The sequence below is a fragment of the Nelusetta ayraudi genome, unplaced genomic scaffold (genome assembly GCF_046127955.1).
Source record: "Nelusetta ayraudi isolate G7.1 ecotype Tasmania unplaced genomic scaffold, CSIRO-AGI_Nayr_v1 ptg000016l, whole genome shotgun sequence".
NCBI classification, from domain to species: domain Eukaryota; kingdom Metazoa; phylum Chordata; class Actinopteri; order Tetraodontiformes; family Monacanthidae; genus Nelusetta; species Nelusetta ayraudi.
The window spans coordinates 877,537-949,294 of NW_027466066.1; the positions used below are offsets into that span (position 1 = coordinate 877,537).

General features: G+C 43.8%; 3 protein-coding genes and 1 long non-coding RNA gene across 9 annotated transcripts in view; 1 reads left to right on the forward strand and 3 right to left on the reverse strand.

The window, feature by feature from the left end:
• The first annotated feature begins 5,321 nt into the window (after positions 1-5,321).
• LOC142886626 (proline-rich protein 15-like protein A) lies at positions 5,322-6,963 on the forward strand. The gene has a single exon (XM_076023664.1). It carries the CDS (start codon positions 5,366-5,368, stop codon positions 5,708-5,710), a length of 345 nt encoding a protein of 114 aa, XP_075879779.1. The 5' UTR covers positions 5,322-5,365; the 3' UTR covers positions 5,711-6,963.
• A 7,660-nt stretch (positions 6,964-14,623) lies between these two features.
• On the reverse strand, positions 14,624-57,843 carry igf2bp1 (insulin-like growth factor 2 mRNA binding protein 1). Of its 2 annotated transcripts, none has more exons than XM_076023665.1 (15): positions 56,706-57,843; positions 55,459-55,519; positions 24,172-24,229; positions 21,481-21,532; positions 21,025-21,088; positions 20,054-20,347; positions 19,697-19,831; positions 19,457-19,579; positions 18,589-18,724; positions 18,342-18,464; positions 18,057-18,173; positions 17,647-17,721; positions 17,378-17,509; positions 17,120-17,233; positions 14,624-16,097 (listed from the first exon to the last, which is right to left on the reverse strand). In XM_076023665.1, the coding sequence occupies exons 1-15, from the start codon at positions 56,878-56,880 to the stop codon at positions 15,939-15,941; spliced, it is 1,818 nt and encodes a 605-aa protein (XP_075879780.1). In that variant the 5' UTR covers positions 56,881-57,843; the 3' UTR covers positions 14,624-15,938. The 2 variants fall into 2 exon arrangements, with proteins under 2 accessions (XP_075879780.1, XP_075879781.1); XM_076023666.1 differs by having other exon boundaries at positions 24,181-24,229; positions 56,706-57,839.
• Positions 57,844-63,168: 5,325 nt separating this feature from the next.
• Positions 63,169-69,631, reverse strand: LOC142886628 (uncharacterized). Its single transcript, XR_012926438.1, has 3 exons — positions 68,957-69,631; positions 68,081-68,226; positions 63,169-63,820 (listed from the first exon to the last, which is right to left on the reverse strand). It is a non-coding gene; the product is annotated as an uncharacterized LOC142886628 (long non-coding RNA).
• Positions 69,632-71,494: 1,863 nt separating this feature from the next.
• LOC142886631 (uncharacterized) overlaps positions 71,495-71,758 on the reverse strand; it is a 12,198-nt gene continuing 11,934 nt past the window's right edge. For all 5 annotated transcript variants that reach the window (XM_076023674.1, XM_076023671.1, XM_076023673.1 and 2 more), the window contains one exon: positions 71,495-71,758. This exon is cut by the window's right edge. The gene's annotated coding sequence lies outside the window, so the exon portion shown is untranslated.

A 71,758-nucleotide genomic window follows, 5' to 3' on the forward strand; every position in this document is an offset into this window, starting at 1 on the left:
TTGTTTTTATTTTCTACAATGATAAAGGAAGTTTAGAATAGAATAGAATAGAATAGAATAGAATGCTTTTTAGAGATTAATAGCAACTCCAGCACCAGTGCACAACAATTAAAACGTAGGACATAACAGTGGGACATAACGATACAACACAGAGCAACACAGAGCATATATAAAGTCAGTGCGTGTTTGAGTTTAGAGTTGTTATGGCCTTGGAGATCAAACTGTTTTTGAGTCTGTTTTGTTCTTGAAATAATCCTGGATCCAAAAGTAAAATGTTATCATTAGTTTCTGTTTGTTTGTTTTAATCCTAATATGGTTTATCTCACTATTATCGTAAATCCAAATCAAATCATCAAAACAGAAGAAAATAACACAGTTTGCGCCAAAACAAAGCGTGAGTTCAGAGGACCTGCAACCCTGAAGGGAGCAGGAGCTGAGCGTGGCAGGAAGTCAGAAACTTTTATTTTCCACACAGTTATCTTAAATTTCCAGCCGCTGGTCAAACGTTCTCAACGCTGTGGCTGAGGTCAAAATTAATTTCAACCTGGCAAAGTAAAATAAAATGGAAAATGTGTCATAATCAAGTTTAGGTAAAGGCCACTGTAGATTCCAAAACTCGAAAGATTGTAGTCTAGACGTGTGCATGGGTGTGTTGTGTGTGTGTGTGTGTGTGCATGAAAGAGAAAGAGAGGGAGAGAGAGTGAGAGAGAGAGAGAGAGAGAGAGAGAGAGATGGGAGGGGTCAGTGAGAGGTGCACCTGTAGCTCAGCACCTGGGAGACGGAGGGATCAGTGTCAGTTGGAGGGGCAGAGCGAAGAGGTGCGGAGGTGCAAGGATGTTCCACAGCGAGTGAGACGCCGGACCGTCGCAGACTCACCGCGTTCGGGGGGGAGAAAGTTCAGGACGAGCGCCTCCGGCCCCTCGGATTGCCTCCGCGGCCGAGGATGCGACCCGTGAGGGGACGCAGATAAAGAAAAGCACCGGGCGACGCCGAGGGTTTGTGTCTCCGGCGGCGGCAGTTTATCATTAACCTGCCAGCCGGCCCTGCCGTTTCAGCACATACACACATTTAACCCGTCTGCATAAAACATTGACGAGCTGAATGAGGAGAAGGCATCCGGAACCCACCTGACATCTGCTCCCGTCCAGCACAGAACCCGCCAGGTGAGTCCACAGCGGAGCACAGTGCTGCTTTTTCCCCTCTTGTCACTGCTACAAAATAGAAAAATATTCGCATTGGACGCAGTGTGGTTGGATGTTTCCTTTACTCTCGACCTCATCGACCAAATGAGTTTCCGATGTGTCTCATCTGTGCTCGCTCACACCCTTTCAGCGTTAGGCATAGAAATCAAGGAGTTGACGAGAAATTTGTCAAAAAACTTCAGCTTGGAGTCTAGACAAATTAATTTCTTCTTCCTGTTTGTGCTCATTCATGGCACCAAGACTTATTAGGGTAATTATTTCAGCCAGCCGTATATTTGTGTGTCCTTTTACCCAAAAGCCAACAGTTCAAAGTGCTATAGAAGCAACACACTCTCTCCAAACTGGAGAAATGCTAAATGTTGCATGCGTGGAGACAACAGGTGACAGTGTTCAGCGGCTTAAGGTTGGTCTGTTTAGTGTGCGTGTGCGCGTGCGTGTGCGCGACTGCGTGCTCCATCTTAATCCCCATCCGTTTTCACGGGTGGACTGCAGCTGTTTGGCACTCAATGCGTAACGCATGAACGCCGTTCGCTCATTTCACTGGGCTCGCTTTACCGGGCGCCGCACGCCCGCCGGCAGCGCTCCTCTTCCTGTTGGACAACCTTTGAACACTCCCTCCCATGTTTGATCTCGGCCTCCGTCACGCGCGCTCACATGCACAGAGCAAACAGCGATTGCACTCAGTCACGCCCTTGCCCAGCCCACTGAGAGTTTTATGGAAAAAAAAAAAAAAAAAAAAGCAGAAAAGGAAAAAATGAGATATGCCTCATATTTATTTATTTTTTACCCACAATGCCACTTACCTTTACTGCAGCGAGCACCCTGGTGAGTAGCAGCAGTGACCACCACAAATTTCTGCAGATATCAGAAATAAGGCATCAACACAGCATAAAGCTTATTAAATCTCCAGCATATTGTTTTTGAGCTGGAAGTCGGTATACATGTGTACAACATGAGGGTTGTGTGTTCCTTACACTTGCCTTTAGATGTTTTTCAGCCTTAGCCTACAGTGATTGGGCACGTAATATTTTAACTCTGACAATGGTGAATGTCAAAGTTCAAAGTCAGATGCCAGTGAAAAAAAATTCAACACACCAAAATCAAACCAAGCTTTTAAAAATTTCCCATGATAGGCGAATAAAACTTCTTATCTCATGGTGACAGCTTTGTAGGACAGTGCTTATCTGTTTTTGAAGGCAAACGCTAAAAGTAGCATGCTAGCATCCACTCAGGTGTATTGTCACTGTGCGTTATACACAACAATACAGGATTAAAAGAATCATTGTTAAATATGAGAATCCAAAGTACACCGGCATGCGATTCTTTAACCAAGTTGCCATAGAATTCAACCAGGTGCTTTTCTACGGCATACGTAATAGACTAAGTGAAATTATGTCCGTATTTGGTAGATGGTTTCGGGTTTGCCACCCCAAAGTTTTCAGGGAATCTATCTCGGACTCTTCCGGATTTCATATTCCACTGGCTGTCACAGCAAGCCGTGTCACAGTTGAAGGATTTCAGCAGAGGTTTTAAAACAAGGGCCAAAATATCAGAGTTCAATCAAAGACATCAGCACAAAATATGAGTAAAATCTCAGAATTAAAAGATTGAGACTACAGGAGAACATGTTGGTGCTACATACCGAGGACTCCGTGTGTCTGATTTGCATCAAAGGTTGGGCCCCACTGCATTTTACTCTGACCCAGCAGGTGCGTTACGATTACAAAACCACAAAAATGGATAGAATGTACCAAGAGGCTCCATTTTACTGCAGGTGGTTCATTGGATTGCTCCAATCCTACACCATAAGCAGGAACCTGGCAGCAGGAAGTCCCTCCCTTACGTCCACGCAATATGGAACATTAATGAAAAGATACAAAGGCGGCAGGACAATAAGCAGTTATCTGAGCGTATCGCGTCTTCGCGGAACAGAGAGAGCAACAGTGAGGAGCGAAGAAAAGAAACAATAAATACAATAGTGTGGTATGGTTTCTGTTTGCTCAGCTGCTAAAAAAAAAACTTGTTGGTGGGGGTGGAGTCAGGAGCAAACCCAACGCCACTTGCGGGCACGCTGGGATAAAACGGTTGAAATGGATTTTGAGCCAGGATGAGGGTGTGGTTAATATATGTGAGCAGTAATTGTCACAGGCTGATACACAGATTGTGTCATTCAGATTGGCTCGTGCGGTTCATCTGAAACTCTGTGAGGGCAGCTGGGATGCTTGTTAGCAGAGATACCAAACCTGCAGCATGGATCAGTGTGACTCACATATTCATAATTTGGCTTTCAGTCTTTTCTTTTCAGATTTATTCGTTTTTGCTAATGAGGCAGCCATGCATGTGTGTAATTATTATTCATTCATCGAATTCAATCCATCAGGGTCAATAGACTGGTATCGGCATTCCTGGCCGGGATATTTTGTTATCGATCTGATAAATGAACGTGGACACCCAAATGGTTGCTCAGTAGTTAGAAAATACATGTTACATCAAACAAAAACACACATTTGTCAGCAGTTAAAATCCTGATTCAGCACAGCAAGATATCCTAGCATGCTCCCTTAACAATAAAATAAGTTTCGCAGAAACATATGTTCCACCCTGAAAAGCCCTCAGTGCTGTTTTTTTTTTTTTTTTTTTTTTAACTTCTTCTTTAAATGGAGAAAATGCCAGCCGGTTCTGTTCAAACTGCCTCAGTAGCAGCGTTTACGCTAATCTGTTCCGCAACAGCTAGCTTAAATTCACTGACTCTTTTTTCAAGGACACTCACAGCAGCCACTTCCTGCTTTTGTCACAATTAATAACAACCTTAATTGGTGACTTATTATAATAAACTGGTTACATCACGAAGTAAACCAAAACTGACTGACCGACTCGCAGCCCAAGACACACCCAAGTCGACGTCGGTGAAAGCCGACAAAAGGCTATACGAGTCATTTTTATGGGATGTTTGCAGACGCAGTCACACAGTCAGATGATCGTCCCAGTTTACCGACACTGTGAGAATTTCAACTGCTGGCTATTGTTATCACCAGAACACAAAGTCTGAAATTGCGTGTAAGCAGCAGGATGTATGCGCAAGATTGCAGAATTATAGTTTCAGTGATTCAGCTGCTGTGCAATTTTAGCTCAAACTGTTCGGAAAAAGCCTGTGTGACACAGTTTAAAAAAAAGAAAGAAAGAAAGAAAGAAAAGAAATGCACATCCAAATGCACAATTTCACAAGTTGTTCCAAAGATAGACACGTTGTCAAGTGACGAAGGTGCGCGAATGCCATAAATTGATTTATCATTAATCTTGAAATTTAAACTTCATTCACGAAACTTCGGCTTTTTTTTACTTCGACTTTATTCATGAAATTTTGCCTTTTTTTTATTTCGACTGTTTTCACGAAATGTTATTCGCGAAATTTGACTTATAAACTGGAAATGAAAACTGAAATAAAAATCTCTGTCCTGTAACATTTTTTTCTCTTCTTGTGGCCCTAATCCTTTTTCATATACATCCTAGTATGGTTTGCATAAGGAAGGCAACAGATATAGGACAAATACAGGATGGGGAACAATAAGTCGTGATCCTCAGTCTGTCTTTGGTTATTGACAGTGATACAATACAACACGCACGTATCCAAGCAAACAAAACATTCAAACGTGGCCTGCATGAAAGGGAAAATGTCCCTTTTTTTTTATACTGCACGAGGAGGTCCAGGGTGTCCTGGACCTCTGACTCATAGAGAGTAGGATAATTGTTGCTATAATAGCCTGCCGTACAAACATCCCTGTTCTACACACACTCTCTCTCTCTCTGTCTCTCTCTCTCACACACACACACACACACACACACACACACACACACACACACACACACACACACACACACACACACACACACACACACACACACACACACAGTGATGGGAGACACAGACACACCTGGTAATTTGAGCATGTGTGCATCAACAGCATATGGTGGCTATTAGGTTACACTGAAATATTAACAGTGTCACAGGTGAATGGGGAAGGCGCTCACACACGCACAGGGAAAACTCCTTCTGCAGGGTTTTCTGGTTACTGCAACTATTTTTCCTGACTTTATATTCTCGTTTGAATTTTTTAAACCCGCTGCCGTTTCTGTCCTCAGCGCTTCCCAACGCTCCCTCCGCCATGGCAGAGGCGCCCCAAGGCTGGTGGAAGCTGACTTTTCTGCGGAAGAAGAAGTCCCAATCCAAGGTTCTGTATGAAATCCCAGCGGAGCACGTCTCCAACGCCGCCCCGGCCGCCACAGCGGCTGGCGGCCACCCGGAGGCGTCGGCCCACGACCCCCAGCTGGACGCCCGGCTGGAGAGGATCGTGGACAAGACCACAGCCAGCAAGGGGCGCCACGTTAAGGTGTCGCACTCGGGGAGGTTCAAGGAGAAGAAGAAGGTTCGGGCCACGCTGGCCGAGAACCAAGACATGTTCCAAGGAAAGGAGGACTCCGTCAGGGATGAGAAAAGGAGGAATTTATGAGCCTTGCGCCATTTTTATGGCAGTCTGATCTCCTTATCAGGTGACTGAGCCATAAATTCCAAGTGTGGGAAACCGTGTGAGTCAGAATTTCTATGTGAGAGGCCGATTCACACGGTCTTATCTTGCATGCACGCAGGTCAGAAAAGAAAAAAGTTGCCCAAGCATTTGTTCAGACGAAAGTTCAGCCTATCTACCCAATGCACTCCAGTGAAGGATGATGGCCTAGTGGCGAACAAGAGGAGATGCAGCATAGACTGGAAGCAGAAGACTTTTCAGTCAGCAGTGGATCCAGTGTGTTATGAATGGACCGAACACAAGCAGGCTGTTGCAGCGGCAGCAGCATGGTATCATCCATCCATCAGGGCATATGGCATCTGGCAATTTGTGTTTGAGATGCCCAGTGTGATTTACAGTGTAAAAGAAAATTTTAAAGAAATATAAAAACATTTGGAAAAACAGAAATTTTGCACAAAAACACGTGGAGAACATGACTGTTGTAGATCTATGATTACGTCCATGTATGAAACGACGGAATAATGAGTCTTGGTTATTAGAGGTTGATGATCTTTGCTCAGTATAATTTTTTTTGTAATTATTTTCTTGCAAGGGAAAGTCTTTTGTTATGTCACGGTTGGAAAAAAAGTGACCGGTTTGCGCACTATATAAGTTGTTTTTTGTTTGTTTGCACTGATATTACAAGGTTTCAGTTCCGTCATGCTGCTCCAATCTGCTGAAAAGCTGTGAAACAGCAGACAAACACCCCCAGAAGCCTCTGATCTACAAACCACACTGGCTGTAAACAAGGCCGGTATCTCATGGACCCTCTACAAAAAAAAAAAAAAAAAAAAAATTAGATAAAATAAAATAAAATAAAAAATCTTTACTGGGTTGTGTGAGGTGCACTCCAACGCATGCAGTGAAGCGGAGCACCGTTCACACTGCAGATTCTGATCACTGTGGTTGCTCTTTGCACAACAGCAGCAGTTTAATTACTCTATTAAATGAGCGTTGACGTGTAATGAAATGTTTGCAGCAATGCAGTCAGACGAGGGGTTTGCCTTGAAACTAAATGAAATACGTTAGTAGCCTGTGGTCTTGTCACAGGTGCACTGTTCCATCCTGTCAACACTTATGTATTAGCAAGATAATGGTCCTCGCCTCACATTCATTACAGGCACAAGAATTTTATTTCACTATTTTTTAACTACACAAAAAATATAAAATATATATTTTTTAAGGTAATAGTCAACCGACGACAGCACGTTGTTGCCAGTATATGCCAGCAGAGGGCAGCATTAAACATTACAATATTTCCACAACGTTCAAAAGTCACTGTATTCTCCATTACTGCGTTTTCAAAGTTATTATTTGTTTGTAGCCTGTGTTGTATTTTTGCTTTTCAATGTTTCTGGATTGGATCAAAGGTTGTGCACTTACCGATACAACCGAGCAACACTGCGTCTGAAAAGCACGCCTATCTAATCAAAGAGCTAATATTCTGGCCTTCTTCCACTTTCTTAATAGAATACTATAGATACTCAGCGTAATAAATATTAACGCTTATCACTCTTCTGTTATCAATTGAGTTTTATTGGCCAATGCTGCAAATAGTGAGATCGTGCATTACTAATGTTTTTATTTGTACAATAAAACATGTTCGATCAGATGTTCGTATCTATCTTTTTTCTTCTTCTTCTTTTTTTTTTAAAGACGTACCCATTTGCAGCTGGGAAACGAACTAACCAAAACCCTAACATCTTCCTCAACCCACAAGGGGGCGCCATCAGTCAACATGGGAGCCCAGTGCGGGTTCAGTCGCCCCGGAGTACCATTACAAGTTTGTAGTTAGGTTTGGCGTCATCTGGTGGCGGAAATCAAGATGACGGGCACCAAGAAATATTGTTAAAGGGATAGTTCGACATTTTTTGGCAACAATTGTCTCGAAACGGTACGTTAGCTTGGTGATTGTACAGGTTAAAATCACCTGGACGGTTTGGAGTTGTTAGATTGTGTATTTGTTGAGTTTTGAGGGGAGAAGACGTGCACTGTTCACCTCCATTCTGTTCACAAAGCGGCGTCTCTGCACGCCTCATCTCATGAACAACAGTCATCGATAATTAAATGGAATCTAGCTAGCTAGCTATTTGCCAAAATGTTGAACTGTCCCCTTGAAGTTCATGGAAGGCAACAGCAGGGGAAAAGGTTAACTATTTTCCAACAAAAATAAATCAATCAATGAAATAATATTATATGTGGTGGAAGAGACCCAGCACCAATCACAGAAAGACCTACCATAGCTTTCATGAGAGCGCAGCAGGTTATTTACCTAGTCTGTGATGTTCAAAGTGCACTCTGAGGCTTCACTGAAGGCCCAGCCGGAGGTCCGCTGTGACCACACTTCACTTCACACTTCTTCCCCCCACAACACATCTTCTCTTCATCCAATCATCGACCACATTGACCTCCACTGTGCTCTCAATGGCGTCACTAAGCCAGGGGGTCCCCACACACCCACTGTGCTACCTGTGTGTACAAAGAATAATCGTTGGAAATAACTCTCACATCGATTCATCCTGGCACGTTTCCACGGCCCTCTCAAGGTCGAGGCTTCTGGCTGGTGCGACAGTCACTTCTTGCTGAAGACATGAATTTCATTATCTTCATAATTACTTTTCCTGACCCAGACGACACCAGATTAAGCCAATCCATTAACTACAACTTCACGATACAGCGCTCATTCGCTAGCACTATTATAATTATGTATTGTTCCGGTGTTCTCCGTCATTAAACATCTGTGGTTCGATTGTAGCTGAATAAACTCATAAAGCAAAATTTTAATTATCCTGATATGCATTTTTAAGAAAAAAGAATGCTTACGTTTTTATAGAATACTGGAAACGGTTTAAATTAGGATAAGCAACTTCTTTAGCGGAAATTTTCTCTGAAAAGGCACACAAAGACCACAAGGAGGCGACAGCGTCCGTTTTCTCATCTTTTAATAACACATTCATATCTATGCTCTGTTTTGTTTACAAGGAGTTTAAAACAAGTGTTGATGCGGACTAAAGGAATCAGGCAGGCAGAGGATGAAAGTCCATATACTGTGAAGACCAAAGGCGCCACCTGGTGGAAGGAGGAACACTCAGCAAGCTGGGTCGCGAGCGAACTGTCCCGTCGAAAAGGGTTGAATTGTTTTTAGGCTTTCCGAGGCTGAGCCCAGATCAGATTGAGTGTTGATTCAAAGCAGCTGAGAGGAGCTTTCCTCCTTCCACCCGCAGCTACACAGTCAGCTAAAACAACAGGTCCTTTTTGCTTTCTCAAACGACTCATTAGAAGTGAAAATAGATCATTGTAGAAGGTCCTCGCAGGGCGCTCTAACTCATGTAGACTTTTTTTTTTTTGTTGGTTTTCGATTTTTTTTTTTTACTTGTACAGAGAGAAAGAAAAATGCTAAATGCACCCAAACAAAAGAGATACAATCTGCTGTCATAAAAAAGAGAGAGAAAATTAGAGAAGTCAACCAAAATAAAACATAGAGAATATTTTTGAAGTTAAAAAAAAAAAAAACATAAGCTTAATGTAATGAATAAAAGAGAAATGCAAATTGGGTAAAGAAATCTCATGATGTCGGGTTTTTTTCTCAGGAAGAAAATGAACAAAAACAGATGTAAGTTTTTGTCTCCCCCATGTGTGATTATTAATCAATTTCATAATCCTTTGAAAAAGAACTAAGAATGAGGAAAGAAAACAAAATCATCTTTGGAAGAAAGTTTTATTCCTTTAATAGACTATCAACTACAGTATATGGAGATGCCGCTACCCAGTTATTTCATTTACCTATAATTCTTTCGAGCAACTTTTTTTTGTGTGATTTTTTTTCTTTTAAATTCATTGTTATTTTGTGTCATTTTTCGAGGAAAGAAAAAAAATACCATTTACCTATCGTTTTTCCCAAGAGGTAGATCAACAAAACATTTAATTGTTTAAAGGTGTCGTGCCCCTTGACTCAGGAGGTGAAATCACAGGGTGGGGGTGAGGACTCGCAGACGTGGAATTTTGGGATTTTGGGTGGGGGGTCACAGGAGAGGGGGGGGGGCTGTGGGTAGTTTTAGCAGTTGGCGGCGGTTAGAAACAAAGCGAAGGAGTTCGACGCCGCGGCTCACCAGACGGGCCGCAGCTAACCTCGTTGTGAGTGGGTCGCACAATGGACCAGGTGACTCTACCCAATAATGTGAAGTAAAACTTTGTCCAGGCTGCTATAAGAGTGTCTCGCGTTACAATGTGTCCACATTAGGTTTGAATTTTTTTTAATTTTTTTTTTCAAGTTGTTGTCGTTGCATTTCTTAGTATTTACTTATTTATTTTACAGTTCCATCTCTAAAAGTGGAGAGGTAAAAGTTTCAATAACTGAAAAATAAATTAGAAGTTGAAGCGTTGGGGGAAGTGAAAACACAAAACTGTGGCTGTAACGTTAGACCGTCCTGTCCTGCGTGTCTGTCCAGCTGACTGACTGCTTCGCTCTTGTCTGTTTTGTGTGGAAAGAAGAAGTGAAATAAAATAAAAGGAAAAACAATCTTCTGGCTGAGTTTGCTCACGTTTTGAGGTAGCGTTCCTAGTTATGTGTCGAGAGGTTTGTTTGTTTTTTTTTCTTCTCAGTTCGGTGCCCCTCTGCAAGGCGTCCCCCGTTTTTTTTTTTTAGCCCCATGTCCGTGCGGACTCCAAGGTCGTCTCGGCAGAGGGACAGGTTCGGGTTTTCACGAAAAAAAAGCCCAGGGCAGAAAAAGGGCAGAGTGCGCATCGTTGCGTCACAAACCGTCCTTTTGCAAGAGCTCGGAGTCTGTCTGTCTGTCTGTCTGTCGTTCTGTCTGTCTGTCTGTCTGGCTTGTGTGTTCACCGTCTCGGCTACATGCTAGCAAAGGTGTGCTCCGCCACGGCAAACTAGACTCGCTGCTCAGACCTCAGAACAGCGCTGAGAATTGAAGACAAGACCAGAGTGTTTTTAATCCAGCCACTGCTTGTAGCGGACGTCACTGCCGACTGTTAAGCGGCTGCAATTTCACCGCAAACTAAAAGAATTAACCTCCTGTTTGTGGCTCTGCAGAGAATTTTTTACGACGTCTCATCCCAGGTTTTAAGACCGGACCAGAGAGTAACCAAATGCAAACTGGTGAACGGGTGAGTTTACATCAGCAAAAGTCGATTACTTGAACCAAGGAAGAGGATAAAGACGGTCCTGCCAGGACCCCAGAAGAAGAGCATTGCAGACGCGCTCACCGAAAATCACTCCACTCCAGAGTAGGTTTTGCTATTCCGGTGAAATGAGTTAAACCAAGCAACAAGCGTTTCGATAAAACCTGTCAGCGGTGGCTTGAAGCAGGCGGAATAAAAGGCGCACTGGTCATGTGTCTTCAGCAGTCTGGAAACAACAGTCATCAAGGTTTGAGGCTTAAACTTCTCAGTCTGCGGCATTTGTGACCTTTTTTCAAACACTGAGTGGTTACAAAAATGCCAAAACTTGCCTTGGACATATGAATTACATCACTTCACTTGCATAACAGAAGAAAAAAAAATTTAAATAAAAAGGACAGTTGTCGTTCATGTTTGGGCCCTTGCGAATTAACTCAGGGTCCCAATGTAAACTGGGAGGGGGGAAAAAAAAATCGTAATTGTAGAACGTTATTAGTCCCAGTCTGGATCGCAGGGCTTTAGTCGTGTGTTTTATGTCACGAAGCAGAAGCGGAACGCTCGCCCGCACGGTCGTCTTCGCTAGCGCGCGGTGAAAGCGCGCCTTTTTTTTTTTTTTCTGCCATTGGTACAAAAACCGAGATGAGGAGTTCGGCTCCAAGAGGAGACGAACCTCCGTTCGGATGCATAATCGTCACTCTGAACGCTACAGAAGTTAATGAAGAGCATTGTTTTCTCTCTCTCTCTCTCTCTCTCTCTACTTCTCTGCGTTCAGATCATTTGCTCAGAATGGCTCTGCGGGAGGTTCTGGGTGGCGCCCTCTCCTGGTTGTTTGGCACAGTCACTGTCATGAGCTACACGTTGGTAGTTTTGTCGTGCTTCGTCGCTGTTCTGTTAATAGTTGTGTGCACTCAACGAGAGAACAAAAGAAAAATACATATTATTTTCAGCTATTTTCGGGGGGGTTCCCCCCCCCCAAAAAAAAGACATCTATTGTAAAATAAGCCATTTAAGTAAAATCGAGAGGTCTTGACCAGAATTGGGTGAAACAAACACAATTGGAGACCAGCGCAAGAGAGGGCGAGGGACCCCAACGTTCCCGCCCACTCCGGAAAATAAAATTATTTTCTTTCTTTATCTTTTGTGGTATGTCAAAAGGAAATAAAAGCCTCTCGTTCTTCTCCTGAAGTACAGAATGGCAAAAATGTGAACGAGGAGAAAGCACTGAATTGACAAGAGGGAAAGAATGAGGGGAAAAGTCAGAGGAGAAGGCCAGTTCTCTTCTTCCTCCTCCTCCTCCTCTTCCTCGCCCTCTTTCCTCCGCCTAGTTCTCTAAATTCATCAGGTGTCACGTGAGGTTCTGCCCTTCGTGACCAAAGCGTGTTTACTTTTTCTTAAATTCTATTAGCGCAACAGAACGTCCCCAGATGTCACATCCAAATAAAGCTTGCTGTATTGTCGAAAAACCTATTAAAACCAAAATAAAATGAAAAAAAAAAAAACAAATGAAAAAAAAAGATTGAAAACTGAAGAAATCCAAATCGCTGCAAGCTGACGAATGAATCCTAAAAAAAAAAAATGTAAAAAAAAAACTAGCGTGTCTTGGTGGTTGTGAACAGAGCTCTATGGTGCGCAAGAGGGGGGGTGGAGGGCCGGGAAGCAACCAGTTCCCGCCGCCCCCTCTGGACAAAAAAAAAAAATGGAAGCATTGACACAACAGACTGCGATCCCTGTTTCTGATGGTGAGCTGGTGGGTCCTGCTGATGGAGATCGACGGTGGGTGGATGTCACCAGGCGCGGCTACGACATGAAAGGAGGTTGAGTTTCCTGGCAGTGTCCCTTCAGTGACTTGGCGTGGCCCAAGCTTCTCTCGTCCTACACAGCTTTTCCCAATGTGATTTTCTTTAAGCTTTTTTATCTCCAAAAATACAAAAAAGTGTTGTGATCACATTTCTCTTTTTTTTTTTTTCTTTGTCAGCATCATATGTACAGGTTTTCAATCTATCGCCCGGCTGTTGTATTGTTGTTGTTATTGTTGTTGTTTTTTTAAACTCTCTTGTTTTGTGTTTTTTTTTTTCTAAATTTGCTCCCATTTTTATTTCAAAAGTTCTTGATTTATCGTCCTCCTCGCTCGGTTGGAGCGTCGTAGGAGGGGCCATAGGTTCTCGTCCTACTTTTTTTTCTGCTTTTTTTTTTCTTAAAGTTTCTCCCAACCACATCCCTGCACAAAAAAAAAAAAAAAATGAAAAAAAAAAAAAACAAACATCAAAATCAGTGTCACACATACGCACTCACTCACGTGCCTAGCCAATAGGGAGCCTCTGAGGTGTTACGGTCAGTGCACAGGTAATAAATATTCACATTCAGAGAAGCCGGAGCTTCTCGGCGGAACGCTCTCTTCCTGCTGCGGCGGCGGCGTTCAACGCGACTCCGATCTGACGAGATCCCCGAGCTGAGAGCGAGGGACGAGAGCCAAAACCTCTCGAGCGCTCAAAAAGCCCTCTTCCAATTGTTGTTTGGCGCTTCCTGATGATGTCATCGCGATAAGGCAGGGGAGGAGGGGGCTAGGAAGGGGGCGGAGCCGCGCACAGCTGGGTGACGGGGTCACAGTGACGGGCTAGTGGCGCGAGAGAAACGTGTTTCGGGGGTCGCCATCTCGTTGGGGTGGGGAGGGGGGGGAAGGTCACCTCACTGGCGCGACGGGGGCCCCGGCCCCTCCATCGAATAACACCGCTTCCCTATTGGCTAGTTTTCCAGTCACGCTTCGAGGGGGGGGGGCGAGAGAGAGAGAGAGAGTGGGCGGGTTTCCTCGCCAGTTTAAAAAGGCAAAATGGCACTGGACCCAATTCCTCTCGAGACCGAGACTTTTATTTTTCCGGTCTCGGTCGGTTTTTATCGGTTTGGAGGAAACGCGCCACCCCCCCCTGCACCCGCTCGTGTCACCCCGACATAACACACACACACGCACAAGCAACAAAAAAAAAACAAAAAAAAAAAACAGAAAAAAAATAACCAAAGCAACAAGACAATAACTAAAAAAAGAAAAAAAAATACTTTTCTTAAAAAAATAAAAAATATTCAGGACTATCAGCTCTTCTTTTCTTTTTCTTTTTTTTCTTCTCATATAAAACACCAGCAAGCAAAAAAAAAAAAAAAAAAGTTAGGAATACTGAGGTAACTTTACCCTGAGGTAGGTTTTTTTTTTTTTTCATTTTTCGTTTCCTCCTCTAATCTGTTCTAATCGCGGCGGCGCGAGCGTCCAGGCGTTAGACCCCGCCCCTCATTATCATACGCGGGCAGGGTCCGGAGGCTCCGCCCACAGGCCTTTTGGCAGAGTTGGGAGAGGGAGAGCGAGGGAGCTGCCGCCACCATCGGGTCTGATTTCATCCTCGCCGGGCTCAAGGCAGGGACGCCGTGGAAGACTTTGCCCCCTTTTTTCTTTTTTTTCTTTTTTTTCACACTTTACGAGGCTTTATTTGCTCAGGAAGTGCAAAAAAAAGAAAAAAGAAGAAAAAAAAACAATCGGGCAACGAGCAAAAAGTTCTCGGACGCACCTCGTCACGTCGATTCTCGCGTCCCTGCCTTCGATACATTCACCTCTGAGGGGCCGGGTTAACTCACATATCATATATATATAATATATATAAAATATGCCATTTAAGGTGCGGGTCGCTGGCCCACCTTAGCATAGCCAGGGGGCTGGTGTTAGCGAGTTGGTTTCGCAACAGTTCGACGTGCTGGCTGCGCCGCTGCATTAGAACTGCAGGGCCAGCCGCGACCGACGCGCCCTCGACTGTCTCTTGCTGCGCCTTTCCGCCACGAGACGAGACGGAAAACAAAAAAAAAGTGGGGGCGGGGGTCGGCAGTGGCGAAGGGTGGAACTGCATGTTTGGCCGACGCCGTGCTACGAATCGTTAAAAAAAAAAAAAAAAAAAAAATCGGGCCCGGAGAGGGTTACACCGGTCGCCCCCGCCGTCGCACGCCCCCATTTCTTTTTGATATCCGAAAAAAAGAAAAGGCAAGGCGGCCCAGGCGCAGCACTTCATAACATTTACATGAAGATTATATTTACAACCTCATATTTTCTTTTTTCCTCTCCTCTTTTTTTTTCTTCTTCTATTCTCTCCGCTACTCGGAGAGGTCTTTAAAAGAGCAGTGTTAACATCTGCGGCCCCTCGCGCTACTTTGTGGCCAGCTAGGAGGGTCAGTGGTGGGGTGTATTCACACACACATACGCACACACCTTTTTGTCCCCCTCCTTGCTGTGCCGCCGCGGCGGCTTCCCCGGCTCCCTCTCCTGGCTCCGCCTCACTGCATTCCATCAATAATAGCTCTGAATAAAACATTTCTATACATATATCTCTATTTTTGTTTGTTTGTTTGTTTGTTTGTTTTTTCTTTTTAGAAAAAAAAAACACCCTTAAAATATAGGACTGAGCGCAGGTGGCTGGAGAGGCCCGTAGGGGGCGACGGAGGGACGAAGAGAGAGAGAGAGCGAGAGAGAGCGAGAGAGAGAGAGAGAGAGAGGGGGGGGGGGGGGGGGGGGGAGCCCTCTGCTGGTGTGACTCTGGGTTCAGCTGAGACTTTGACTTGCGCTGCAGTCCCGTCAAGGCACACTAGGGGGCGGGGGCGCCACCTCCCTCTCCCTCCGGCCTGCATCCCTCCATCCTCAATCAGTCTCTCCTCTGGCCTGGCATCATCTGGTTTTTCCTGTCCTCGAATTTTTCTTCTTTTTCTCGTTTAATCTTGATCCTCTTTTTCTTTCTCATTTCTTAAATTCGTCTCATCGTCATTTTTTTTTTTTTTTTCAGACTCACTCATCTCCCCGTCGCTCTCAGTGCCAATCCTTCCTCTCCCTGGCTGTCGGGCGTACTCCCTCGCTCTTTACATCTCTCCCTGTCTACCGCTGGGTCCGTGTTTCGCTCTCCTGTATCCGTCCGTCCGTCGTATTCGTCTGTCTGTCCGTGTCTGTCCGTCAGGCGGGGGGTTGGTGGGGGGGTGGGAGGGGTGGGGCGAGGGGGATGGGCGGGGGGAAGGAGGACCCTCACTTCCTGCGCGGCTGCTGGTTGTCCTGAGTCAGTCCCTGCGTGTGGCCGCCCATCTCTGTGAAGCCCTGGGGGCTGGAGCCAGAGCCCCCGCCCGTCCCACCCTTCTGGGGTGGCTTGACCTGTGTCAGAATGTCCCGGATCTTTCTCTGAGCCAACTGGAAGTGCAGAGGGGAAGACAGAGACTGGTTGGTGAATATCGGACAGGAGCTTAAGAGGTTTGAGGAAACAATAATTTTTGGTTCAGTCGGCTGCTACTGGAGGCCGAAGAGCAGGAGGAGGGAAAACTGGTGGGGGCCTTGTGTCAGGGCGCATCCTCAAAAATGCCAAAAATGTGTTTTATGGACCAAAAAGGAAATGAGGGATCGATTTCACGACAATATTAATCAGCACTAACAAAAAAAAAATATTTAAGAGTAGCTGCGTTTCCATTACAGTTTTTCGGGGAAAAAAACATAAAAAGCGATATTTCTAAAGTTCTGACAAAGTACAATTGTGATTTACAGGTGTTTTTCATTGAATGGTGTGAAGCGTACAACGCCCGGTTCACACCGGATGCGGAAGCGCTGCCAAGCGGAGACTTGCTTCCTTTCGGCGCCCATGTTAACCCATGGTGTCGTTCACACCAGAAGCGAATTCTTGTAAAAATCTCAAGACAACGAGATTTTACGAGAATTACGTTTGCTTTTGTTTGTTTACGGTTGTTTGCCGTCGAGAATGCTTGCTATATTTTTCTCTTTGATTACTTAAAATATTCCGTCTCCTCCTCCGTCCGAACGTAAAAAGGACCATTTTCACTTGAAGTGAACTGGTCACATGACATCGTAAGTCACATTGGGTGACGTGCAAATGCGAGAAAAGTGTTTCCATGACACGATTTGCGATATGCCTCTACGTATCGATAAGTCCACCTCATGAGAGGGTCACAACCTTTTAGCCATATCTCAGAGGCTTTTCGAGGTTTAGTTGTTTCCATTAGCAGGTTTTTGCGCAATTCTAGGGGTAATGCAAACACAGCAAGTGTAACATCAGTCTGTTCGGGTTCTTTTTCTAACCCCACGATTATTTGCCGTGTATTTATACTGTATTAGCAGTGGTTATTACTACAATCGTTATTATTTAACATATCGATTTCAAAATGTAAATATGTCTAGCGGTGTATGGTGGAATCCCGACGTACCTGACTAGCGTAGAAGTGTCCGTTGATCTTCACGATGACCTGGTCGTTCTCATCGGGGGTCTGCTCCCTGGGCACCACCACCTCAGCGGCGGTCAGGTTCTGCAGCTCGGTCACCTGGAGACACATTTGACCCCAGTTAGCCACTTTGGTAGAAAAGATTAAGCTCAATTCTTTTCTTCTTTTTTTATCAAGACCGAAGACACAGACGTCTGAGAGGGAGGGTTTAAAAAGAAAAACAAACAAGTGTAGCCGGCTCACCGTCTTGCCTCCCTTGCCGATGACTCTCCCCGCCGCGGTCGCCGCCATCTTGATGTGGGTCTCCAGTTTGACCTCCTCCTTTGGCCCAAAGAAATTCTCTTCCTTCAGTTTGCCGTAGATTCGGCCTTGAGCCTGGACGAGGCAGACAGACAGACAGACAGAAAGACGGGGGGGTCAACAGTCCACTCGGCATCATCAGCTGCAGTTTTGGGGACAAAAAAACCATGTGGTTCATAAACACAAATGGCAGCTGTTAAGTCTGCGCTCACCTTAAACTGAGCCTCGGGGGGTCCGGTCACGATCACCATCCTCACTTTGGAGTCCGGAGACTCGGCCGGAGCAATCTGACGGACAAAGAGAAGGACAGAGGGGTGCCTTAGTTCGCGGGGATTCATGTGAAGCAACATACTGCAGCACTGGCAGCAGCGCTGCGCTGTTCAATTTCAGAAATGTTACAGATGGCAAAGTCCGAGTCATTAAATTGTGATTTGTTTTCATTAAAATACGGCAGTTTCTAAGCGGTTACGTGCTGCACTCTTTCAGTGACAGGTGCTGCAAATCGAGAGCGCTATGCTCTTCATTCTGGGCCTGTTCATGCCAAACGCAATAGCACGAGGCCGACACTAGGGGGTTGGAAGTGGCCGCATGGGTGACTGACGCAACAGCGTCTGACGTCTACCTTGATGGAGGCCCCGGCGAAGCGGCTCAGCTGCTTGATGTGCTGTCCTTTCTTTCCGATGATGGCCCCGACGGCCTGCGCTGGGATGTACACGTGGACTGTCTCCTGCTCCGGAGTCTGGACGCACAAACACCAAGAACAGACGCCTACATTTACACCACAGGCACATCAGCTTGTTTCTGACGCTTTCAACCGTTTCCAAAGGTCTGAGATGTTTTATTTTCCGGCCATCCCACTTTGTCGGAGTGACATTTTTTTCTCCCCCCAGACCAGGAAGTGACCTACCCCAAAGCAACCGTAGGGGGCGGAAGCGGTTGCGTTCCCAGGCGGAGGTGGAGGCATGTTGGAGGAGGAGGGGAAGAGACCCAGAGCGCTCAGGTTGAGTCCCGGCATCAGGTGGGTCTGTTGCTATGGGAAGGAAGCAGGAAGCAGGAAGCAGGAAGCAGGAAGCAGGAAGCCGAGTGAGCAACCAGCCAAACATCCAAACACACAAAACCACAAAGTGTGTGCGTTTGTGTGTACAAAGACTCACATTCATGGCTGCAATGTCATTCTCGTAGGCTTCCCTGATCTTCTTCATGACCTCCAGCTCGGCCCGGCTGCAGCTTTCAATGGAGCCTTTGACCGTGATGGTTCTCTCTGGGTTGTACAGCGTCAGGTCCTGAAGGCTGCGCGAGGCCAAGAGAGAGCAGAGAGCGAGAGAGAGAGAGTTACACACAGACACGGCCGGGTAGCCTGCATATTAATCGCTCATCAGAACTGGAGGAATATGAGTCACACTAGCTGCGTTTCAAAATAAAAGCGATGTTTCTATAATTTCGACAAAGTACAATTGCGATGTGCAGGCGTTTCCATTGAATGGTGAGAAGGGCCTAAGCCGTCACTCTCGTACGTTTACGTTTGTTTGCTGTGAAGAATGGCTGCTATATTTTCCCCTTTGATTACTTGTAAAAAAAATATTCCGTCTCCTCCTCCGTCCAAACATGACGCGTCATTTTCACTTGAAGTGAACTGGTCACGTGACCCCATACGTCACGTCCGGTGACGTGTAAATGCGATAAGAGTGTTTCCGTGACACTTTTGCGATGTACCTTTATATGGTTACGTGTGAAAAAACACCTTTTGAGAGCGTCAAAACTTTTTAGCGATATTTGAGAGGCGTTTTGGAGTTTAGGCGCTTCCATTGCCAGTTTTTTTATGGCAATATTTTATTGCAATATTTTATTGGGATATTATATTGGGATATTATATTGGGATATTCAGGTTTTGCGCAATTCTTGGGGTAATGGAAACACAGCTACTACTACTAACATGTCACTCAGTGTGTGTGTGTGTGTGTGTGTGTGTGTGTGTGTGCGTGTGCGTGTGCGTTTGTGTGCGTGCGTGTCTGTCTGTCTTACGAGGAGATGGTGATCTTTGTGTCTGTGTCCTGTTCCACTTTTTTCAGGTTGCGGCCCTCCTTCCCGATCAGGCGCCCAATGAAGTTGTTGTGCGCCAGAATTTTGAGAGGGACCTCATCGGCACTACAAAAAAAAAAAAAAAAAACATTTGAAAAAAAATGAAAATATATATATGACCATTATATATTTTTTCCAATCATGCGGGGATGTCACTTTGCTCTCCGCTTGTGTGAAACCTACGTCTTGGTGTCTTTCGCTTCCTGTTGCATGATCTCCAGGATCATGCGGCAGGCGGCCGAGCAGCCCTCGGGGTTGGAGTGGATGCTGATGGGCTTCTCGGCGGCGCCTGCGTTCTCCTTGCGGTGTACGTCGATCCTGCGGAGCAGAAGCGGAGGCTTAGAGTCGCTGCCATTCAGAGTTTTAACGCCCGCCTAAAACAACCGGGCCGCAAAAATCTCCCAATGAGGATGAACGATGCATCAATTTGGGGTTCGGATGTGTTGCATCATTTGGTTTGTCTTACAACTGGATCAGTAAAGTATACCGGGACCGCGTTGATTTCTATTTGGCCAACACCGGCCTCAAGTGGCTACGTACTTGCTTCCTGTCTGCTTGGTGATGTTGCGGATGGTGGCTCCCTCCTTGCCGATGATGGCGCCGACGTACTGCGTGGGCACCAGCAGTCTCAGGGGGATGTCGGCGTGCGGAGGCTTGCAGGGCATCCCGGAGCTCGGGGAGCCCCCGTGCGGGCCGCTCCGGGGTCCGTAGCCGGCGCGTCGGCCGTACTCCGACCCCCGCTGGCCGCCCTCCAGCTCCGAGTTCTCGTCTGGGATGTAGGAGACGCGCAGTGTGTTGTTCTCCAGCTGGTACCCATTGAGCTTCTGGATGGCTCTGAGGCAGAGGCACAGGCAGATTTAGGTGCTGCAGTCGTGTGTAAGTCTGGACAGTATATAACGTGTCTTTGGATCTAATGTTTGAAATCAATGTAACTTTAAATGTATTAAAAATCAATCAATAATCAATGCAAACAGCTTTTTTTTTTAAACAATGTAAAATCAACAATAGTTTGGATAACAGTTCATAAATAAGCTCAAACATAATTGAAAACCTGTAGTTTCATTTTGAACAAGGTAAGTGGTAAAAAAAAAAAAAAAAATTAATGATATGAAGTAAGATCTTTGGTTACTTGTATGTAATATGACAGCTATTTTCACTTGTGCCAGAGCTTTATTTGTCCGTGTCCATGACTTGCACAATATTTCCAGATTTTCTCTTGCTAGGAGGGACTTGACTTTTAAATTGTAGTTGGGCTCAATGGCCACTAGATGTCAGAAGTGGTGCGTGCACGGACGGTAAAACAGACCGGCTGAACAGCCAGGTGAACTGAAAGAACAAAGGTATAAAAATCACTTATCGGTACTTTCTTTATCCTCAAATTTCATTACTTTTGTCATACTGTAGCTGTGTTTTTTCACATGAGATTTTTCACAACGGTGCCAAGAACAAGAACACGCGTGACGGCAAAGAAATGACAGAAGTTTGAGTGGAAGACGGATGAGGTGACTCACTGCCTGGCGTGCTCTCGGGAAGCGTACGTGACGTTGACCACTGCAGTCTCGCTGTCTGTGTTCACTGGGAGCAAGAGGGAGGGTTTGTTAGATTCAGTCTGATTGATGAGAGGAAATGAACTTCTCCTACACCTTAGCGAAGCCTCAAACGGCAAAATCAATGCAGTTAAAGACCCCGCTGGAGGTCCAGAAAACCCCCAAACCTCTAAATCCATCATGAACCAATTTGACCGGCAACAATGGGAGCCACATGTCATCCATTTAAAGAACTCTTTGTGCTCCGAGTCATTCGGTCAACATGAACTTTGCACACTTTCCTTGAAACAAGCTGTAACGAAACAAGGGAGCCGTCGAAACAGCTCAAGGCCTCAGTAAATGGCCAGAGAGTGCAAGCAAACAGGGCAACTCGCGCCCATTGCCGACATCGCTCTTCTTCCAGATGTAAAGAACTCTCACCTTGTTCACAGTTCTCTACGGTCCCACACTGGGCTAGGAGACCATCGAGCACCTGAGGAGAAGAAAAATATCTTAGTTTCGTTTGTTTTTTTTGTTTTTTTTAAAAAAAAAAAAGGAAAGCCCATGTTAAACAAGGCACAAGTTCATCGCAAATAGCTCAAAGGAAATTTTGGCATTTAAAGGCCAAACAGATGAAATGTGTCCCCCAAATAAATAACTTTATTTAACACCGTTAGAGTTCACTTAAAAACTCCATTCACACGTTATTTGTCTGAGAAGATACTGCAGGTGTGTAACTTTTACAACAAATTTCCTTGTGTCGTTATGATTTGTAAGTCATAAGAATCATGTTACTTGATTGATTGGCTCCACTATCTGTTCAGGCGTGAAATGTGTCGGTTCTTATTCATTTACAAAGTCCTGAAAAGTAACATGCCACCATACCTCAGCACTCTACTAAACTGGTCACATAACAACTACACAACGCGTTTGAGTGATTTTCTATTGCTCGATGTTCGACGGACAAACACAGAAAACCTCTTTCAGTTCCTCCGCTGCAGCTACCTGGAATTTTTTCCAACACAATCTCAAATTAAACACAGTTGTCACTACGAGGACGATTCAAAATTCACAATTACTTTGCTTTTAAATGTGACTGTTTTTTTTTACATTGTAATTGTTGTATTTGTTGTCCATGTATTTGAATGTTTCTGCACTCTGGACATCATACAAAATGAGGGCTTGCCCTCAATGATTTTTCGAGATTAAAATAAAGATTGATGATGATGATGATGATGATGATTTTAGTTTTTCTCTGAAGCTATTTATTTTTGCCTTGGAGTTTGCTCTAGACTTACATATACAGTCAGCCAAAAAAAAGAAAAGAAAAAAAAAGACAAAAATGTACTCACATATTTCAGGGATGTGTTTAAATGTTGTAATACTGAATTAATTCAGATGTCACAGTTCAATTTTACCTTTGGCCTTTGCAATTACGGTGGCGGCCTTGGCAATATTCCTTTCATTTGTCCCTCCCAGAGACTGTGTTTTAGGTGGCTCTCATATATAATAGCAGTCACTGTGTGCCATCGTGCAAAATATGAAGAATGGCGGTCAGCTTGCAAGCAGCTGACTGACTAAGCAAGCCAAATACTTTCTGTGCGTCGTTCTAAAACAGAGGTGGTCATTTGTGGTTTCATCTTTCAAATAGAAAGATGACTCACCGACCCTCTGGACACTGTGACATGATGACCCTCATTATTGTTCGGCAGCATGTAGAGCACCAAGGCTCAGTTATTTTAGCGGAGGGACGTCGCCCTCGTGTGGACACAGACATGCACACACTCGGATCGCCAAGTTGCAGAGTAGAGAGAGGGGGACGAGATGTGGAGCACATTTAAAACAAACGCACCCTTTGCCAGAGGAGGCGAGCATATGCCACACCCTCCCGACAAAGCAACAATGGTGTTTGCACACAAACACGCTACAGACGCAGAGACTGAGAGATGTAGGGAACAACAAGTTTGTTTAAAAAAAAAAAAAAAGATAAAAAAATAGATAAGGATTAAAATTTATTTAAAAATATTTTTTTGAAAATAAGTCTGAATTGAGAATATATCCGGCATCTGTTCACAACAGCCCCTGGATATCATGGGATTTTATTTTTTTTTTAAACATTTGTTATGTGATCAAGTATTTCTTTTATTTTTTTTAATCATGCATTAAATAAGATTAAGTAATAGGTGATTAAAATGTCCCACTTTTGAGAATCTTCAACAGCGAGAAAGCATAAATGAAATCAACAAAAACTATGCAATATTTTAGCATCACTGAGCAAAGACAATTTTAAGTGCAGTCGCTCTTTTGACTTTCTGTTTGTTGCCTACTTCATTCACCTGCTGTCTCCTCGTAAACTAACCATTACCTCAAATTAAGCATTTTACTGCCTTGTATAAATTAGCGCTTTGAGACGTCTTTGGTTGTGATTTAGCGCTGTACAAATAAAGTTTTATTATATTATTACATATTATAAATCACTCTTATTATATTATATTTAATTCGACTCTCTGGTGCAGCACTAAGAAACCAACAATCAATAGTTTTGTGTTTGCATCAATTAGCAGATGGCACTGATCAATGTGTGAGTATGAATTCATGTCTTCACCATGCAGGGCCCACATCAGAGCTCTTCTGGCTGAGCCTTGTCACACACTTTCAAAAAAAAAAAATTTGCAAAAAAAAGATGATGTATTAAACATACACAAACTGCAAAATGTAAACATCGAAAGAATAAAAAAAAAAAAAAAGTCTGCTTTGGACTTGAAATGAGCAATTTGACACGAAAGGCCGTACGACGGTGAGCATTTCAAAGCGCCGTCTTCACCATAAACGAGTGGCCTGGATTTTACGGAGATCTTCCTGGACGTTAGGTAATTTACTCAAAAGAGTAAAATACCTACAAAATCTCATCTTACATTTTAAAATAAAAGTACAGAGTGGAGGCTGTTATTGAAAGTGCAGGGTTGTGCCTTTGCACTAAAGCACTTTCTTTTAGCAAAGCAAATGATTGAAAGCGATGTAAAGAGGGCGTGATGATATCAACAACCGTGTTGTAGACAACTTGCAAACGCAAGGCAGAAATTAAAAATATGTCGGATAAAGGGAGCAGGGAAAAATTAAAAAAACACTGACTGGACTGACCTCCCACTGCATGTGAGGTGGGATGTTTCTGATCTGCAGTTTCCTGGTTCTGTAATGACAAGAAGAAGAAGAAGAAGAAGAAGAAGAAGAAGATGAAGAAACCGTTAGAGGGAAAATTGTTGCAACGATGCAATGAAGATGTGCAAGAACTTACAACATTGTGCAGTCGGTCATTTGAAGAATCAAGAAACAACAACAAGGAAACCTTGAAACGGGACAACCCTGGCAGGTCTATCACTGGGACGCTGCTGCTAAGCTTAGCTCGCTAGCTGCGGCACACAGGGGTGGAGGTGGTGGAGATGTTTGTCTTTCTTCCATACAAATTCCTCCAGTTAGTGATCTCTGTCAACAACCTGACCTGCTTTAAATGAAAGCACTCTGTTCAACACTAAGAGCGCGTCTCACCATTCACGCAAGCGCACTCTGGCTCTGCACACCACTCCTTCAGCATCGCAGTGAAACGTATCAAACGTGGTATTTCTACCCGCCCGTTTTCACCTCTATTTTAACAGGCAACACACGAGTAGAAATACTACAACAGTGCAATGCACCTAGTAAAAAAAAAAGTTCCAGATATGTGTGCACACCGACCAAATCGGTGCACATCTTAAACAGAGTACGACAACTAGACGCAAAGGCCGTGCGATTTATTTTCAAGAAAATAGACTTTGGAATGGACCGGGGAAAATGGAAATGACAGAGTGCAAATCCACCTCTGATGTCATGATGCCCATTTTCGCTTTGTCTAGACTGAATTCATATTCAGTTACTGGCATTGTAAAACCAACTTTGAGCAAAAAACACACTGAGAAAAAGACTTTCGTTTCAAGCGCTCACGCTGGTTCGGATGATGGAATCATCAGTGTGCAAGTCTGAGATAAAGCATAAGATTCCCCACCACAGGATGTTGCCCAGAGATCTCACAATCAGAATCAGAGTCAGAAATACTTTATTTATCCCGAGGGAAATTCTTTTAGTAACAGGGCTCCAGTCAACTGAGGCATGTACATAAAATATAGAAGCACGCAATAACTAAAATAAAAATAATAAGAACAACAGGAAATTACTCTGCATCCCATCCGTGATGGTACAGTCTGAAGTGAGATGAGGCGGTGTTGTCAAAGGACGGACAGAGTCTCCAGCTACTTCCCCATCCCCAAATTAATAGTCCAAAAAATGCCACTTTGCTTTACTTTGTAGAAAGAAAGACAATTGAATTGACAGCTAACAGCTAAAGACAGCTAAACAACATAGTCTTGGCATGCTGGAAGGGTAGAAGGAAGGGTTGGGAATAGTGCAGGTGTTCAAATTTGTAGATTATTTCACGGGTTGTTGTTGTTAATAACAAAAACAGATTTTTTTTATTTATTTTTTTTTTTAAAGAAAGTTTTTCTTGCAAATGGCCCAAGCGATGACTACAACTGCTCCAGTAAGTGTTGAATATATTTTCAAAAATAACCAAGACAAAAAATTGCAATAGCTTCCTTATGAATAAGTTGGGTTTTGAGTTCTGTAACGTTTTTAAGGGAATCTTGATTCGAGGAGACTTCAGCTACGTTTCTATTTAACTTTTTCACTGAATAAAAGCAGTATTTCTAAAATTTTGACAAAGTAGAATTGCGATTTGCAGGGTGTGAAGCGCATAAACCGTAATTCTCGCATAATCTCGTCTGATGAGATTTCCGAGAATTGCATTTGCTTTTGTTTCTTTACGTCTCGAGAGGTTTTTCGAAGTTTAGGTGTTTCCATGACCAGTTTTTACCACGATATTAACGCAGCTAATTTTAAATCCTTTTGGCATTTAAAATGATTTGCCAGGTCGCATGAAAATCTAGAAAGGAGAATCCGACCGTTCTAGATGCAGTTGGAATTAAACGAATCAGACAAAGACATTTCATAGACCAAAAAATAAAGAAACAAATTGCCATTGTAACATTGCTACCGCAACCTTTACCCATGGCCTTCACAAGGAAGATTTCCTCCTTTAGATCTAATCTAATTAAAAGCAGCATTCCATCTTTATCAGCCGTAACCATCTTGACCACCCCTTACCCAAGCCCAACACCCCACCCAACTGGGAATCAATGGCGAAAAACCCTAACAACACCCAACCCCCACCTCCACCTCGCATACTAGGCCCCGCCCAAAACCCCCCAGGAGGATCTAGCATGAATGAAAAGTCCTTTGTGCATGCAAAATACCTGACACTCCCCATTCAGATATATAATAATGAAAGAGCCCTTTGATCCGAGATCAATACTCGGCCGTAATCACTTGCTCAACCCCCAACCCGTAAAGCTCGAATTAAAGAAAGGGGGGAAGGGCGGGGGGAGAGACTTGTTTACCGCTCACGCAAGATTCTTCATGACTCCAACCATGAAGTCACAAACCCAATGGAAAGTTCTACCTTATCAACACATCAACTCCCCATTATCCCCGCCGGTGCCCCAATCCACCTCTGACCCACACGCATCCCCACCCCCATCAAGCCTCCAACAGTGAACTTGTTTGACCCCTTCCATCGCCGCCAGCCAACCTAAAGCCTGTGCCATTGGCTGCAACCATGGCAACAGGTTGGGGATGGGCGGAGAATGAAGATGGACGGACAGACGGGCAGACAACAAAGCGACATGCTTCACATTTTCTTGCGCAATTGTTTCCTTGTTTGTCATCTTTTCTTGTTGAATTTGTGTTTGCCTGCTGCAACTACACTGGGACCCTCCCCGTGGTGACCCTCCTTGACAACCCTCACAACTTTCAAATTAAAGTACTGATAAGACGATTGACCGTTATTTTTTTTGCAACAACAGCAGTCTATAGGCACATGATTACCAAGTTGAGGAAACTCATTTTAATGCTACGTTAATGTTGAAATATCAATGGATTCAGAGGTTGATGGAATTTCCCGACAACATATGTTCCATGTCATCTTATAGGGGACCAACACGACGAAAAGGGAATTTCTGAGGTGCAGAAGGAAACGTGTTGCAGATAGAGCCAGACACGAGAAGCGGAACCTGTTGTGTCTCGCCGTCGCTGCACGCTCACTCGCCCATTGGAACAATGGAGCAAGAAAGCAGAGGAAAAAAGAGGAGCCAAGAGAATGAAAGGAGTGCGGTCCTCGAGGATGAGGAGAGCCGGGGAAGCCACTGCTTCAGGGAGGGGTCAGAGGGCAAGGGTTAGCGGCGCTCAGGCCAGACAGAGGGGGCCCCCACCGGGACGACAGAGGCATGTTGGTGTGTGAGGGCTGTCTTGAGCTTCAAAACGCCAGAATGGCCAATGAGTAGAAGATTTGCTACGGTTTAACGAGGAAAAGCGAAAGATCAGAGGAATGTATTACTGAAAGTGCCATAAAAATATTTAAATGGCGCCCACTGCTTTATTGGACTAGTAAAAAGGGAACTAAACCAAAGTGAGTGTTGCACAATGACATTGGATCATTAACCTTTTTAAAGACAAGACATTGACGGCCTGTTTGTTGATAGCTCACGCTCAAGTCTTTTCTATCCGCACCTAACTTCCACAGTCAAATGAAACCCTTTGAGCTTTCAACTAGGGATGCAAATTATTGATTAATTCATTCATCGTTAGTTGATTGACCTTATCGATCAATTAATGATTAATTGATGAGCGGCAATGAGTTGTTTAAAAGTTCAAGGTATATTATGACCATCACAGTATCTACAGGTGAATTGCCCTTTCCTGCCACTACACTGTTATAATGATATTAACTACCTGTGTAAAAATGTTCAATTAATTGCAACTAATTTATTCGATTAAATTCTTAATCAAGAATTAATCGATAATTGATTAATTATTAACATCACTACTTCCAACACAAATATTGTTTTGTTTTTTGTTTGTTTTTTTGTTTTTAAAAAGTCATCAGACCTTCTTTGCCATGAGATACTTATAGAAAATGTGTGGATGCAACCAGCTCATAAAGTTGGGTCAGGAGGCGGAACCTGAGCAAGAACCCTGAATGGATAGTTTTTACATTGCTGCCAAGGCTTGATTAACAGCCAATCCTTTCATGAGTAAGGCAAATGGACCTTATTTATGAAAATATTTTGCCTTGAATCTGAACGACTGGCTCGACTCATCTCACTGCTGTGACCTCCACGAGTGAGGCTGAGTTTCACACCAAATCAGAGACTGCAGGGACCGCCGTGTAATTTGGTTGCCACAGTGTTGCACCGAGGCAGCCAACCACACCTCTCAGCAATCTTAACAAACGTGAAAGCAGTGAACTACATGACTGGACGTCACAACAACGCAACCCTATTGTGTTACTCATATGCAAGCACACTGCTGCAGGACCAGTACAGCAGTGTGGTTTGGGCGCAGCGCAGAAATGACTGTGAATTTGCAGAAATGGCAGAAATGACTGCAAATTCAGAATCTCCATTTATTTTGAATTTACGCATTCTTTAGAAATCTCCAAATTACAGTGTAAATTACTTGAAAATGTCAAATGTGAATAAAAGTTGTTTAATTGCTGTTTGGTCGGCAGATAGCCATGAAGAGATTACCGGGAACCTACTAATCATTTCTCCCGCCACAAACGCGTTTGTTTCGCAAACATCTGCCTTAATCTACACGGGGCTCTGTAGTTTGATATGTAAAACACTAGAAAGGAGTTTCTCGGAAACTGTGTTGTTTGTCGTAGGACTGAAAGCAAAAATTGTTTTTAAGAGGATTAAGCCACAGTCAGGCAATGACAGATTAAAAACGCTTTAAATTCAACAAAAGCTGTTCCCAGCATTCTAGCGATACACGTAAACATATGCGTATATCAACACAAACACAAACAGAATAACCGGGGCATCGTGTAATTTGCAGATTAAGGAGTGAAAAAGTATTCTATTGAAAGACAATATAGTAGTTATTGAGAATGATGTGTGTGTGTGTGTGTGTGTGTGTGTGTTATTTAGCATATTCAACCTCACGACTTGAGTTTTTAGCAATGGAAAGGGCACGTTTGCGATGACATTTTCAAGCACGGCACATGTAACGCAAATGCCAAAAGCGGATTGACAATCTGTGTGCTTCGTCAAGCTAAGATGAGTCAATGAACCGGTGCCGTATTTTATCAAAACGCAGCACTCATGATGCGTGCAAGGGGGTGTAGTGTTTCCAGTTCAAGGATTATTTTTACCAGGAGTGTATCACAGCATAGAGATACAAGGACGAAGCAGGAAGGGTCAATCACTACGAAGTGCCGGGATGCACCTCACCACCAGGCATGAACCTCTGAGGAACGATGAAGAAGTTACAGTTCTGAAAAAGTGCTCAGCCTCAGACACACACACACACACACACAGCCCTTAATCCACAGTTTTACAGCACAGAGCAATGGCTCCTGTCAGGAAGAGTCGCTGCAGGAGCCATTCAGTGCGATTTCACGACGACCGTCGTCCACGTACGCAGACACTTGTCACCATTTGAAGGTGCACGTTTGAAGCTCAAGTGTGGGCTAATCAATAAGAAGGTAGACTTAATTGGACTTACTCAGCCGCTGGCAAATTAGCTTAGCCTAGCACTCATAGCAATTTTTCAAAACCATCAAAAAATAAATGACAAAGACACGCCGATTACCGGCCCTTTGTGAGACAGTTATGTGCATTTCAAGGCTCATCTGTCACTGCTGCAACATCAAGTGTCCACTTCGGCAATTACCTGTCATCATTACTAAACCACTACAACGCAGCCCGTGCTCAAACGTCCTCCCGTGTGAAGGCAACTCGGGCTACAGGATGGAGGGCCGCAAAAGTGCACAGGGTTAATATTTTATAAGAGCTATCTAGCCCGCATAAAATCGCAACTGAATTTTTCATTGCGAATAGCTAAGAAGGAGCGGCCTGGGCAGCCAAACAAAAATCATGCAAGCCTAATGTACAGACTCTTCCTTGTGTCACCTCTCACCGAAATTTCCAGCCTCCCCCCCCCCCCCCCCCCCCAAAAAAAACAAAACAAATCACACCATCAGTAAAGAGCTCGGCGACAGGGCGGGTACAGCGTACAAGAATGAGATGTCTGCGGGGAAGGAGAGGAATGCGGTCAGGGAAAGAAGCAGGCAGGGCTGCAGAAGTATCTGACTTAATTACAGGTGATGTAGGTGCAAGGTATCTATTATGCCCGTTTCATGAAATAATCAATTAAACTATACTCTCACAAGAAGAGCATTAGGTTTCAAACTTTTGAATCAAGTGATCCGACAAGACAGAGATGCTCTTTAATGATTTCTACATTTCTGTTCTACCTACGACCGCAGTATCTCGTCTCTCTCTCTTTATTCCCATTACATAGCCACCCTATCCTCTCTCCATTTCACCACTTTTCCCTATCTCCCCTCCGGTCCTCCTGAAGCTGGAGACTGAGGGGATGAACGCACCGTACGAGCTTTAAATAGACAGACAAGCAGGGGTAGGAAGCAAGGACAGAGGAGGGAAGGGAGGTGGAAAACGTGAGGGGGGAGAACAGAAAGGAAGAGGAGCAAGCACGATCGAGGGGCTCTGATGCTGGCAAGACGCCGGCTCATGAGTGTGTGGCAGGGCAGAAAGTGAAGGGAAGCGTTTACTCGCGTGCAAATAAAAAAGAAGTTTGCCACAAGTGTGGCAAAAAAGAAGAGGAAGAAAGGAAGAATACAAGTGCATCTTTAAAGAGCAGGTCCACAAAGAGTCACGTAGGATGGCAGGCTGCTGCGGAGCTCTCTGTGGGTTAGGGATGTCTGACAGCTGATGTCACAGTTGGTGGATGTCAAGGCGCGCCCCAGCATCATGGCCGTAAAAACAGAAGGCAACCTCAGATGCTTAGTTGGCACAGTGGGAAAACAGAATATGAGCCTTATTATTTAATGGACTTCTTTAATGCCTTTGACAGAAATTCAAACTGGGAATGTCAAACGCTGTGCCAGCCAGTCAGTCAGAGAGAAGTTCATGCAGCAAAAACACAAAATAAAATAAAACAAAAATCAGCACTTGTCCTTCACCTATTTAACTTGCTTCTGCTCAGGAAACAGTCTTTTGTCTCCTTGGCCCTGATCAGAATACACCGCTATCATGAGAATGTGTAGCAATCATATATTGTCGATGAAATCACATTTCTTCTGACAAGATTTCTGCGCAACAGAATAAAAAGTCTCACGCAAGACTGAAATCGAGAGAGATGCCCCCTTGCTGTCATTGCTCTCTTATTTCCCCAAAATTATGGGGGAAAGGTCGTCTCACCCACTTCCTATAACCTTACCCTTCTGCACCGCAAAAACAGTTTTAAAACTGGTGAATTTCAACCAATCAAAATTTAATAGATATGTCATCATTGTGGGTTGGGCTGACAGCTGGATGTGTTCTACAAAGCCAAGTTATACAATATGTATGTGCCGTCTTCTCTGCTTCCATATATCTATTTGTTTCTTATACAGCATATGGACCAGGGCTAAATTAATCTGTCTCAAACATAATTAATTTTTATCCTTTCACAGAGGCTTTTATGTCATATTACGGCGCATATCATATCATATTCAGATTTTTTTTTTTTTTCCTGAAATTGTGATGACAGCTAGTTTGATTTTCTTCCTGGCTTCTTATTTATCTAGCTCATGTTATGAAAATTTTAATTACAGTTAATGGTAATTATGACAATCAATATTTCTTCAAATCAGTAGTGCAAACGTGGGCGCGAAGGAGGAATTCACGTCTTCCGCGTAGTCTAATTTGCGAGTGTGTGTTATGTTAAAACGGGGTGTGCAAAAGTTTATGCTGTACAAAAGACGCCGCGAAACGAGTTGGGCGGACGGCGAGAGCCTTCGGTTCTGGAATTCATTTATGGTAAAGAGAGGAGGGGGTTGCCGGCAACAGCACGGGCCAAAGTTCAGGCTCTGTTCTCTGCTCTGACCCCGCCCGCCTGCAGCTCCGCGGCCCGTGCACGGGCGTCCATTTTGGACAGGCGAGAATCCCCATTTTGAGTCGGTGAGGACGGATTCACGGCGCCCTTCTGCCACCGCGGGCGGCGGACTCGTACGTCCGGTCTTGACCAAATTAACATATATCGCCGCATACGCATCAGTTTCGTTTCGTTTCGTCGTCACCGGCACACGGTGGTTTTAATTTTGGAGAGAGCCGAGCGGGCGGTGCTGTCACGCCGTTGACAATGCGAGCGGCGCCGCAAAGGCCCATTCAACTTTATCGAACGCACCTTGCCATAAAATATGACTAATAGGCGAAACCATGTGGATTAAACGGGTTACACTGTTTCAATCATTTTAACCGCGTAGGGCTCTGTGGTGAGGCTGGGTTAAATCGCTCACCTTTCCCCACCAAGCCTTCCCCTGGCTGCGTTACGCCCACTCCTCAGCCCCCCGCCCCCCCTCTACTCACTCCACACTCGCCATTTTGTGATGCCTATAGCCATTTCATGTTACGGACACAGCCGGGCGGGGGAAGAGCAGGCCCGCACGAGCACAGTGCGTTCACTTTATGGATTTAATGTGAGCGGAAGACATGGCTGAAAGATAGGCGACGTTTCTGTCACCATGCTCCATTAAAAAAAAAAAAAAAAAAAAAAAAAATCGATAGTGAGGTGATTATTGCCACATGGCGATGATCACCGAGGACACTAACCCTCCCCCACCCCTCGCCCCCTACCTCCCAGCTCCAAATGTTAGTTACGGTAACAACGCGTTAGGTGACGCGTGTGGAGAAATGACATACAAGAAGACAATTGCCAAGCCTGAAATGAAACATAAAATGATCGTCAGACTTGGCGCGAGATCAAAACGGAAAACCTATCACGATTGTTACATATTCACGTGAACGTGCAACAAGAATGGTGAGCAGAACGACGGCTGACGACTGAATAGCCGACCAGTGAACGTATCAACTTCACGTTAAGCTTGTTTCTGTCGTACTTCTGAATGCGCCGTTTCCGCACAGTGAGACAGTTTCTGATCTGAAGCTCGTTATAAGCACACTGTAGAAACTATTCCACTCACACAATGCTGATTTTTTTATTTCAATACAACCCCTCTCCGCACACAACCCCCCCCCCCAACACACACACACGCGCGCGCGCACGTACATGTGCGCGGAAGTAAGCAGCCATGTTGACCAACGCCCATTTACTACGACAATGAATCACATGACGGCGAACAATTCACCAGGAAAAGCACGAGCGTAAAAGCTCACCTCGTGTGCATGTGCTCGCGCCAGTCACACGAATACGAGTCGTGTTGTGCACGCACTTTGTTGAGCTGTTGGACCTCCATGGGTGCGCAACGGCACAGTAATTCCCCCCCAATCCGAGCCATCTGTTTCACCTCACAGCTGCTGCTGTAATTATTTGGCCAAAGGGGGGACGCAATGAGCACATAGACAAACATTTAGATAACCTAGATATTAATAATTATTAGGCTACTGATGCAGACTTCACGTTTGTTCAAAAGTAAATCAGCCTGCTCTACGCAACAGTGCACGTATGTTGTGGGTGCACGCGCATCCTCCATACAGGCCTAGGTCACCGTTAGAATGTGTGTGTGCAAACGTATATGTGCGCGCGCGCGCACACACACACACACACACACACACAGCCGCAGACTGCACAAACAACGGGGTCATTCGGACCCCCGTTTCCGTTGATCGCGTGCACCTTCCACCGTTCTCGTTTCCACGTCGCGTCGCGTGCGCGAAGAGAGGACTAGTCGGCGCGCGAGGTCTCCCCATTCAGAAAGTATCACCGGGCTCTTTACTACAGCGGCGAGGCGCGAGGGATGGGCGGGGCTGCGAGTGGCTCGCGCAGCTCTCCGCGAGGCAGAGGAAAGGAGGAGAGCAGAAGAAGAAGAGGGGGAGGAATGGGAGGGTTTAGCCTACTATAGAATGTGTGCCATGAGCGGCTAAACTGCTGCTGGTGTGGCGGCGGGAAGGGAAGAATGTCGGTACTGGCTTCCTGTTATGAGTCTATATTATCGGGCTCTCCCCTTCCCTCCCACCTTCCCAACACACTCGTTTCGGGTAGAGCCACCGATTAGTTCGCCCCGGAGCCCGGTACACAGGTCGACCACAGGTTGGAGTTAATGAGAAAAAACAAGTTCACCCACGTCCGCGTTGATTCCGACACCGGAAACGAAAAGTTCTCGTCGAGAAGCTGCTGCTGAACCCGAGTTGAGCGTTCAGAGATATTAAGCCCTCGCCCCTTTATTGGCGTGAACGTTTCGACTCTCGACATTCTGGGGCAGAAAACAGCGGTTCACACAATGCACCGTTCTCAATACAAATAGGAAGGCTAACCTGTTCTTTGTGTTTAAAATGTTAAAAGGTAGTGTTTAACCACAAGGAATGAACGAGCTGAAATCCCAGAGAACAAGCGAAGATTAAAATGGCGGCCGAAGAAGCCTGTGACTGGATTTAACTAATTAGGAAGAGCCGATGCCTGGGTCACATCGAACTATTAAAGCAGTGGCAAAGGTGCACATTTAAGATTGTCCCAGAGCAGGAGCAAACGTCTTAAAGGTATATATCAAAATTAAATAGACAAAGGGGCAGGCTAAGAACTTCAATTATCACTGGGGCAACTTTTTTGGGGAAAACAAGGCAAGGTCAAACTTCCAGGACTACTATAAAGTCACGGAAGTTTTCGGCATTTGTGATCAAGTTTGGCCACAATTTATCACAGAGTACAAAATAAATGTCAAGTGAAAACCCAGCCCACCAAAGAAAAAATTGTCATTGAAAGTTCATAATTTCTTTTCAACGGAAAAATCTTACAAATAAGAAAAACTGGTGAGAGGACATTTTTGAATGTACAACAAGGGAGAAGTAAATTAAGTTGATCTAAATTTTTGCCCTAAAATGTACCCTAACTACATTACAAAAATATGTGAATCTGAAAACACATTTTCAGATTTCCTGCACATCAGGAAAAAACAGTAATGATGGCTTGATACAAAAACAAAGGCATTCTTTCTTAGAGCAAAATTGACTGTCAGCATTTTTTTCCCTCCGAATCAAAGAAATGAATTAAAACGTAATAATTAAGTTGGTCACATTTGATAACTAACTTTTCAGCACAGACAAATTTATGTAATTTCGGTACAACATGGAACAACACATGAAGGTGAAACAGTTTTCTTTCATTCAAGATAACATGTTCCAACTATTGAAGGACTGGCCTGCGATAAAACAATAGGTCATCAAGAAAAATAAAAGTATCACACTTAGGAAAAATTTAATCAATAAACTCTATTAGAAATCAAATTAAATTGCTTGAATCCCTCATCTGTATCCTTAAACCTTAAGAGAAATATGTTATTTGGCAAGAAAGCTGCTCAATACTCTGGAAACCTATTTCTAATATTCAAAAATTAAGAGTCGATAATTCTTTCCACAATTTATTCATGACATCTCAGCAGGTCAAACAAATTAGAGCTGGAAGATTACTTGACCTTAACAAACATGACTCTTCTTCAGTTTAATCCAGTCACTGTTATTTTACTCAGGTCTCAAAAGATTGGTTTTACTCCCCTGTATTATGAAGCCCCTGCAAAGGTTCTTCTTTTTTTAGCTTTGAAAACTCTTCTAATACAAACTGACAGCAGATTCAGCAGAGCGCAAATTACAAATATAGGTAAATCTAATTTGTCTACATTCGTTACATTGACTCAATTGTCAGCTTCAACCAATGACTCTGAAAAAAATGTGCTGATTAGATTCAATAAAGAAAAAAAAGCCTTAAAAAAATGTCCAAAGATAATGTACCAAATTTCAATCGATGTCATTTTGCTCACACAAGCTCATCTTTTTTGTTTTTGTTTTCCAAAAAATGAAAATCATAATCCTATGCCTTTCGTTCTGTCTGTCTTTTTTCCTCCCTTTTCTTTTTTTTCTGAAGAGGGTGCGTTTCCTGGAATAAGAAAATGGAAAGCGGACGTATGGGGGCCCAGCCTCCGTGCACCCCTCTTACAAAACAAAATGGGGGAGAAAGAGGAAGACAAGAGAGAAGGAGGGAGTTCCTGCTTTGTCTAAATGAGATCCAGTGCGTGTGTATTCGCGTGTGCATGCTGGTACGCTGGCGGAGCGGGCGGGCGTGTGGGGCGGGAGCGCGCACAGTGGTGTGTGCGTGACGTCAGCCTCAACTTTGTTTTGAATCAGCGAAGGAGCGAGGCGGGGCCAAGCGCAGCCAATAGGAGGGCTGCGAGGAAAGGGGCCCGTCTCTACATCACACTGCCATAGACATAGATTGGACGCGCGCACACACACACACACACACACACACACACACACACACACACACACACACACACACACACACACACACACACACCTCGCCTCTTGGATTTCACTCCCTCGTTTGCTGCTCTGAACAGCAGAGGGCTGCCTGAGTCACTGTGTTCTTCCACGACGGCGGACTGCAGTGCTGCCACAGGGAGGTTTGCTCTCGCTGGGTTGAATACAGTGTGAAAAGGTTCTTTTTTAGCTTTGAAAATAGCCTTTTTCTGCCTTCTATCAAACCAGGTCAGCAGTCAAAGAATATCAGAGGGACATTTGCCCAAGTGCCTGTATAGAACCAATCCTAGTACTGCAATGCTTATTGCACACGTAGCGCGCTGATGTTCAACTGCAATGTTATGCAAGAGGCAACACGTGCAAATGTCAGAGCTGAGACAAAAGTTGCTGTTTCGGTGTTCACATTGTTGAAGTCACACAAATCCCCGCGTGCATCCTGCAAGTTGATGATGGACTAAAAAAAAAATGTTCAATGTCCAGCTTTGGCTGACTGGCTTTCTTTTTCAACTGTTTCATACCATCTTCAACCAATTCGATTTTGCTTCATCACGATTTTGAAGAAGAAAAGTGTCGTCGAGCTTTGCTGTCGAAACTAACTTCTAATCTGCCAAATATTTCGATTTTATTAATTGATTACGTTGAAGTAACGCAAATAAAATATATGTGCTACAAGTAGAAATTATAGCAAACTGAAGTAACACCAATGGGTACAATAAAGTGCTTGGAAAGAGGGTAGGATGAAGTGGACAATATGCCCCAATCCAATTCCAATCCTTACCAACTTAATTAAAAGCCATTTAAAGCGAAAGACAACAGACAATCGTAATCTCAGAGGCAACAGCAGCCGAGTGAAGGAGTCACAAAGTCGTGAAAAAATACAACATCCTAATACAATGACAACACTCTAATCATTTCATCCATCGTGTATCCCTTGTTTTTAAGTATTCATTTGGATTGCATCAACATACTACTTTAGTTCCACAGATTAATTCCCTTTATCAGTATTGTGCAGTGTCTTTTTTTTTCTTCTGTACTCACAAGTACGCAAGTTCGTCTGAGTAATATTTGGTTTCCCGCTTTTGCAAAAAAACAAAAAAAACACACCATTTATTTTAGCCTGCACGTGATTTGAATAGTTTTGAAATCAACACGATGTAGGGATTTTAATGTTTTGCTTAAATGAATAGTGGGCTTCTTGCTTCTAGTGAAAGTAATCTTATTTACAACTGTACATCTATTACTCTGTGGCTCATTTTTCTTCTGCTACAGGGTTATATACGTTGTGTCCGATGTAAACCAGTTAGTTACCATCCTGGGAAATATTATAAATGACTTTGTTTTACTTTAATTCAGTTGGAAAAAATATAATAATGACACAAGAACGCGCAATCTCAAACATGTAACACCGCTGTGTCTGCATGTTTTTCATTATTAAAACTTTGCAGACAATTCTAGTTTTTAGGACAAGTGATGGACCGTTAGAGATAAACTACCATTAAGTAACTTGCTATTGCATCATAGTATCTTGTTATTATACAAGTTTTATCTAAACGGCAGCCTCTCCTTTTCAAAGACAAAAGCACACTGAAAGTTTTACTTGGATGATTTTTCATTGTTGCGCCGCAATACGCATGAACACAATTTCACATTAAACAACCAGATTAACCAGGCTGTTGTTTGGGTGTTTAAATAATCTCATTTCTTAACTGGACTAAAAAAAATCTTTTTGTACATTTTACACAATTTAAATTCACCACCAAATTAGACCATTTCTCTACACAAGTACAGAGAGACATTAATTGGAAGAACACAGCCATCAAAAGCAAATTAAAAAAGAGAGAATTGGGAGGATTTTTGGATAAAACAAAATCAAGTTGCAAATTTAAGGTCATGCAGATCCGATGACAAAAAATGCATTGTATTTAAACTATTTAGGTTTTGTCGTGTGCACGCGTTTAAAGAATTATACTGGTATTAGCCTGATCCTAAACAGTGATAGATGTGTATCCGTTGGTCGGCCTAAACACTCCCGACGAAACCTACAAATCTCTCAGTGTTGGCGTAAATTGTGGACATAGGGGAAAATAAAAATGTAAAGAGTTGAACTATTCCCCCCCACAATGACAGCTGGAATCGCTGGGCACACAGACAGTAGCAGCCATGTGTCGTGATGCAACCAAGATCCCTTTCCACCCTTTGCACTAATATTGTCAGGCGCTGTTGTGAAGCTTTCGGGGTCTATTGCAAGTTTTTGCAGCCACGTTGGGAGTAATAAAAAAAAAAAAAAACAATTCTGGAGGGTTCTGTTGAAACAACGTGTAAACTCCTGAGCTGTCTTCTTTTTTCTTTTCTTTTTTTTGCTGCAGCCGAAACAAAGACCTGTGCACCGAACTGCAGTCGGCCTGTCAGCCATGACTTCTGCACGTCCGTCAGCTAAGAAAACACTCTGTCGTTTTCCTCCGTTCGGTTCCCCTTTGTGAGACGAACAAACCGCGGAGGGACTCAGAGACGCCGAGACCCCCAATCCGCTCGCTCCAATCCCGATTTTGTCACATACGCGGGGCAGGCGAGCTGCATTTTCTGGAAAAGGGCTCCCACACCCAGCCGCACATTGTACCGCCGACCCGGCTGGCCAGCCAGCCGGCCGGCCCATCCCTCCCTCCCTCCCACCGCGCATACCTCCAGACCACGTGAGCCAGTGCAGTGGCTGTGATATGGCACACCCCCAGCTCGCACACACCCACTTCTGCCAGGGGAGGGCTGGAGATGGGAGGGGCGGAAGGAAGGAAGGAGCGAGCGAGCGAGGGAGGGAGTAAGGGAGGGAAGGCATTATAGCGAAGGGGGGAGGGGGGGGGACTACTACTCTCTGCCTTACCCCTCCTCCACCCTTCCTCCCACCGCCGCTCATACATGCCTACGTGTGTGTGTGTGTGTGTGTGTGTGTGTGTGTGTGTGTGCGCGTGCGCGAGCGCGTACGTGAGCGCGCAAGCCCCAGCACATGCACATGTGTGTCAGGCATGTGACCAGCAGCCACAGCCTCCATTTTAACTCTTTGAGAATGCCAGCGTGCGGGGGGAGAGAGAGAGAGAGAGAGAGGGAGAGAGACGGGGCCAGAGGAGAGGAGGATCATGGGAGGAAAGTTGGGGCGGTGGGGGGTGGGAGGCCTGGAGCGCTTAAAGCAACACCTTGTTTCACAGGCTGCTGCAAAGAGGTGGGTCGGGGGGGGGAGGTTCGAGGGAGGGGTTTCTCACGACTGCCGCCGCGTTTCCACTCGGAGCCCCCGTGTCACCTTGCTTCCCATCCCCCTCCCCCTCCCCCCACCTCCATGCAGTCAGAAGACGGACGGCCCAAATGACTGACTGTTCCAATTCTGCATGTGCAGTGGCAGAGCTGGATGGCTTGGGGGGGTGGGGGGACGACGCAAAAACACACACACACGCATACAAAAAAATAATCTTCAAATCTTTAACTTTGCAGCTCGCCGTGCAGGTGAGGCGGGGGCGCAAATGTCGGCACTTAAGCGCTGTTAGCCGCAGTTACTCATCCAGCTAAAATGCTAAGCTATGCAAATTGGCGACTTCTGATGGCGTTCCGTGAATTTTCTTTCCCCTCTTGTGAAGCTCCTGGCATTCTGACTCACCTGCTCCTCTTTCTCCCCACTTACAAAAAAGCAAACGAAACACAGAAGAAATCCAACGCCTTCAGATTCAGCAACGCCGTTATTTTTCAAATCGTATTTTCTTTTTTTTTTTTACCTGAAGGACCCCGAAGGGAAAGGCAGCACTGCGTATGTAGACGCCTTGTAGCAGCGCAGACCGATAGCTGCCCGCTACCTCGGCCACGAGAGAATACAGCAACTACAACAACAGCTCAGTTTTACTTAGTTCCTAAGTTAAAAAAAAAAAAAAATTGTAGAGGCCGATACTGTAAAAAAAAAAAAAAAAAAACAGTCAATATATAAACCTAAACAAATAAAATGATTCATCCAAACAATACACTAATAATAATTTCAAAGTATGCCAGCGTTTCAACATACACAAGTCAGCGTTTCTGTTTCATGCAAGGCGACAACAGCCTCGTTTCACACCGTCCCATTCTGCGCCGCGCCAATTCCTGCAGCTTCCAGCTACCGTGCCGTCCGCACTGCACTTCCACTGCTTCTCCAGCGACGTCGGCCTCGTCAACACCATTTCCATTCCGGCGTTAATAAGCGCGGCCCAAGACGTAAAAAAAAACCGCGCCACGATCCCGCGCCACGATCCCGCGCCACGATCCCGCGCCTCTCCACGAACGCTTCCCTCCGAAAGGTTGATACCGCGCCAATCCGAGACGCGTCGTCGGCGAACGGGGCCGCTCCAAAGTTCCACTGTTTGCACACCAGGGGGTCGGCACGCGGGGTCACGAAATCAATTCTCCCAATATTGATCATTAAGCAAAGTTTAGGGAAATGGAACATCCGAGAAAATGTGTCATAAAGAATGGGATTAGTTTGGCTTTATTTATTACAGTAAAAGCCTTCTGTGCTGCCAACACATCAACGACCTAATGGATGTTCGGCCATTTTAATTAAGTTAGCAAGACACGATTGTGGAATTAAATTTTATTTTATTTTATTTTATTTTTTTAGCCATGTTAGTCGGGAGATCTGCTAAAAGTGACGTGATTGCAAAATTTTCAGCAGCATTTCCTATGCAATGTCCAATGCAAATCACTGCAGTGTCGCTTTTGGGAGGGGGGTGGGGGGTTAAACTGATAAACTGATGCAGCTCTTCTCAGCTGTATTGCGTGTGTTTTTATTCTGAAGGAAAGACTACTATATAGAATCTTTCAACTCAGGAAGCCACAGTGCTTTTTAATTTTTTTTTTAGGAATACACGACGACTGTGCACACAGTACATAAACCAGCACGTGCACAGGTGACATACAAACACATACATACATATGAAATCTTTCTTGGGATCGCCTTCCCCACCCCGGGGGCCATGCTTTTTTTCTTTCTTTTTTTTACACATTGTCTCCCAGCTTGGTAATCCTTTTGTTTGGCGTCATAATTTCCTCTCGTGCTCAACTCGAGCGATCGCGCCAACTCTTAGCGGTGGCAAAAAAAAAAATTGCACAGACACGGAGAGCAGCAAGAGTTACCGTGAAAGCATGTCGGAGCAGACAGACTGTCAGTGAGTCATCCAGGAACACGCGGGCCTCCGAACAGAGACGCTCCACGTTCATGTTGACTGACACACACACACACACACACACACACACACACACACACACACACACACACACACACACACACACACACACACACACACACACACACACACACACACACACACACACACACACAGTGTCGTCTCTAAATTTAGAGCATCCCATCATTCAAAGAGTTTTGCTCGCTAAGGCTACGTTTCGCTGTTTTTTTGATGCTTTTGTTCAAACACCTTTTCCCGTTTGCACAGATTTGGAGCAGTTTGGAGGCTTAGTATCGTCTTTGTTTGTTTGTTTGTTTTTTTTAAGAATTGTAATCCAATAGTGTTTGCTTCTTCTTCTTTTTTTTAGGGGGGGGTAAGGAGGTTGGTTTTCCCTCCAAAGTTGCTAAACTGTTAGCCGCAAACTGTACAATGAAATGTCTGCAGCAGTCTTTCCTGTCCGGGAGCTACCGTCAATTATTCCCTCAGTACGCTTTGCTTTTAATGGCTAATATGCTTTAAAAAAAAAAATTTAAAAAAAATAAAAAAAAAAGAAGTGAGGGAAGCCTCTTGCTAGCTGTACGTGATGGAAGTGAAGTCGGAGGGGCGACTTCAACAAAGCAGCCATTTGCAGCTGCTGTAGCCATCAGGCAGGAAATCGCTCCAGCATGTGATGTGATGGAGAAGGGGGGAGGGTGGAGGGGGATGAAGAATAGATGGAGAACATGAAAAAGTGAGTCTTTTTTTAGTCGGGGAGACGGTGAAAAGAAAGTGCATTGTTCATGATTCGATTTGTCACTGTTTTTAAGCAAAACTGAAAAAGTCTAATTGAAAAAAAAAAACAATCCAAAACTTCGGTCAATCACGATACACAAGAGTGTTTTGTTTTTCGCTCTCTCAATTTTAAACATTATTCAAAATGTAAAGATACAAGAGCAATTTCAGCACTTATTTATTTAAATAGGAAATATGATACAGGATTGTTTTGGTACCTCAACTGTAAAGTCAGAATATAGAATAGTTGTACTTTATTGATCCCAAATTGGGGAAACTACACTACAGAAAATTGTGACGGAGACATAGTTCGATTTATGATTCGTAAAATCTACCTCAGACGCATTTTGGTGCAACAAATTGCGAGTGAAATTTGTGTTTAAAATTGTGTTGTTAATTATCAGGTATTTTGAGGAGGGGGGATTGCACACTTCTCCACATATCAAACGCAATGAGAAGTAAAAGCAAAGCGGCTTTTGAAAAAGCATCCAGTTCGTAGCGAGCGGGTTAACGCATCAGAGGTCAGTGAAGGCCTCACAGCTTTACGAGAAATGACGACACAACTGCACAAAAAAAAAATCGACAGGTACTCGCTGCGTACAAGTCTTCTTTTTAATGTTGGTGAGGCACAGGTTGTTTTTGAGTTCTTCGGGATTCGTCGATGCGACCGGTGGTAAGAAGAGAAACTAATGCGATCGAGGCAAGGAACACGCTCAGAGCACAACAGGGGGAAAGCAAACACAAAGGTCCTTTAACAGGGTCAAGTGCTGGAAGGCTGACAGTTCACTACTTAGACGGAGAGGAACCGAGGAGAGGACTGAGCAGGAAGTTCTGTATGCTAATCGGCGGCTACATAAGCCCCCGCCTTCCAGCCAATCGCGGCCCAGTGTGACGAGCGCCCCGGGCCAACCAGACGGAAACCCACGACTCCCCCCCACCACCCCCTCTTGATCTGGCTGCCAAAAAAACAAGTCGGCGATCCAAGGCCATCATCTTTCTCTTTTGAGAGCGCACACCTGAACCGCGAGCGCGTCGCCAAGTGATAAAGGTAAACTTGAACAAAGGTTCGATTCAAAAAGCGAGACGAGTTTAAATGCACGGCCCTGGGTGAATTCCCCCGTCAGTCCAGACTGCGACGATGAAGGGGATTTTCAAAAAGACGGGCCCGAAAAAGTCCACCACTTAAAGTCTCACCTCCGTCCAAAGAGAGGATAAAGACGCCAACAAAGTTGCGAATAAACACTGAACAGAAGTCTGTTGATAGTGAGATATGTGCTAAGAGGGCCTTTCTCAGCGCAAATAAAAGGCTGCGGAGCTCGGCGGCATTTCGGTTCAAACTCATTTTTTCTTGAAAGTACGAGATAATAACATTCGCCTAAATTCAACTTTGAGCAAGTCTTTATTTTTGTCGACCACCGGGCCGTTTGCTCGCGGGCCGTTTCAAGCAGACGTGTTGATATAACCGCTGCATTTTAGACTTAAAATATTAAAATAAAAGTTGTGAGAATTCCTTGGTGACAGGTCGGGGGGGGGGTTAAATGCATCTTTTTAATTTAAAAAAAACAAAACAAATATTGGCAACACATTTTTATTACAAGGAGTTTGGTTAAAATGTGAATGTGCCTTTTAAAAATGTAAAATTTGTGAAACTCCACCTCACCCTCCAAACATGTAAGGAGAAACAACAAGAGCTAAAGATTTCACACCACACATATAGAGTTTTATGGAGCAGACATAAGAAATCAGGTTGTTACTGTGACAGAAGTCCCAGTCGAAGAAGTTTTTGGACTGCAATTCATTCAGAAATCTTATTTATTGATTTTTTTATTTTATTTTTTTAGTGTCTTAAAAATAATTTTTCGATTAACTTTCGTTCATAGACGTCTAATCGAGTTTGTCCGAACATTTCACTAATACAACCCTGCTACACAAATTCATCCAGTTAGTTTTCCCCTCCAGACGTCCCAACAGCTTCCCATGTCCTCGGCAGCTCATCTGACGTTGACAAAACAAACTTATTTTGTTAAAAAAATATTTAACCAATCACTGTGCAGTTCTATTTTTCCACGAAAAAGAATTTAATATTTTAGCAGGTCGTGTGTTGTTAGCATTTTAGCAAATGATCGTAGACCCATAAAATTTGACAACGGCTAAGGCAAAACAAATACGATTTTTGACACAGAAGGACTCAAATATTTAAGTGGATGTTAAAAATATCTTTTGCTGCATGGCGTTGTCTTCTCCGAACTGGCAGAGAGCAGGATAGTGTTTTCGCACCTGTACGTGGATTCATTTTGTGCTGAGCAGGGTGGAAAAGACCAACCAGGAGGAGTGACCTGGCAGCTGTACAACCGACTGCTTAGAGTATTTCTTTCCATAATCGGCTTGTTTCAAGTTCTATTAGGAATTTTTTTTTTTAATTTTGTACTTTTAAGTAAAGAGCTTTGTGTAATTTTAGTGACGGATCAGAGTGCAGTCAAGGTGCAAATATGACAGCATACACGAGCATGGAAAGCACTTTTTTAAAGAGTTTTTTTAAAAAAAATTTTAAATAAAGAAAAGGGGGGAAATTTCAATTTTTTTGGTTAAAATGAGTGCTGAGGCAGACAGCATTGAAAAATGCAGGCTCAATCACAACAGGAAACCGTTTGCACTTTCAGCGCTGCGACTTTGGCATCTGTCGTGATTGAAACGGTTTGCGAGTGGCGCCGACGGTAAACGTACTGCACGGGCGAAGGCGGCGGCGGCGAACTGTTTGCATTTCGATCTGGTGACTCCCACGGAGTCGGGGGGGAAGGGGAGAGAGGTAGCAACGAGACGGAGGCCCTCATTAAAAGCTCCTAATTGAAGCGAACACACGCACATTTTTTTTGTGCCCCCGACTATAGATGACTGGAGCTGGGGGGGGGGAGGGGGGGGGCTGGGGCGAGGCTCTCCCTGCTACACACACAAAAAAATACACACATTCTCACAACATACGCACACACATGTGCTGCGAGGGGGCCCCACCATCCACTGCACAGATTCCACCGTTGGGCCCCAAACGCCCCACAGCACCCCACCAACAGCAGCACTCTCCCTTCCTCCCTCCCTTCCTCCCTTCCTCCCTTCCTTCCTCCTTCCCGGTTCGTGCTCATCCCTCCACCGCCGCCGCCGTGACGTGCCCACACCCAGATGTCTGCGCACGTGTGCAAAATGTATTTTTGGGAGAGCCACGGAGAAGCGAGAGCAACAGCCAAAGGCAGGGAGCAGAGGGTGGGGTAGGGCGAAGGGGTTGGGGGTCGGGGAGAGGCACCGTGGGCGAGCGACAGAGGGGGAGAGAGAGAGAGAGAGAGAGAGAGAGAGCGAAACAGAGGACAGATGGTTTAAACCAGAGAAGAAACAATCAGATGAGGCAAAAGGAGGGAGAGGGGGGAGGGGAGTCTTCTTAAAGGGACAGGACCCACTTACCCCTTCACCTACATTGGGCCTGCGTGGTGGATCCACTCTGTGCCGTCCCCTCCGCAACACTTCTCCACTACGTCGACTCCTTTCTCCCACCCGCCCACCCCTCCAACCCTCCACCCTGTCCATCCGCATTCGGCTATGGGGCATTCGAGGGACGGCGACGCTCGTCTTCCCCACCTGCACCCGAGTTTGTGCAATTGTTTAATTTGACAAGCAAATAAAGAAACAAAAAACCTACTGGAATACGGTGGAGAAATTATTAAAAAACTTAGTGAACTGTTTGTGAGCACCTGCAACCATGTTTAATCTGGGTCTCTGTGTATGCAGTAGTATGTCTTTTGCCTGTGCATGTGCAATCGTGTGGCTGATGTAATTATGATGTGTGAAGGTTTATGGCCAATACATTTGCAAGAATGTAGGTGTGGTTATTATATGTGAATGTTTATGGATTTGTGGATGTTTATGGACTTTTTATGTCAATTGTTGCATTATATTGTTGTGCTTCTCATGTCAATTGTTGCATTATATTGTTGTACTTCTCATGTCAATTGTTGCATTTATTTCCATTTGCCATATTTGCTGTATTGTTTTGGGGACTACAGATGGAATTTAGCAGCAGTGCCGGCGTATTTGCAGTGAGCACACAGTGTTCATTAATATGTGATGTCCCATCTAAATAAATGTATAAATAAAATAAATAACCCCTTCACATACTGACCAAAACAGCAAAAAAAAAAAAAAAAAAAAACTGACTTTTGAAACAAAAACAAAAAAAAGATGTGGACACTTTGTGCTTCTTAAGAAGATTTAGAAGCTACACAGCACAGAGCAGACGTGTCTAACTTGCGTGGGTCTGGCTTGCGGCGGTGCGTTTCAAATGTGAACGTCAAGTGGGAAGTGCACAGGATATATAGGCGTGAGTGAGGCCTGTTGCCAAAGCAAAGTGGTGCATCTGCAAAGGCGTATATGTGGAGCCTATAGAGAAGCATAATGCGCCGTTGTCACACCTGGAACATATACACACCCAGCCAGTATATATAAAGGCCAAACTGTCAGTTCTCATTTCGCTGGCAGTACTGGGCAAAAGACAAAAACCAGAACAAACACAATGTCCCACAACAGATGACATCACGGAACGTCTTCAATTATCTCCAAATTTGCTAACGTGCTTTTATGAGCAGGGCTAACGTGGCGGTAATTAAAAGTCCGCCGATCCACATCCCCTCCATTTGCAATAAAACGGGACAGACATAAAATGCCAGACATTTTCATTCAGCAAAAGCAGCAGAGAATTCCAGGAAAAACTGAAATTTCCCTCCCTCAATGTGTAAGCGATCGTCACAAAGCCGGCATTTTTCGCGAGGGAAAAAGTCCCAAAAGAATTCTGGGACTTTTTGCCAGGTAGTATTTTTCTCTCCCCAAAAGTGAAAACACAGAAGGTAAATTTGCCCGCGAGGGTGATGCCCAAGTGTGAAGCGTTCCGCGCTACAAAAAAATAAACACGTTTGAAAAGTACGAATAATCTGCAGCGTGAATTAAAACAGCCGGCTAGGGCAGCGTGTGAGAACGGCTGCCCCGGCTGAAAAATTCCAGCATTTCCTCCTCCCCCCCACTTCTCTTCCCAGGCAGAAAACACGGCTCCAGTGTTGCTCGGGAATCGAAACGCGATAAGAGTGAAAACAGACATTCACCGGAGAGGGGAAGGGGAAGAAATAAAATGGCATTCGGACAAATTCGGTCATCCGATGGAGGGAGGAAGATCTCAGCTGATGGCCAAACGCGCTGATAGACACAGAGATACGCTGACCAGAAACAGAGGGCGACACACGCGGCTGCCAGTGCCCCCGCCCACACCACCACCACCACTGGAGAAAAAAAAGAAAAAGCAAACACTTGACCAATTCAGAGAGGCGACAAGAGCTCAAATATTTTGCCATCACATGACAAAGATCCGACAAAGTTCAATTTGGCTGCTGGAATGGTGACGCGCAGAACCTTTCAATGCCTTTCTCTTGTTATTCCCTTTTTGAAGACTGAAGCGTCTTTGTTTTTCCCCAATCAATTAAATCCACTATTGATAAGAGCCAATAAAAATAATTTGTCCTGCAAAAGCTGCGCAGCCAACACACACACACACACACACACACACACACACACACACACACACACACACACACACACCTCAGTTGGCCGAGCCAAGCCCCTCTGGTTCTCTCCGTGCCCAACTGGGGCTCGTGACCAATCACAGAGCTCTGTGGGCGGGACATTGAGACCTAAGAGGGGTGGAGGGGGGATTGGGGGGGGGCATCTAAGAACAGACACAGGCCTCTAAATAGCTACTGCACACACGTAGTTTAGATTACAGGTGGGTTGGTGTGTATATGCAATACCTTGTTGATGTTTGTGCCAAAAAAAAAAGAAGAGAGAGACATTTTTCATGTTCTGCTTTGTCTTTCTTTTCAAAGCGTTGATGGTGGCACTTGTGGAATACGAAGCCGCCTTTTTGATTGATTCACCAGCAGGTGGAGAGTAAGTCTACGGCTCTGACTTTTAAAGCTAAACCAGCCGACTGGATGTATAATGTTAGACTCGGCAGGGACCCCTCAGCGGGGGAGCAGGTTATTTTGGGTCCGACTTAACGTACGAAGAAGCCGCCCCTCCCCCCGCCCACTTTTCCCCCTCCCGCCTCCTCTCCTTTGAAAGGCTCACGGGAGAGACAGGAAAGAGACTTGTGGATTTTGGTGCCGGCTCGGGCACAAAAGGGGCGACTCTGATTGACGAGCGCCCTGCTCGGCGGCGGGCGTCGAACCCTCGCCCGGCCGAGGGAGAGAATGCCTGCCGGTGGGTGCACCGACGGGCCAGCTAACAAAGATCTTCTGTGGCAGCTGAAAGGCACAGCTGGAAACAAACAACCCTGAACCCCCCCCTCCTCCACCACCACCACCTCCTCCTCTTCCACTGCCCTCGTCGGACCACCAATGCTTCAATGCAAAGCGGAGCTGCAGGAAGGCACGTTGGACAAACGCGCGGGAGTCGAACGAATCCGGCTCTTCCCGTTGCTCCGAGGCGTCGGGTGGAAGGTGGGCGGGGCATGTAGGGAGGGAAGGGGGGGGAGAGAAAAAAAAAAGACTAGCATCCTCTCTCCCTCTCTCTCACTCTCTCTCTCACTCTCGGCCGGCCCTGCGTGCCTTTCCGCCGCGCTCGACTTCGCCTTTCTGGCCGGGTGGAAACGCTGAAATGCTGGGGGATTGTGCAGCGAGAACATGGCAACGCGCCAAGCGAGGGGGGGGTAGATGAGGGGAGGCGTAAAAGCCGGCGCATGCGTCACGGGCTGCCAGAGCAGGCGAGGGAGGGATCCAACCGGGCGACCGCCCGCCCCCTCCCCTTCCCTCCCCTCCCCTGCCCCCACCCGCGCTACTCGCCGGTGCCGCTGCCAGACGATTGGTCGCACCCCCCTTGCTGCCCCCGCCCACTGGCCCCTCCCCCTCCTCCTCGCCAGCCATGAGAGGAGATGGTGTGCTACTTCTCTGAGCCTCCAGATCTCTCTCTCCGTCTCTCTCCTATTGCTGCTGTACAAAAGTGTCAGTCCCAGACACACACACACACACACACACACACACACACACACACACACACACACACACACACACACACACACACACACACACACACACGATACATTTTTGAGTGCGTTTAAAGTTGCAGCACGCTCGACATTTACGACGCGTGAAGGAAGGGGGGGGGGGTCGAGGGCCGTTAAGAGCACCGCAGTGGCGTTTGACGGATGTAGATGCAAACGTTCAATTAGACACGTCTAATTTTTTTTAATTTTTTTTTGGGGGGGGGGGGGGGGGGGGGACAAAAAAAAGCAGAGCTACAAGTTCTGTTCACTTTTTGCTCATCCCTCACTCAAAGAGGGCGGAGGCCGCCAGACCAACGTATGCAGTCAAAATGATCCCGGACGCCGAACACGCACGCACGCGCACGTGCACAAACGCACACGCACTCTCTGTGTCTCTAATCACATCAGACGTAGCGCCGTTCAAACCCTCGGAGGCTGCTGAAGTTTGACTCACAGCGTCAGGATTCCGGGGCTTCTTGACCCAGCTATGAGCGCACGGTCCCTCTCCCTCCCTTTTTCTCCCTCCCTCGCTCACTCGCTCTCTCTCTGCTGAAGTGCCCTCAAGCAACACACACTGAATCCACGCCGAGCTTCCTGGTCGAGCAGAGAGAGAAATAAAAAAAAGAGGGAGAGAGAAGAAAACCCACACGCGGAAGCAACAGTCTGGCGGAGAAAGAAAAAGCGAGAGGGAGACAAGACAGCGAGGATGCAGTGGAATTCGACCAGGGTCAACCTGAGGGACACACACACACACACACACACACACACACACAGCATTAAATTGTGTGTGCTTGTGGGTTACTAGTGTGAGGGGCTCGCCATACATTTACAGCCCCCTCCATTTTTTTTTTCCCATTCAAAGACTTTAAACCGTAGTTGCAGCGAGGTGGAGCCAATAGTTATGTAAAGCATGTGAAAGGCAACACAATGACGCCGATTGTGAAGTTTGCAACAAAAAAAAAAAAAAGAAAGAAAATTGTAAAAAAAAAAAAAAAAACAAGCCTCATCTACGACTGGACACTGTGGCTCCTGCAGAGCTCATCAGGCCAGGAAATGCTCACTGGATGCCGTAATGTGGTGTCAGCTGCACGTGCTGTGCATTTCTAACCTGACGCACCGTGATTATGATGAGGACGTTTCTCACTCCGGGTCAGGGCACAGGTACGAAGATGCAGCAACGGTATTTATGCTTTTACAACAACCGCTTTGCACTAGTGTAGGATGAAAAAAAACAAAAAAAAAAACAGACGAAAAGGACTACACCAGCAGGGCTTGAAAACAAAAAACAGGAAATGTGTTGTATATGTGACTGTACAAAATGAACAACGCAGTCAAAGACAGAGTCTAGCCTCTCATTTGCATATGACAAACTTCTGTTTTAGTTTTGATTTCAGTTTTGGGAGAGCCCCTTACGTCGGCTCGCCGCTTCTCTTCTCGAGTCAGGTCAAACTATATGTCAACGCACGTGACAGGACATTCCATATCATGCTTTACACAGCAAAAAAAAAAAAAAAAAAAAACCTGTAATAACGGCAAAAAAACAGCAGAGAGTGAGATTATAATAAAGTGAGATTTTTCAGCACAGAAACGCAGGGCATGCGACAACATGCCGTGTAAAAAAGGAACATTCTGATCAAAAGAATGGCTCTGAGCTCGCTCAAGCACCTGCCGAGTACAGTCCTACTGACCTTGCAGTGCACTACCTTCAAACTGAGCACTCCACCTTGTCAAGTACACAAAGTTACACAAACAGCACCGGTCTTGCACCTCCTCACACACCTCTGGGTACAGTATCGACAGGGAGATATGTATTATTCTGACAAAATGTAAAATTAGGCAAACAAACTGAAATCCACCTGAATACAATAAAAGATGCAGATGCATAAATGTTCCAAACAAGTATTTTTTTTACAAAATTATTTTGCAGCCACAACATGGATTAAAAGACATGCAACAAGGCCCTTTGGTTAAAGTGTAAATAATTCAAGTACATGAAGATCGCTGTTTTTTTTGTTCTGTGATATTTCTGAGGACACTTTTTTTAATTCTTCGAAACTGTGAAACTGAAACAATTATTTCCTTTGAGTGTAATGGAGGAGCGGTTGAGTAGCGAGTTGTTAGGCTACTGCAAACACATTCAAAATATTACAGTTTTCAGAAGTTAAAGCAATTACCAATAGCAACAATTGGAATATTAAGCAAATCTGTAGATGTTTGCCGTCTTTAAAGCACACAGCTTCTGCTCTGCACATCACCGGTTCCTGTTTTGGCATGTTGGAAAGTTGCACAATGAACAGGATTTTTCTGCATGCGTTTCTCGAACTACATCTTTACATTTTTCACATATTTCTAAGAATGGCCAATAATACTAGGTAGTATCTCCTTGCCATGGGACCAATCCAATCAAACCTTTGTATAAAAAAAAGAACAAAAAATAAATAAATCACAACGCACACCACAACACACATAACCAAAATATATAAGCAAAAATATACAAAGTGAACAATATTATGAAATGGTACTACCAATTTGGGTTGCAGAAGCTACTTTAAAATGCTATGAAAAAATATAAAATAAATAAAATAATTATTTCCTAAAGGAAAATCCCCTGTACTTTACACAGGATTTAAAAATGGGGTTTAAACCTAGATAACTGTATTAATCACCAGTAAACCTACGTAGAGCATGTGTAAAGAAAGCAGTGTCCACCATCTAATAAACACTTAGATAATTGGGGGTGGGATTCCACTCACACACCCCTCCACCTCATGCAATATAATGCACACTCATCTGTCAGACCCATTCCTGTTGTTCGTGCAGTTATGTGGGGGAGGGGGCTTGCAAAATTTTCAGTGGCTGTTGCTGCAGTTCCACGTTTGCTTTACACTCATTCACTACAGGCATTCTAGACATTTTTTTCTCTCCAGAGAGGATGGCTTGTTCCCTCTGTACAACTCCCACCCACCCACACACACACCCACACAATCTCCTTCACTCTCTCTCCCTAGCCCCTGGCCCGTACCCCTGTTGGCTCTTCCCTCTCCTCCTCTACCACTCCCTGACCTCAGCCTGACACACATTTCCATCAGCCTTCTGATGAATATTAAGACTGTCTCTTATCCATATTGGCCATTTCTAATACACACTACGCCCTCACAGTATTGTGTCCACAGGGTTAGAGGGTTAGCAGTGGGCAACGCCCCCTGTAGCCCATAAGGAAACTCAACACAAACACTATGGAGCAGAAAGAAGAAATTGGACCTTTGGAACCCCCGGGAAGGACTCCCCTCCCCCTATTTAAAAAATATAGCTCGTTCCATGTGAATGGTAACCCCTCCCTCACGGACACACACCCCCATTGAGGCTCTGTGTCAGTGAAAAAGACCGTTTCTGTTGTTTAAATGTGGCTATTTCAATGACGTTTTTATTTTATTTTATCTTATTTTCTTTTTTTTAATTATAACGATAGTACGGGAAAGGACGTTCAGCAGGCAGCAGTTAATACACGCTTGCTAACTTCAAAGTATCGTTTATACGGTAAAGTAAAAGCGAACACAACCTTTAATGTGTAGAACGTGTTTCCGGAGAACCAAGGGGGAAATAAAACCTATTTATTTGAACGTAACGTCAGCTTAGGCAATTACATTTATTTATTTATAAATTTTACAGAAGACCGGACTCTACACGCCGAGTCAGTTTTACACCTCTTACGCACGTATAGATACGTTTATATAATCTACACGAATTTAGCGTCACATGGATTCGCCGTAGCACAGCAGTTGGTAGAAATAAGCATTTAAACGTTGCCATTTTTGTCGATGTTGGACATTTGACTCTCGCTGCAAAAAAATGTAAACGGCCATTTTGAGAAGGGTGGCCTAAAAAAACGAGTTTCTGCTTTTACAATCCACTCCTATCTATACTCCTTTCACTCTGAGACACGTCTACACATACACACGCGCGCGAGTGAACGGACACGACGACGGACTGTTCTATACATTGAACAAGGGGGGAGTGGAGTGTCACAAAGTAGGCCTACACAGTGGAAGGGAAGAAAAAAAGGCACGCAGCAGCCAGTACAGTTGTCTTCATTCAGTGTGCTACGCCATTTTAGCCCCACTGCCTGACGTGGAGCTGTTCCACTTCGTGAACGCACCACGTGTTGTTGAACCAAAAGAAAGTCTCGTGTCGCTCTCGATGTGGAGCCGTCGTGTTTTCCTACAACCATTTCTGGGATTTGAGTTGTCAAGGTGATCACAGGGAGGGCGTGGGGATTGCCAAGTGAACAAAAGAAACTACCATTAGAGTAATTTGCCGACCCACTGGGATATGATATGAAGCAACAGCCTGGTGCCATGCTGGCTGTGCGTGTTAAGAGGTAGTAGCGTTTCTGTGCAACGCCACCCTTCCACCACCAACACGCCACGCTGCTGCTGACGTGTTTGCGCCAGCAGCCATATTGTATACCGTTCTCGCTTCCCCCATCCCCAAAACCAGTTCAAAATCCACTCTTTTATCGAAATATATAATTATGTTTATCCAGTGATGAAGCAAATTGTACAACAAATTAGCCAACGGTAAAATGCATCAATACGCCAGTGTGGCGAAACGTCCGCTCAATGGTTTTCCTTATCATGTGGAACGTATAGACACGTGTGGCCAAATGGCGGAACATGGAGAGTAGGCTACGCTCACTACTCACTTCGTATCTGTGCCAAAGGTTACAGGGATGTATGATGATCTTCAGGCGAATTCCATCATACACGTTTGGAGCAGCAGGTCGAGTCTGGCTCCCAGAACAACAGCTGATCCACAATGGACCCCACGTTATCCGTCAAACCAGGGAACTCCACAATCATGATTTAGGTACACGTCTATTTTTTTTTTAATTATTATTATTATTATTATTTTAAAAAAACGTTACTGCTTTTGACCAATGAAAATGTATTTAATTAATTGGATTCAGTACTTTTTCCAATTTAATTTCGAAAAATTAGTCACGCTTAAATTAAAAAAAACAACAAAAACTGTCACAACCCTGAAACTACACGTAAGTTGAATAAAGCACTGTTCGAGTGCTAAATTAAGACGTGACATATTCGTTGAAAATCGTTCAATTAAAAACATCGTAAACAACTACATTACAAACATAAATTTCGAAATGCACACTTCCATCGAAGAAAACCTGCTTCTTTTTTTCAAGCAAAGCAAAATAAAAGAGCATTTAGACCCATTGACGAGTACAGCTTGTATTTTATTTATTTATTTATTTTTAAAAAGCCCGATAAAAAATATGAGTGCAAATATTCAGGTGAACAGAAACACACTGTGCACTTCAATGACAACAACTTCGGGGAATTTAATTGCATGTAGTTACGTCTGAGTTACGTGTGAAAAGTTAAAAATGCTTAAGGGGGACAAAAACTACAGAACACACACACACACACACACACACACACACACACACACACACACGTTTTAAGGAGGCTTTCACGTAAATGCATATATTAAAACTACATTAGCTTATAGACGAATTTAGGCCTTGAATGAGGGCTTCATAAAGATTATGGTCTCGAGAATGTCCTCTTGAATAGTGACCCAACAACTGCATTTTTACATATGCAACAAAACAACAACTCTTGGACACAGCACCAGCCAGCAGACTCAGCTTGTTGTCACCACCTCACTTCCACAGCAATGGCCGACAAAGTTGAGGCTCCACACAGTCACGCCAACAAAAACAACCAAGCCACCGACGACAATACGCCAAATATACAAAGCCACATAGCTTCTTATCACAGAGAAACATTTATAGCATACACACACACGTTTTATTTGTTCGTGATATAGCGCTTTGTGGTTAGAGTCTGTAACTCAATTGTCAGAAAAGTCCTGTGCAAGGTGATGCAACACATGAAAGGGACTTTAGGGAGCAGGGGGAGGGGGGAGGTAAAATGCTGATCAGTACCTTTGCTTCTTGGGGACGGAGTGCTCGACCTCAATACGTTTCCCTTGAAGTTCCATTTTACCTGGGAATTAAAAACATATATAAATACGTCTGTTTGGGCCACGTTGTGTGTATGAGCTGTGCACTAGCTAGGCTACAACAGGCCCTTTTAAGGAGTACGCTTAATTCAGGGTACTGTGAGGGGCTCCTGAGGCTAAAGCTAAGCTAACTTTTTTTATTTTTTTGAAAAAACCTGCAGCTGCTGCTCTGGGACTTGAGAGGAAATAGCCAACTTAAGGCCTGACGGTTGCAGATTTCGTCTGACAATGAGCATAGCCTTAAAAAGTCAATTTACGTGTTACTGCACAGGCACGTCGCTCTGTTGCCTAAAATAAGCTATATCCATTTTTGACAACTATACGAGGGTCGTCTCAGGGAGCTAGTTAGACGTGCTTTCGAGTGAGATTTCAGGTCCACACGCTGTAAATGGAAGGGCAATGTGGGAAATGTGTAGGAGCTCCGTTAGGTTCTATGTAGAGGAAGCAAGAGAGAGCTGACAGGCATGGCGACCTTGCTCCTAACGTTACATAGCCCTCTGTAAGCAATCATGACAAACAGGCCACAAAGCACCGCTGTAGTAGAATGAAACAAGCCCCATACAGTGACAGTGCTTCTCGCTGGTCGTGGTGGTTTGATGGCCCCTGTTTGGTAAGTCGTGACGGGGGTAAATTCTTTTTTTATTTAGTATATTTTGTCATAGTGTGGACCGCCGGTTTAAAGGGGGAGGGGAGGCTACACATCCCATAGTAGTTACTTCAGTCTAACGCTGAACCATGCAACACAATGCCTCTTATCGTTCACACACGTGTATTATTAATCTGGTTTACTGTGGTTGTGTGGATAACTTGTTAAATAGTAACACCGGAGGTGGGGGGGGATCTGTGCAGCGTACTCGCCATGAGCTCAGGTTATACGTTCATAGTACTATGCGTCCCTCCCCCCACAGCACAAGTTGAATGGCTCCCCGGGGCTTACAGCCGTGAGGACAACGTAAAGATCTCGCAAATAAAATAACCATGTGGCTGTATTTCTCCGTGTTCGTGTGGTCAATTTCGAGGCGTAGGGGGAGAGCGAAACCCGAATGCTCTGCCGTATGTGTGCGAGTCCGTTCCTACACACCGGCGTCTGTCGCTAGTACCCCTTATTTACAATGAATGAAAGCAAACGGAACGGGGTTGTGCGTAAAACCTGCGGTCAGTCAAACTTACCAGAAAACGTCTCGATCGCTTTCATGGCACACTGGTCGTCTGGACAATCCACAAAGGCATAGCCGGATTTCATGAGAAACTGTCCGGAGTACGCGATCTTGTTGTCGTCGAAGGCTTTCCCCAAGTCTTCGGCAGTCACGTTTTCGCCTAGATTCCCAATGTATAGCTTGTGCATGGTGAAATTTTGTTTTTTTTTCTCAAGTTCCAAAAAAACGAAAAACAAAACAAAGCCAGCGATAACGGAAATAAAAACGTGAACCGGCAGGGAAAAAAACTTTCTGTGCTGAAATGAGCTATCGGCGCAAACAAAAATAAAAATATGATCACACACTTGCCGCACAAACTGAAAGTGGAAATCGCGCAAGATGGAAAAAAGATTTAAAAGGGCTGTTTTAAGGAAGAACGCGAAACGAAAGGAAAATAATTCTCGAAGGCGAACTAAAAAAATTAAAAAAATGAGAAATCAAAAGCGTATGACCATATGGAGAATCCAAGTTGAATGGGAAAAAAAGAAGAAGCAGGAGGAGAATTTGTATCCCTTGACTTGCAAGTCGGCCCCTGTAGATGGATAGAGCAGCAGCCTAGAGCCTCTCTATCACTGCACTGTGGAGGAGGTGGGTTGTACTGGGTGGATTTGGTGATGGGTCTGTGGTGGAAGAGTGGGGGGAAACTATGGCGGGATCCGACCGGGGAAATGTTTTCCTCTCTCTCCGCCTCTTTTTGGTTTTCTACCCTCTTTCGGCGATCCGCCCGCTGCCGGCAGGGCTGTGACGCCGCCCATCTACCGACTCTAATTCACTTTTTTTTTTCTCCGAAGAGGAAACCACGTGGTCTTTTGGAGTAGGTTAGAGGGAGAGAGAAGGAGAGAGAGAGAAAGAGAGAGAGAGGGAGAGAGAGAGAGAAAGGAGAGGGGGCATCCCCCTCTCTCATCTTGGGGTAGTCGCCGCCGAATCGGCGCGCGTGCACACATAAGAGTCTTGGTGGTGCACGCGCTCCTCTCTGTACAGTATTCGTGCACGGTGCCGTTGTGTGTGCGCGCTGCCGCCGTCCTCGGGCCCCTTTATGCAACATGACGTGGCTCCGCATGTGCTTAATACGCTTCTTCTGCACATGCGGGCAAAGATCGGGGGGTGAAGACGGACAGCCGGATCCATATCACCGCCTCAGCGAAATTAACATGGTCCAAAATTTAACTCACGTCACTTTATGGGCGTCAAACGCCTTTGTTATGGTCGTAACACACATACACACCCTAAGCATAACCTTATTCTTGGAAAAAAAAAAAAAAAAGCAGACAAGGGGGAAAAAGACAAGGTACCGCCCGCTCATTTTAGAGCCCCCACCTCCCCTTTCCCACCCTAAATATGAATATAAGAGAGTCGGAGTTGGGTTGTCATGATGTTACATAAATGACCTATAGTGAACTTGAGGCCGTTGAGCTCAGAAGGAACAAAGTGTCCGGGGGCCCCCACTTTTGCCGGAGGGGCCACGGGAACCGAACCCCTGCTCCAGGGAACCTGTGGAAAGCCTCTCCTCGGCGGCTATCGCCCACTCACCGCCGCCGTCGCCGCCATTAGCTGAAACAATAGAGCGGCTATGGCCGCTGCTAGCAGCCGCGCCCTGGCCTGGCTGTTGAGGCTCAACTGGGTTCTCCTGCATGCAGTTCCACGCTTACACCGCCGTCCCCTCCTCCCCCTCCGTTTGAACACACGTTACCGTGGGGTTAATTGCTGAAGTTGTACTTTGTCAGGTCACGGTTTTGAACCCGAGTTATGCAACTTAGGCGAGTTTCTCCCGCACCACCCTTGTCTCGCTCCCCGGGCTGCGAATTCGTAACTTTTTAGCAGGAGGGAAGCGGCAATATGGTGCTGCTGACACACACACACACACACACACACGTCGCGGGTGCCCCTTTAGCGTGGATGTATGTTCTCAAAATGGAGGGAGACACTGTTGCAGGCCTGCCTCTCCCTCCTCGCACAGAGCGGGGACTAGTTTACTTATGCGTGTTCCGTTGGCGTGTTTCTGTATACATTTGGGCAAGAGAAGGTTTAGTTGTTTTTTTTTTTAGTAAAGCAACGAATTCTTTAGGCGCGAGCATACGCAGCCCAAAAAGCCCAAGAGCGTCAAAGCGGAGAGTCAGCGCAACGCTGTGGCAACGCCAGCTCGATTAGAAAATGGTTCCTGGACACAAAATGGATCCAAAGCCCCTAAAATGGTCGCACACATTGGTTGGCCTCGCTCCTCACAAAGCACCGCTTCATGGACCCTACAACCGACACACGAACGGTGTGCTTTGTATGCTCATAGCGAGAGCAGGTTTGCATGCTCATAGCGAGAGCAGGCTTGCTTTCGAGGATTTATTAAAAATAAATAAACTCTGTTAAAAAATCAGTTCGTGAAATACCTGTACAGTACACGCGACTGAGCGTATCTAACCAGTGACGACTATTTGTTTGAAATATACTTGATAGATTTCGTGAAGTCGAATCTGCACTTCAGCAAACTATGGGATTCTGACACTTGCAATATCATAAATACCAAAAATAAAAGTATTTTTGTACAGTTTGAGATTGACCACAACAAACCAAATTATGTAGACAAAATAATTTTTAATTATTAAATTAATCTTCAGATTTAAATATGAAATGTGTGTTTACATTAAAAATGAATAAAAACGTGTCTCAGCGTATCTGGTATTCTGCACTCATGTCTCTTATTTCTCTTGTACCAACATTGTTCTTGACAATATTAAATCCAACAAGAAAGTCTAGAAAGCTAAGCAGGGAGTCCAACTAACAAGTAGAATACTTGATGTAATAAAACACAATGAACAACAGTTTCTGGTTCAAGGTGAGCACATTTTATTATAAGATGTAGTAACACAATGATCCCCCCCCCCCCAAAAAAAAAATGTTATTCCCCCTCTACATCTAAAAAGTAATGTAAAAAAGTAAGTGTGACTCTTAAATGTACTATTTACCATTTGCCATACAATATATTTGCGTGTATTATCAGTATTGTGATTAGCAGTATTGTTGCTGTTGAGAATAGGAGTAAATCAGTGTTTAACACTACTGAGACAGCCATGCAAATTCCCCCTAAGTTAAACCCTATCTGAACTAGTTCAGTACAATTTTCAATTTCTGTAAAACATATCCTGTATAGTAAAGGTGATATGTGCTACTGTTAGGAGACATGGAACAAAATTCAAATGTGCTGGCCTAATCAGTTGAGCAAACTTCTGATATTTTGCCATGATACAGTTGGATTAAAGTGACTCCCCCCCCCCAAAAAAAAATTGCTCTTACCATCTTTGGCAGCACCCCCTAGTGGCCTGGAGGTTAACATTGTTAACCGACCCTCAACAAGGAACATTCTTCCCGTAATTAGTAGCAATGCGCCACACTTAGTATGTGTTGGGTCATAGGGTATTAATTGAATGCACATTAAAAAAAAAAAAAAAAAAAACCCTGTCTGGGGCATCAAAATGAAATCAGTAGACAGACAAAACATTGTGCAACACAACAGCTGAATATTAACTTTAAATTTAGTTTACAGCAACATGTTTACCTTGTTCGCACAGCCTGAGGGAGTGCGTACAGAAGAAATACTTTTTGTATCATTATGTAATTACTGAGTAATCAGAGTTTCAGGAAGCCTTTGTACAGTCTTACAGTACAGTTGATTATTTTCTCATTTATTGGCAGTCATTTTAGTGCTCTAATTGCTGCAAAGCTGATACACATGTTTGGACTACCTCTTCTACTAGAGCCCTCAGAACATGCAAGTTTTTTTTCTACTTTGTCCTGGGACGGTTTGTACCCCTCAATCTCTGCCCCTCCCCTATGTCTCATGCTTTCTCTCCCTCCCCCCTCTCTCTCACATAGAGAGAGAAAAGGAAGAGGGAGAGAGAGAGGCAGAGCGAGAACTGGTGAGGTCATGGTTTGGGGGTCAAATACTAACACGGATGTACTTTGACACTTGTGGAACAACATTAATAATATTAATTATAGTATTTTCTTTTTAAATAATTGCAAATGGGTGTAACTAATAGGAATCTGAAATTCCAAAATATTTTTAGAACTCATTTTGTTCTTCAGTCGCACTTGTTAGCTAGAGTGCTAACGTTGATGTGTACAGTTTCAGAGTTTTTCCCCTGAGAAAAACACACTTGCGATAAGCATTTGCGTTTTTCTGCACATGATTTTACAAAAAGTTGTAATGTAAGCTGATTGTCCCCTGCGACTATAATTATGTTCCTCGGTCTCTGTTAATTATTAAATTGAATCCACATGTTACGTGATGATTGATAAAAACGAACTTTTGACTGCCAGCATTCTTAACTTCAGATAAAGAAAAATTCTATACACATAAACAAGTTTAACTCCCTTCCTAGTTCACTTAAACGTATACAGTAGTCATGCCCCGTTTGTGGCCCCTTAAGATATTTTCTTGAATTGGTGGATTGGGGTGGGGCGCTGCACCAAGATAACGTACAGATTTAAAATTCAGACAGAGTTAGATCTCTGCAAGTTCCCAACCCTCCCTTTAGCTTCAAGCTAAAGCATTAGTGTTTGCCACCTAAAAGACAATTAAAGCTACAGTTTTATAATGTATTCATTTGCCAATTACTTTTGTTTATTCTGTAGTTAAAACATCCAACATGCAAAGTTACTAAACATATAAACCAGTAAAATGCCATAGATTTGACAATCACATAGGTTTCAGTTCTTTATTTTGTGAAAGCTTTTTTAAAAATGCTACAAGCTAAATTTAAAGTTATTAAATATGTCAGAGTAAACTTTGAGGGCAATAAAAAAAAAGTGGTAACATCTTTAGAATTATTAAAAATGGGCATCATGCGTTTTCTTAAAATGTAAAAAGAATGTTATGTATTAAAAAAAAAAAAAAAAAGAACTTGTGAAGCCAAAACACTGCTATCGATGGCATCATAAGACTGAGCATGTGTGTTGGGGGAGGGTCTATAGGTCAAAGGCTGCAGAGAAACAGGGTGATTTGGGTGGGAATGCAGGAGGAGGAGCCAAATTGCCTCAGTACACGCAAATGGGTTAAAGTTCATTTTTCCCCTCCGTCCTTACTCAGGTCACAGCGTTGTAGGTAACGGAAAATGTGGCAATTCTTCAGGTGTTGTTGAACTAATCAAGTGCCTGCAACTGAAAGACCCTGACTCTGCGGCATCGTACAGTAGCTTCGACGCCAACGCGGCGATACAAATTAAGAGTCTGCTTTCTGCGTGCAGAAATACAATTTAAAATTCTACGCTTTAGGTCAAATCCAGAACGAAATCATAAATTTTAGTGTATTTGCCGGAGAAACGTACTCATCCCTGTCATTATCTGATCATTTCACAGATTGGAACCGTTTGGGAACTGCAATATTCTTTCAAGGGATCTCTACAACTGTCTTTCAACCTTTTTTTGAGGTAAGAAACATTTTTTACATTGAAAAAATTCCCATGCCACACCACTAAACAACTACAGATATAAAGTGACACTTTTTTGCCTAATAATGACAGTATAGCCTCTTAATCTATTTATGCTCACTCAGTGTGAAACCTGGGCCTGTTTACATTCACACAAAGCTGATATCCTGGGAGACAAATAGACTTGCATTCTTTTTAAAACACATTTCCTTGACAATGTAATGTTTTTTTGTTTTTTTTTAGACCAATTCAGTGACATTGGACAATTTTTCACGGCACACCTGACATTCTCTCACAGTACACTAGTGTGTCGCGGCACGGTGGTTGAAAAACACTGTTCTTGAATATGATTATCCAGATAATAATATTTCTTATTCCTTTTACAGTGCACTTGTCGACTCCAGCGCTAAGAAAATAGTAGCTATCATTTTCTTACTATCTTCAAATCCCCCAAAAAGACCAAACCTCGTGTTGACAGGTGTTGCCTTGTTGGTGTTTGTAAGAAAAGTCAAATGAAGCTTCTTGCTCTTCACTTCAGTCAGATGGATGAGTCAAACTGGCTGAACTGTCCCCCCCCCCAGCACGATGACCCTCTGGCCAGAAAAGAAGCTCAGAATCTGTCAATGGTTCCGTCTGAACCAAACGCACCGGTCGACAGACTAGAATCACCGACTGCAGATTCATCCGCCCTAAAATAAGCTTTCCAAAAACCTGCCTTGTCATGTTCTGTTGTCTTTAAGGAGGGGAGGAAAACGACTTCAGGTTAGAGAAGTAGCTTGAAGAGTTGAAGAGTCTTCACCTGGAATGATGACCGTTGGGGGTGAGAAATAAAGAGAACGATAACAGACAAAGTTTTGTTTGTTCTCTGTGACAAGATTTTTGAACAGACATGTAAAGGAAAAGACGGGTCAGCGTTTACGCTGATGGAGATTCTGCCGTCAACACTGAGTGTTCCCCACAAAATGATTTGTAGCTGCAATCTGAATTTAAAAGACAGAAAAAAAGAAAGGGAAACATGACTGACAGCCTCGGATGACATTCAGGAACTTCTATCAGATTAGTACCTTCACGCTTTGACTACACGACCAGGGTCAAGTCTCCCCCGTGGCACCGTGTTTATCCAGCGCAGGCAACAAGGCAGAAGCTCCTCCTGTACTTCTGCCACGTTCCTGCAAAACAAAAACCAGACAAGGTTTCCTTGTTTGGGCGAAGGAGCCACGCAGATAATGACGAAGCTAACGAGCTGGGAAAAAGTATCCAGAATGAGAGTTTTCCCAGATTAAAAAAAAAAAACACTCCAGCTTCACGTTCCAGTGCTGGAGCCGACGTCAGCTTCCCGCTGGGCGAACATTAAAAACATCAATTATCAAATCACCAACACATGACATCTTAATTCCTTCCCCCGCAAACACGCCCGATATTAACCCCGCCAACCCCCAAAACCCCACGATATGAATCATGAACAACTTTAATTAAGCCTTTCTTTTAGCTGCATGCGTGCAGTGACAGTCTGTCGCCAGGCTAATGAGACGCATCGTCAGCGTGCAAACAACACGCCAGGAGTGCATACGTGCCACCGCCGTCCACTTCACCTCTTCTGCCCATTATTTCCTTCGCGCTGCGTCCCTCCGTAATGGGATGTCACACGTGGAGAGCCTCGGCTTTTGGGCTGCAGATAAGGAGAAGGAGAAGAGGAAGAGGAGGTCGTCTGGCTTGTTAGTCAACAAACTGTTTGGAAGATTTACATATAGCAGTGGTCAACTATCGCCTTCTGCTTATTAGCTGGACAGGTGGCTTGCTGAGAGCAAGGGGGCTGCGAGACTGGAAACGAATGGAGAGTGAAAGGTTTTGTGGAATTCGTTTGTGATTTATTTTCCTGTGGAAGAAAAATGGCGATCAGCTGTATGAAGACAACAAACCCTGATCGACAGACACTGCGCTGTAACCTCAGCATTCAGCCAGTGCACCTTGTTCATATTTCTTGCTCTCGTTTGCATCATTCACTCATTCTTTTCACTGCACTGTACTGTACGTAAGCACAAGACTTCGCGAGTACTCTGAAGTAGTAGTAAAATCTAAAATCAGCGTATCAGTTTATTATGACATCAGAAAGGATGTTGGGTTGTTGCAGTGTGGTCAGCGCAGAGATGAACTTGAGAGAATCCAAATTGTTTAGGAGGGACAGTTTAGTTGTGTTTTTTTTGTTTTGTTTTGTTTTTTTACTCACCCAATGTAAAGGGTGTTGCAACTGGAGTGACTGAGAAGACATTTGAGGCAAACAGTATCTCAAATTTAAGCTAAACAAATAAATAAATAAAAACTGTTTTTATGAACTCTTCTGCCATGTTTTCAGAATCTATCTTGATACCAATTAACCTTTATCAACAGGGAGAGAAAAAATGAATAAGAAGAAAGAGAAATAGCTCCAAATGGCAACTTTGTGCAATCAAAAAGTTAGATTTTTTTTAATGTGTACCAATAAAAAATGATTCACAACAAGATTTCTTGGAAAGTAAAAGTATTTCAAAGTTGGAAGATTCTAAGACAAATTGAACATGTTGTTTTGTACTTCGAAACTGAGGACTTTTAATTTTCACTTTAAAAAAGGATTAAAGAATTGTGCAGAAAATCTGTTTCTCGAGACATGTTCTCAATGTCACGATTGAGCTCTGTTGAAGGCCTCGTCAACTCTCGCTTCTCTATTCTATTTCTATTCTGTTTCATTCAAACTCTCTAGCATGCTTTTGTATTTGTTGCTGAACGGACAACAAAAGTAAACAGCCACACTTCTAATTTATGACATTCTTGTCATCAAAACTGTGCCGTCAAAAACTTTACTCAGAATTAGGACTTGTGCAATTCATTATCAAACGAAAGGACTTGTATATTTATGTATCATATCGTAATTAAAAGAGCCAACAACAACTGGCAACGCAAAGTAACCAGCAACTTTTTCAGTGAAGAAGTCTAGATATGAATTGTTTGGAAAGAGAATGACAGGTTGAAATGTGCGTCACAGCGGATGAACGGATTACGCACCTCAAGCAAAATCCGTAAAAGTTTAAAGTTTGCTTAAAAGCTATGAAAACCTTGAACAAGAAAAATTATTACATTTCAGAATATGTTCTGAATATTTCCACTCTCCTCTGCCATTTAAAAAAGGATTTCACTTGGATAAAACATTGAAAAACAAACCAATACAACTACCGAATTCATTAGAGATTGACAGCATTTAATTCCATTAACATACCCGTTTGAACTAAATTATGCTGAATGAATGTGAATTTCTCCTGCACATTAATAAAGTGTTTATCTATCCAACTATCTGAAAGATTAGACGGGAAAAAAAAACCATGACCAGCACTGCAATAACAATAGGAGTTTTCATACTTTTTAAATGGTATTGGAAGAATTCAGGTGGTCAAATTCAGTAAGAATTTTAACATCTGCTTGCCTTGCATACATAACTACATTTGTAAGCTAAACCGTTTCCCCTGAAAAATAAACAAAAAATTAATTAATTTTAACCATGTAGTCATAAATAACTCCCGTCATACAACTTCACTTATAATCAAACTTGCCATTTGGTTTTTTTTGTTTGTTTTTTTCCCAAAAGGAACTCTGCAAAATCTAACTGTTCACTTTTGTTCACGTTTGACCACTCAACAGTAATTCATTACATTGCCGACGCGATACTACTGATGCAACCATTTGAACAGTAATTGTCCTCACACTTTAGTTGAGGTCATAAACAGCTGGAGGTTGTTCCTGGTGTTTGACTTTCAATTTTAGTCGTGCACAGACGAACACTAATCCTCAGCTGACAAAAAGTAAAGGTCAAAATACAGACTGCTGAGCCTGGTAAAAGCAAGAGATCTTTGGCTGGCTACATCCTGAAACTGAAATTAAAAAAAAAAAAAAAAAACTTATCACCGAGAAGGGACGGGCTCCTCAGAGCTAACGTGAATAGACTGGACAAAAAAAGAAGAGCGGTTCACATTTTAGTCCACTCCCATCAGTTTGCTTGTCTTCTTCACAGTTTCAATAGATCATTACTTTACCTTGGTGTGAAAGAAGAAACGAAGGAAAAGGCAAGTTGTGAAAGCGTACTTAACTAGCACCTAAAGGCCAAACAAACGTCTAATCCCGCAAATGTAGGTTTTAAGTGCGTCACAATGAACAGGACGTGACAGTGAAAAGACACCGAGTGAGTATAGATCAAGAAATGGTCATTGAAAGCCTTCTTTACGGAAACGATTTCACTTTCACTTTTACTACGGATGAGAAACTGCTTCTAATTGTAGGGAACTAGTTAAACTTTGAGTATTTATCTCATACAGATTAAAGAGACTGAACTGGTCATAGAAACTGAGGATATATCTTGATTCAAAGGTTGTATGTATCTTACTGTTAAGTTAGTAAAGTTTTCAAACATTCAGACTTAAAGTCGTATCCATAATACTACAGAGTTGAGTTGAGGTGGTTATTTAACTCCTGGGCTGGTTGAGTGGTCACGTATTTTTGTTCGTGCACATTAAATACCTTCTTGTATCGATGTGACGTTTCCTAAACTGACTTTAACAGGAAGTGAATGTTGCAAAAAAGACTTAAGGAGCCTCACTTGAAGCATTAAGTCACTTGTGTTGCTGAATCTCTGCAGCAACATCCATTTGTTAAATTTAATGGGTTCACACTTCCAACTTAATCACCCTTTGGGGCTATAGAAACTTTAGAGATCCACTGAGGATGAATGAATGTCTCAGGCCTGCAGAGAAGATCAACTGAAAAATAATTTATTTCAAGGGTGGGAAAGTTGTTTATTTGACGCAACAATATTAATTTTGCGCGTAGTTATGTCGACAAAACTATACCACATTTGATAGACATATTCCGCATCTAAACCAAACGTATGACTTCTTTGTAGCGCCCAAAATCCATTGATCCATATTTGCACATATGTGTTTCCATCAATGATACAGTGTGTCTGACCAGTGCTTGGCTAAGAATTCTGTTAATTCAAATTAATTCCATTACAATTATTCTGTTAGGTTGGTAACAATATAGCAGCAATAATTCTCACATATGAAATACTTCCACAATGTTTTTGAAGTTGAGGCCTCTTCAGATGTCTAAAATAAGCTATTTCCAGCCACTACCAGCGATAGGCTGTTGGAATAAAAGTCATAGGCATAGAACACATGACAAATCTGTAAATAAAGAAAATTTAAGCAGAGTCTTTTCAGTGTAGTTAGCCTTTAGGGTTGAGTAAATCATCAAAGTTAGTTTCAAGTGCTGTCAAGAACAGCACATGAGAAGCAGAAACTGATTCAGTAAAACAAAAAGTTTTACATCAGAAGGAACAACAATCCTGTGTGCTCAAAAGTGAATCAGAAATGAATAATAATAATAATAATAATAATAATAATAATAATAATAATAATAATAATAGAACACCACTATAATTCTACATGAAGCATGAAACATCAATGTAGCAAAACAAATTGAACTATCATTTCTGTGTGGAGACGTAAATTGCAATTGGAACATTTCAGTGCATTTTTTTTTAAACTCACCATTATACTGCCAAACACACGAGTTAAGCAGAGCAAAGCGTGCTTCCTGAAGAGAAGAGTTACATAAACTCTTTGCATTACAAACATGACGCCAACAATGAGGGGCAACAATCGTGCAAAATCCCAAATTAGCTTTTCTCGTGCACAAATCTCATAAATCTCGCAATATCCCAAATGCCGTTTATTATTCCGATTCACCGCGTGGAGCTCCGTGTTTTTGTTGTTTCTTCTATTTATTTATTTTATTTTTTTAATTATTATTATTATTATTATTTCTTAATCACGACGGGCTAACGCTGGGATGGACGCGTTGGGGGAAAAAAAGAGTTCTTTAACCGTTTGTGGATCGGACTCACCGACTCGATGCAGGTCGCACTCTCGATATCCCTAATAATGTGGCAGCGAGCCAGGAAGACTTGTGACGCCGTCACGGAGAACACAAAATGGAGAGAGGGGGGAGGGACGTCGTCCTCTGGAGAGATCCGCTGATGTAGAGGAGGACCTTACAAAAAAAAAAGAAAAAAAAAATAAAGAAAAGCCCCGCGAGCCCCTTGTTGACAGCAGGAAATGTCGACGCTTGTCTTCTTTCAAGCGCCCGCCCCCCCTTCGTTAGCATGTTGCACCCAATAAAACGAGGCGAAACGGTTGTTGCCAACTGATTGTCGGCCTCGACGGTCCAAAGGAAGAAAAATAAGTGAACTCTGCCTCGTTTGACACAACGGTGCTTCACGTTTTTTATGGCCTATGATTTGTTTCCAATCGTTTTAGGGGTAGAAGCAGATATACCACAAGTATTTAAGCTAGTGCGCGCTCATAAAAAATAGAGATAAACTAACTGTATGAGGCAGAGAACTAGAAGTCGTCATTTACAGTGAAAGTTACATTACTGCTCACCGCGAGAGGCATGTGAGCCGAGACTGCACACAGTTCGGTTTTTGCCGATTTTTGTAAACTCCTTTATACGTTATACGATAGTTATACGATTACCTGTTCTCAGAATTTTTATTTTTTTATAACTTAATTTCAGTGTTACCCTACTCTGAAACTTCTCAAGCTAATTCTTTATAGCTGCTAACTTGCAAAGAAATGGACGCAGGTTGTTTAGCCCGGTGAACGTCAGACTGGTGTCTTGATAATACTTCGGTGAACAACTCCTTGTGTTCAAACATAAAACCTCTGTCTGTCTTTCTTTCCTTCCTTCCTTCCTTCCTTCCTTTTTTTTTTTTTTTTACCTTTATCTTTCATTCCGAGCCGCCGTCGCCACCAAGCGGTCAAGATGCACCACTGCACCTGGGGGGCGGTGGTAAATGAGGGCGTAGGAGGCCGGGCCCAAAGCGATAATGTCTTAATAATTCCTCCCCAAGTATGACGTTTTTATAAGATGGAATTCGTTTACGGAAAAATAATGAAAAAAATATTCCAAAAATATTCAAAAATAAATAAATAATTGAAACTGTGTAAGAGCGCGAAGGTTGTCCATTTTGCTCGCAATTTACCTCGGCACGATGACCTTAATCATGAACAACAATATTTGTGATTGCGAAACAAAGTGACAGGGAAACAACTATTTCGACCCCCTCCAAAAAAAACAACAACATAATAATCGAAATCGCTCATATGCAACAGTTTTCTATTTTCTTAAACGCGGTTTTCTCTTTTGGGAGAATAAATAATCCGTTTTACATCCCCTTGTCGATAACACAGCTGTTGCTAATCACCGCCTTAATTATCCTGCGTTGATTGACAGCAGTGGCAAATCGTTTGAGCAGGTGATTTAGAACCGACGGAGCCGTCGGTGGTCGGCGCTCGGCGCCGAGGCCCTGCGAAGGCTTCACGACGGGAGCGCGCATCGAAACGGCGAACGATTATTTATCGATTCGGGGCGCAGGTGGAGGACGGCGGCTCGGTTCGCCGAGGAGTTTATATTAATCCTCCGCGAACTGCACCGGAGTCTAGCGCGACCGGGCGGCCGAGAGCGGTTTAATCGGGCAGATAGAGGCGCGCGACTCGGGCTCGCTCGCCTCGCAACTCATAACAGTGACGCGCGTGTCCGCCACGATGGGGAACGCTCGTTTTTTAAGCGGTGCACGCTGCTCTGGTGCTTCGGTCAAGTGTCATTTGAAATGATCACGACACCGTTGGAGACTGCGTTTGCCAAACTTTAGGCTTAAACCAGGCGTGGGCAAACTACGGCCCGGGGCCCATATGCGGCCCGTTAAGTTTTGTTTTGTTTTTTGTTTTTTATCCGGCCCGCCGAATTTGAAGAAATTATATTAATAGAAAGTAAGTAATAAAAAATAGCTGTATTTCAGCCATTGTTTCAGTGTCGTAAGCGTCATTTTAATAAAGAGCTAAATACCGTGGGGATTCAAAGACACTGATTTTTTGTTCATTTTCAATTAACATTAAACCACACGTTTTCTACATATTCCATGATATATATTTTTGCCTCCTAAAGGGGTCACCAAACCACTCCATCCATCTGTTCCTGCTCCTTGTTCTTGCTCCTGACCCTCTGTCAAATTTTAGAACCCATTGTGGCCCACCAGTCAAAAAGTTTGCCCACCCTTGGCTTAAACGTTATGCAATTGTTCAAATAAAAAGCTAAACCAAAGCAAACATAACTGTTACTTACAGTCGTGTTTTAATGCTTTGGATTTTTTTATTTTTTTATTTTTTTATTTTTTAAATGTCCGATCATGGTGCAAGGAAGAATTAAGTGCCATCGAGGGGACCATACGATTACCCCGATTGAACTCCACTTATTTATTCAGGGGGGGGGGGGACCAAATTAGTGATTGGGTTTGCATGATATAAAATACATTGAGTATTATCATTGGTTGTCCGAAAATGTTATTCTAATATGTATTCGTTTCAAAAAAATAATCTGTGGGTTGATGTTTTTCAGCACTGTAATAATATTCAAAGTCAGGATCCTTGCGGACAGCAGGTTGTTTCTACAGCAGCAGCACGAACAAGATGTATAGAACTAAATTAAATGACAGTTTCCCCCTTAAATTTTCGAAAGAATATGCACGCTGCACAAACTGGACTTTAGGAGGATGTGTCGTCATTTGTCCTTGCACACACAGCGTCAATTGAACTAAATCAAACTGGTTTGTTTCGGTTTTTATGACCATACTTTATACATTCACACAACCCTAAATGACGCGCTGTGAATGGAAATGACTGAATCAGTTCAACTGAACGGTAACAACGTTGCTCCTGAATTTAAACAGATGTTCTGGATACTTGTGGCAATATCATCCGCACCGGTTCTAAATCCTTAATTCCTGAAAACAACATCCGCACGTCAATTAATAATGATTCCCCCATCGATTCTATTTTGTCCCCAAAATAAGTTTATTTCTGAAAATCACCTGTTCACTAATAGGTGAAAAGCAGTGGGGCTCATATTGGGTTTTACCTTGCAAATCTGCACAATTTGAAATATAGTCCGGCTATGCCGACATTAAAATAGTGAAGGAACTAAAAAAAAAAAAACGTAGTGACATGTCTCCCCCTGGTGGTCATTTAACAAAACTGCCCAGTAATCCACAAATGAGTTGAGTTACAAATGTTCAAGATTTAAGATTTTTCCACGCAGCACTTGCTAGATACTGACAGGTATAATAATTTCAAGGCAGTATTTCAATACTATAGAGATTTTACCCTTCTAGAAAGCTAGGATTTTATTGTTTTTTTTAGGTCTTGTCACCTCGAGCTCATAAAGGGTTTTTTTTTCTTTACAGGAAAAATAAAAAACAGCGCAGAAGACAAACGTGTTTTTATTTTAACATCAGAGCAGTACTACTGATGGTGATAATAATAAAACATTTTATTTGTATAGCACTTTTCTAAATACTCAAAGACACTTTACAAGGAGAGAGAGAAAAGCAACAATGAAAACATGTCATGAATAAAAATAGAAACAACTTTAAAAAGAGATAATACAATGTCAGTAGAACTTGTGGGTATTTCAATGAACACCATGTTAGCGAGATAACGTAACAGAAACTACATACTGGATCCCA

Coding starts and splice junctions, on each gene's coding strand:
- LOC142886626 (XM_076023664.1), top strand. CDS start 5,366: ATGGCAGAGGCGCCCCAAGGCTGGTGGAAGCTGACTTTTCTGCGGAAG.
- igf2bp1 (XM_076023665.1), bottom strand. CDS start 56,880: ATGCACAAGCTATACATTGGGAATCTAGGCGAAAACGTGACTGCCGAA. Junction 21,089..21,480: donor CGTAGAGAACTGTGAACAAG/GTGAGAGTTCTT, acceptor TCTTGCTCCCAG/TGAACACAGACAGCGAGACT. Junction 20,348..21,024: donor TCCCGAGAGCACGCCAGGCA/GTGAGTCACCTC, acceptor CCTCTGCCTCAG/AGCCATCCAGAAGCTCAATG.